At 38.2% G+C, this 72089-nt stretch overlaps 2 protein-coding genes across 2 annotated transcripts; one reads left to right on the plus strand and one right to left on the minus strand.

The window, feature by feature from the left end:
- The first annotated feature begins 4809 nt into the window (after positions 1-4809).
- LOC107806288 (protein phosphatase 2C 50) lies at positions 4810-11945 on the plus strand. Its single transcript, XM_016630414.2, has 4 exons — positions 4810-6473; positions 6562-6879; positions 6976-7081; positions 11299-11945. Exons 1-4 carry the CDS (start codon positions 5640-5642, stop codon positions 11631-11633), a joined length of 1593 nt encoding a protein of 530 aa, XP_016485900.2. The 5' UTR covers positions 4810-5639; the 3' UTR covers positions 11634-11945.
- A 979-nt stretch (positions 11946-12924) lies between these two features.
- LOC107806287 (aminopeptidase M1-like) lies at positions 12925-22510 on the minus strand. Its single transcript, XM_075250627.1, has 19 exons — positions 22113-22510; positions 21634-21779; positions 20786-20888; positions 20370-20556; positions 20205-20298; positions 19799-19952; positions 19590-19694; positions 19385-19501; positions 19126-19239; positions 16352-16534; positions 15986-16268; positions 15783-15904; positions 15609-15706; positions 14433-14610; positions 14238-14352; positions 14079-14146; positions 13886-13960; positions 13492-13569; positions 12925-13292 (listed from the first exon to the last, which is right to left on the minus strand). The coding sequence occupies exons 1-19, from the start codon at positions 22335-22337 to the stop codon at positions 13107-13109; spliced, it is 2631 nt and encodes an 876-aa protein (XP_075106728.1). The 5' UTR covers positions 22338-22510; the 3' UTR covers positions 12925-13106.
- Between the last annotated feature and the right edge of the window lie 49579 nt (positions 22511-72089).

The following is a 72089-nucleotide window of genomic DNA, read 5'->3' on the forward strand; positions in this document are numbered from 1 at the left end:
TCCCTACTTTGGAACTCCTTCAAATTTATTCATATTCTAAACTCTTTTTTTCCTTCATGTTCCATTTTATTTCAGTGGTTTAAACCGACATTTATACAAACAACAACGATTAAATTTTTCTTTCAAAGAGAGCGTTCCTTTTTTTCATATTCATTATGTTCATGAGTTTCAAAAACACACTTTATAATTGAGATATTTAAGAAGAAAAATATTTGAGAAAATTAATAGTATTTTACTTTTATTATTACTTTATTAGTGTCATGATCATAACCTAACTCGGAACATTACACTATAGGTTAAGAACCGATATAGTAAAGTATTTTATCATTTCCTCTCTTCCTCACCAACCGCCCCTTTTGCTCTCACTTTCAATTTGTCTTTCATATTCTTTTTTTAACTTTTTTAATTGTTATAATTGTTCTATGAATATCTTTTATGTAATAGTTTTATACTTGTTAATTTATTTGAGAGCATAATTACAATCAGTTAATATGTTTATTTTTTTAATTTTATAATATACCTCTATTATGTTCTCTTTTTATCTTAAGGAACTTCATACCAAACTTTTACTTAAAACCTACCAACTTTTTGTTCGATTTACTAATTGCAATTTTCTTTTAAGAGTGAAAGAATTCCAACTAAAAAGTATCTACTATGAATTACTTGCAGTGGCGGATTCACACTTAGCGAAGCGGTGTCACGCGACACCGCTTCGTCCAAATTTTTTACTAATTATATGTATTAATATTGTAAGAAAACGGATAAGTAGGAAAAAATGACATTATTTGACATAAATTGTCTCTTGGTGTATTTTTTTTCTTTTTTGGTTTCCCACCCGACGTTCGGTACCCACATTGGAGCCCGTCTAAATCCAGATTCGCGCTGGGAAGTCCCATATTGGGGGGTAAAGCACTCCCTAACAAAGGTGACTCTATACCCAGGGGCTCGAACCCGAGACCTCTGGTTAAAGATGAAAGAGTACTTACGACTCCACCACTATCCTTGTTGGTTCTTGGAGTATTGGTTATATGCTTGATTTTGCTCTAGGATGTCAAAGGGTCAAACCTCAACAAAGTGCAACTTTTTCTCAAATATTTGAAAGAGCTCTTGTGATTAGAATATGTGATGAAGTAGACTTGAATGACCTTTTTTACTTAAAGACTCAATAAACCAATAGACTAAGACTATTTCTTGCTTAAAAGAGTGATAATTAGCGTTATTATTCTCGTTTTTGTATAGATTTTGGCATCGCTTATAAAATTTCATTCGAGCGACCCTGCCACTTACATCATCTAAATCCAATCAGAATGAGGTCATCTTTTATTTCCAACCACTACAAAGCTTCTCTATGTCATCATCTGTTTAGCTGATTAATAGTATTACTACTAATCAACAAAAGCCCAACCTCGGTTCTTTTAATCACAGATTTACCTAATTACAGATAGGACCAGATCAGACCAAATCCTTGAATTAACTCTTTTTTAATCAAATACTTCAATATTAGACCCTTGTACTCTTTTATTTATATGCAAATAATAAAGAAAAGAAATTGATTATGTTTAGGCGAATGCTGTCTTGTTTTCTTTTCAATTCTACCTTTGGTTTGAAAGAAGCTGATCTGGAAAAAATTAATTATATGGAATGAAGATTAATGTCAATATCTCAACTGTACAAGCAAAACCAGTAAATAAATATTTACATTTCTCCCAAATGCAATTTTAAATAAGATTTATTATACAAAGTGTTTAGGATGATGTTTTGTTTTGAGGAACATGTGTAAATTATTTTCTAATTGAAATAAAAAGTGGATTAAAGCTCTTTGTCAAAATTATTTATACCCCCAACTTTACTTTAAAAATTAAACTTCCCCTCCAACTATAAATAATTGACATTCTCCCCCCTTTATCCTACACAGCGCTTGGTTTGCCCTTGCCATTTTTAATTTCCTTCTCATGTAATTATATTTTATTATATATGATAATGTCTTATGATTTCACCTATAATTTAAATTATGTTATACCTTATTAAAATTATAATTTGAGTTTATGAAAATAATAAATAAAATATTTCTTTTGTAAAATTTGTTACAAAATCCGACGTTATTTTTATAAAACATGCATTAGGTACAAACTTAAGTTATATTTTCTCGGTGGCTGAGCCAAAAGTTCGTACTCTTTTTAAAAAACTAAAATATCATATCTAAGATTTAAACATGTGACCTAGAATAATTTTTGAATCCCCTTTATCATTATATTATAATATTTTTTTTATGTCGAGGATATTCAATAATTTATATATAACTATAAAGCCCATTTTTGTCCTATTTGTGCAGTCTAATTTTATGGTGAAGGGGTTAAATTGAACACTCTTACCTCATGTAGTTCCACCCCTGAACTTTTTTCTCTATTATATACATGTATATATATTAGTTGATTGTCACTAATGAAATATTTATTAAATATGTAATTTAAAGTTAATTAAAATATAAATAGATAATATTTTAAAATTTTATTATAAACTCTACTTTTGTTTTAATAACTAATTTTTTTATTACTTGCATTGAGTATATAAAGTTTCCACTATTTTTTATTCTCAAATGTGTAAATAAATTTTGAGTTTTGCTACGAGCAAATATTTACATTTTATCTTTTTATTCTACTCATCAGTTTTACTATTCAACATCAAGTTATATGCTTGGTTACTATTTTAATTTTGAATTTTGAAAATGAGATTTAGTTATTAGATAGTTTTTAAAAAAAATTATATTTTTAGAAAATAAAAAATATTATGATATTAAAAAAGAGAGAAATAAATGGTGATAATATAAAGGGAAAATAAATATTTTAAAAAATCAATTGAGAAATGAGGAGGAGAATATGTATTGTTCAAAGTTGAGGGGGAGTTTGATTTTAAAAATAAAGTTAGGAGTTTTCACTTTACCCTTGACTGTGATTTTACTTTTTTTTTTTGTGGTAATTATAATAATTTCATTACCAAATGGAGTTATGTACAAAAATATAGAAATCTGAGAGTTGGACATAAATAGCCCCAACTTATCAGTAGCAACTTCTGCTTCTAATCTTCTCCTACAGTTTCTAGCATTAATAGATAAGGAGTATACCTTTGCTATAGGAGGTAAAATTTTCTAAAATTAATGACAGTCCTTTATAGTATAGTAGGGGAGTCAAATGAGCAAGTTGGTTGATTTTGAGCGAGTCAAAATAGAGTGAGTAAATAATTGGACTGGCCAATGACCCGTCCAAAAATTACTTGGGCTAAGCTGGGATAGGTCCAAATGGATTAAAATTTGGGTCATAATCCAGCCCGCCCAAATCTTACAAAGTTTTAATTAATGTGTGTTGTTTTTCTATGAATTACTATTTAATTAACAAATAAGATTTTTTTTATGGTCATCTATAATATTTCAAATAAAAAAAATTATTCTAAAGATATTTTAGTTATTTATAGATTAATTTGGATAAAAAATCAACCAAACTTTAAATGAAACGAGATAGAATGAGTTTAACAAATGACCGAGTCAATAATCAACCTAATTTTGAATGAATTGGAAATGAATTTGAGCTCAAATTGTCACATCTGTATCATATGACTATAGCACATAATCTAAATTATATCCTAGTGAAGAAAGGACATTGGATAGAGCCTCTCTAAGTGGAACTTTTGTTGAATGTATAAAGGACACGTTCTCCATTAAGTTATCCATCAAAAAGGTCCACACAAAGAATGATTGAGGTATAAGAATAATAATACTATGAGGTTTTGCATTTGGGTTCCAGCTAAAATACTGAATGTAAGTTTTCATATGCTCCGATATAGTAAACACTTAAATGAACTTGTTGATCGTAACAAATTGTCCAATAGAAATGGTCGATGTATACACGATGTGATCTTCCACCACTAATGCTTGTGGTGGAATGGCTAGGATTTCACCAGGGTATTAAGCTCTCATTATGCGCGAAATACGGGAAAGGATCGGACTACAAGAGTTTGTTGTACGCGATCTTATCCTGTATTTTTGCAATAAGTTATTTCCATGACTCGAACCAATGACCTCTTTCACATGATATCAACTTTTTTGGTTACGTCAAGATTCTCCCTCCTAAAAATCCTTTATTAAAAAATTTCGAATTTGAATCTTGAGAATGAATAAAATCTTGATACATAAATCTTCCCCTTTTAATGGATTGAATGGGAACCAACAACAAAAAAAAAAAAGATCTAGTTTTATTATTACTCCATAAAAAATAATTGTGTTCACCAAATAGCCAAAAATACAAATGGTGGGGCATTGAATTGGAGAAAGAATAGTGAAAGAGCAAAGATGGGTGGATGGGCTTTAATATGCTCTTTTGGATTGGACATCTGTCCTTTTTTGATTTCTGTTTATTTCATTTTTTCAATTTGTAGGAATTATATTTTACTATTATTTATACTCCTAATGCCAAAAATAATCATACCTTTGTAGTATAAAAAGAAAAAAAACAACTATAAAACTTTTAGTATTTTATATTTATGCACACATTTTATTTTATTTAAAAAAATTTAAGAGTTGTTGGTGAAATCTACATAAAAATTAAATAGTTTGATTAGCATATTAAAATAGGAGGTAGCAGTGTCAAAAAACAACATTTCTATTTGTTTCATCTTATATACTATAAAATAATGAATTTTTTAGTCCACCGTCCACGTAGCATCAACACAATTTTCTAAACGCAACTGAAAGATAGAAAATTACATTTAATTTAATGAAAATAAAAAATATAAAGAAGAAGAGGAAGTCTTTTTAATGATCACATTGAACTGTTTCATTGTATAAACAAACCCCATTTTTCAATTGTTGATGCTTCTCCCTTCTCTTTCCAAGTAAATTGGGGCAAAACTATACTAGTATTACTCTTCTGGGGATGAGAAGGAAAGTGAAGCTGAGGTGTGTGGACTGTGAACAAAAATATTCTTGAAAAAAAAGGGGAAAAAAAAAAGAAAAAAGAGAGGGAAGGATTAGGTTGTGGTTTCTAGTTTACCATCTTGTACTACTATTTCCATCCCCATTTATTATATTTTGTTCGTTACATAATTGTTTGAAAAAGACTCTTAATTTTTCAAGTTTCTTATTATAGGGTTGCCTCAGATCCAAGGTACTCTCAAGTTTTATGTGACAAAAGGTTACCATCTTTTTCAACGTTTCTTGTGATTCTTAGCTTCTTTTACAATTTCACATGACCCTATTTCCTTTTTTATTTTTGGTCTTTTTGTATCAAGATTTATGTGGGTTTTGAGTTACTGAGTGGATTTTGGGATCTTGATTGGTTATTGTCTTCAGAATTAAGTGAAGTGCTGACAAGTCTTAGCTTGGTAATTTTTAGGTGAATTTTCTACCAAAAGGGGGTAGTTAGTTGGTGTTACTACTTTTTTGTTTACCAGATCTGACTGACAAAATTTCCATTTCAAGAATCAGAGCTTAAAGAAAGAACTTTTTTGTTAGATCTTTCTAGGCAATGGAAAATGGTATGAGAAAATTATTGTTGATACAGGGGAAAAAAGGTGATCAGTTAGTTTGACAATGACAGGTTGTGTAATGTCAGAGGGTAACTTTAACTGCTGTCAAGATAGTGATTTTGATGAAGGAGATGTGTTTGGCGGTTGCTCCTCTGCCATTTAGATTAGGTAATAATTTGATCTTTCGCAACCCCCCAAGTATAGGAAGTAGTAGTCATATGGATGCCACTAGGCTAAATTCAATGGGTGACACTACTACAAGTTTGTATGCAGAATCTGCTGAGAAAGACCTTAGTGATACTGTATCATCAAGTAGGAGCGAGGGCGTTCCTTTGCTCCCTATGATATCTGAAAATGATAGAAACAACTGGATTGCTGGTGATGCTGTTGTTAGGGAAAGCGAGGATGATGAGATCTTATCGTTGGACGGTGATCAGGTGTCTTGTTCCCTGTCTGTGGTGAGTGATTCCAGTAGTTTATGTGGTGATGATTTTATAGGTTTTGAGGTAGCTTCTGACATATATGGTCAGAATTTTGTGGATGCTGAGAAAAGCATTTGTAGTGTTGAACTTATAGCTAAGCCCGGAGATCTGGTAGAGTCAGGTGTTGAGGATGATAACGTGAGTAAGCCCTTTGCTGTCAAACTTGAGGAGCAGATTACGGATGGCTCCAGCTCAAAATCATCTCAAGTTGTTGTTCAGTTACCCTTAAATAAAGGGTTAAGTGCAGCAGTTAGTCGCAGTGTTTTTGAAGTGGATTATATACCCCTATGGGGTTTTACATCTGTGTGTGGAAGGAGGCCAGAAATGGAAGATGCACTAGCAACTGTTCCTAGGTTCTTGAGAATTCCTCTACAGATGCTAGTCGGCGACCGTGTTCCTGATGGAGTGAGTAGATGCTTAAGTCATTTGACCGCTCATTTCTTTGGAGTTTATGATGGCCACGGTGGCTCTCAGGTTTCTCTCTCTTTTTACTTACACTGTTATACTAGCTCATTGAATTTACATATATATTTGATACAAACTTGGGATTTTTATTTTCCAGGTGGCGAATTACTGCCGAGACCGAGTTCATGCTGTATTGGCTGAGGAGTTGGAAAAATTTATGGCGAATCTTAATGATGAAAGTATTAGGCAAAATTGCCAGGACCAATGGAAAAAGGCATTTACCAACTGTTTTCTCAAGGTTGATGATGAGGTTGGAGGGACGGGAAATCGTGAGGCTGTTGCCGCAGAAACTGTAGGCTCTACGGCTGTTGTTGCCATTGTTTGTTCGTCGCACATAATAGTAGCAAACTGTGGTGATTCAAGGGCTGTTCTGTGCCGTGGGAAGGAACCCATGGCATTGTCGGTTGATCACAAAGTAAGTGAAACAGTGGTTCTGGTCTGACTTTAATTACGTGTGATGTCACTGATTAATCCTTCGGTGCCAATTTTCTTTTTATGTTCTCTTTATTAGCCGAACCGAGAAGATGAATATGCAAGGATTGAAGCAGCTGGAGGGAAGGTTATACAGTGGAATGGGCATCGTGTTTTTGGCGTTCTTGCAATGTCTAGGTCTATTGGTATGTTTCTCCTACCTACCCTATTATCTAGCATTTGCAAATCATGACTCAGGTATCCGTGTGTAAACATTATTGGTATCAAACACTCAGCTACTAGGGATCATTACAGGTTGTAGAATATTTTGCTTTTACAAGTCAGCTACTGCTCTTAGAATATATCCGTTTTGATTATGTGCTGAACCTGAGCATACCTAAACTTAATCACGATATTGCTCATGACTTAAAAGTTTTGGCTCTTTCAGACCATGTAATATAGACCCGGGATATGGTTTAATAATCCATTCTATAGTGGCAAGGCCGTAGGCTCTTATGGCCCAGATGGTTAGGAATGGTATAACAGTGTGCACTAACTGAAGCATGGAACTGGAAACCCTGTGCTGTATAGATTTAGATCAACATTAGTAATAAAGTTGCATATATGCCAGCACAAGCTACCACAAAAGTCTTGTCTAGTTAGGATTTGGAAACGATCCTGGGGAGGATTTTAAGTGCTAAAGAAAATACAATTGTACCAATTACTGTTTCCCATATTCCTATAGTAGATAAGGAAGTCTCATATAGAAGTAGAGCAATGGCTTCGGAAAAAAGTAGAGCACTGGCTTCATAATGTGTTGTAGCCACAAGCTTATACTAGTTCTACAGTGCGCAGGCTTGTTACAACTTACAAGTAAAATTTTGGATACTTATCTTAAACGTTGGTGCTTTAGCAAAACTCAATTGTACTTCGAGAAGCCCATAGTGTGCTTAGGTACTCGGTGCAGGACCCTTCCCTTTTCTTGATCGTGATGGTGTTTTTGAAGAGTTTTTTGGAACTGGCAAATTGCCTTGTTCAAGATACATCAAGACAAGGTAGTGTCTCGGCTGTTAAAATAAGTGCACACACGCTAATATTCTTCGTTAGAGAACTGATTAGTGTAGTGCTTTTCTCCTTTCCCTCCAATAAGAGAATAGAGTGTGCCATTCTCCTTCCTGTTTTACTTATGCTTCTCATTCTGTCTTTCATTTGCTTACATGGATAGATGATCTGTGAATAAGTTGGTTTGTTAGGGAACTCGTCGGGTCATAGTTTGAATTTGAATTTTATTATGGTGCCAACTTGTGAACAATGTGTAGATTATTATTTTGACGAATGCAATTGTAAGCCAAAAGGAGTAATGAAGTTGCATTTTAGAATGTGTCAAGATCTACGACATGTCTAGATTCATAGAAGTAGGAGAATATTGCGGAATATTCCATACATTATAGGATACTATAAAATATGATGTGCCGCCTTAAATCTTCTACCTTACCAAAATTTTCGTTGTTGTAATAATTTACATTTATTGTCTATTTTCAATGTTCTTTTTAATGGTACCTCTATCTCATTTCTCGTGACTTACATTTTCTCGATGATTGTTCCGGCAGTATCACCTATGCTGGTCACTTTCCGGGCTATTGTTTAGGCAGTGTGTATCACATTTCTTGAAATGTCAATATAATTGTTATGTTGCTCGTATCCCTCAAGATCTTTGTTGCGGTTGTGTCAATATTACACGATTTTGGGTGTGGGTGTGGGTGTGGGATCGCACCGGGTTGGTTAACCAAATTTGGGTTCTGTGACTACACTTATGGCCTAGAAGTACAGATTGATTGTATATTTGGTTTGATTTTTGGTTTATGTCATATATATATTCACATAACGTACTAAAACACTTTGCTATTATACAAGATAACGTATAAATAAAATATTAAGTGTTTATAAAGCATTTATTTTTTACCACAAATACCTTTGCTCTCTAGTTATTAAAGACACAGCTATTTCTACCATAAATACTTTATGCTTTCTAGTTATTAACAAAGCTCAACAAGCATAAATATATTATGATAGATTCTAACCAAATTTCTAACAAAAATACTTACTTTTCTATGTTCAGATTTTTATATAAATTATTGTAATGGATTTAAATCACCTCGTGAATCGAAAAAGAAGTTATTTTCAACAATCTTAAATAACTAATTGTCATATATACATATATATTATTCCTCAATATTTATTAGCTGTATCCAGACATCCGTATTTGCACTAAGATCCATACTGCCAAGTCCCAAAATTCTTGTGATGACGAATCTGACCTCTAGATCCACAGACGTATCGGATACCCTCACCCGTATCCGAGAAACATAGCATAATTTCTCAATGACATATCAGTCTTCAATATGTGCAACGTTGCCATCCAGCGACATTTTCCGTCAGTGCCACGTCTCTTTTTCAGTGACATTTTCTTGTCAGCACATGTTGTCGTCCATCATGTCTTTCCAATCAATACAATGTCGTTTTCCAACAATACGTCATTGTTTAGTTAGTATCTCGTCAGCTCACATCGTCTATTGTCACATCACTTCCCCGTTTCAATTTTCAAATTCAAGTTGTTTCACCACCTTCAGTATGAGGGGCATATTGAATATCAAATGGATTAATGAGATTATATTTTAGGATGTGTCTACTAATTCACATTATATCTACATTCACTGAATAGCAGTAATTGATTTTTGGAGTGTCTCGTAATATTTCCTAGAATATCGCGAAATATTTTGCATTTAATTGTATGTTAACTCCTTACCTATTTAGGTGTAAGAAATATACTTACCATGTTGTAGATGGAAGAACTCAGGAGCGACACTTGTATATTATTACCAAAATCATTTAGAAGTTTCCTCTCTTTTCTCCTCTATTTTCACATTAATCAACAATTATTCAATGTTAACGAACAGAAGAAGTGTCATAGAATATAGGAGGTAGGCGGTTTAACATACGATGAGAAATAAGTTCTGTTTTTAAGAGATTTAAATTTTAAACCAAGCTCTCCTTTTATATTGTCTCCGTGAAAAAAAGAGTAAGAATTTGTGCCCTTCCATCAGTCATGTCTTTGGTCGTGTGGCCACAAACATTTTGGTTGATTTGGTTATGTTCCTGCAAGCCTTCTTCGTTTTCTGATCATCACTTGTCTGACCCTGGTTAGTGCAATTCTTGAGCTATGAACTTCGACTTGGTAAAAATTGTAAATAAAACAGAACCAAAAGAAGCATGGGAACCTTCTGTTTCCTGGTCCCCAGGGAGGTGCTCCTTGATTATGGTGATTGTGATGAGAAGAGAGCTCATTTTGTCTTTCATGCAATTCTTTTTATACCTATGACTAAGTGTGCCTTTGCCATCTGATGTGTAACTTTAAATGTTAGAATGTTCTTTTTCTCATTCTTTCTTCGGTCCAGCATTACATAAAGGACCAACAAATTGTAAATCTGTGCTGAAGCCTGGTTTTGCTTCTAGACGTGTGCAAACTCTTGTCGCTGAAGGCTGAACATGCAGGTTTGTAAATTGAAGAGGATATTACAGTGCCTATAAGATGGAAATTTGTGTCGATCAGTGTTAATTAAAAGCCACCACCTATTACTTCGTGATTGAAGCTATTCGCTTCAAACAATGATGCGAAGGTGATCCCAACAAGAAGCGCTTAGTTCTCTGAATCTCAAGTTTGAGAAATTGGACTAATATCAGCATTAATGTATATATGATACTGAAATTAAATATTTAAATATTTTAATTGCATTTTGATTATTATAATACCAAATTCATATAGGTTTGCTATTTCTTTTAATTTTGTGATTGTGCGCTTTACTTCATGCTTTTGTCTTCAAGCCCCATGGAGATTGTCACTTTTTTGCACTCTTCGCTTTTAAAAACAGTGGTGTCGATCATATTCTCAAGTTTCTAATGTCAACTGAAAAATATAGCCAAAACTGACATTGAATAGTTTAAGTTGCTGTACGTGATTTCATTATTTCCGGAGGCTTAACTAATCTATGATATCCATGATTAAACATATAGCCAATATGCCCCAACTTCTGTCATCAAGCTGTGTAGGAATGTGACACGCTGGTGACTTAACATCTCCGATTTGATGTAAGCTATTTTTATTGTATCTTAAGCTTTTGCAATGTGTGCTTTAAATGCAAAGCTGTGAAAGGATTACTCCGTGAGCTTGCTAGAATAGTATATTGCGTATTCAATATACACTCTGCTTTTCCTTTTTTTTTTCTATTTGACATGAGAATTACCCTATAGTGATAACATCGTATTATCAAGGACTCTAAATGCTAATCCCTCTCCTAATTTTGTTAGCAAGCAAGTCTTTCTTCTATTTCCTTTACATTTTATTTTATTGGCTTTTTGGTTGCAGGAGATAGGTACTTGAAGCCCTGGATAATTCCTGATCCAGAAGTAATGTTCATACCTCGAACCAAGGACGACGAATGCCTTATTCTTGCAAGTGATGGTTTATGGGATGTTATGTCAAATGAAGAGGCATGTGAATTGGCTCGCAAGCGCATACTCCTGTGGCATAAAAAGAATGGTGTAACGCTTACCCTGGAAAGGGGCCAAGGAATTGATCCAGCAGCACAGGCAGCAGCAGAATGCTTATCAAATCGAGCTACTCAAAAGGGCAGCAAGGACAACATAACGGTGATTGTTGTGGACTTGAAAGCCCAAAGAAAGTTTAAGAGCAAAACCTAACATAACTGAAATCTCTCAATCAGCTGTTTCCAATTATAGGTTCACAGTATTGACTTCATATGATTGAATATATCCAGCCCTTTTAATTTTTACCAGGGGAATCTGGGACTTCAGGTTTTCATTAGAGTAGCTTTCTGTATGTATTGTAGTACTTGCTCCATTCTCTGTATGTAGGTTTTCTTCATTTAGCTGTTTGAAGTAGGAGCATACATTATTCCTCCGAGTTAAAGGCTCTGTGAGGTTATTTGCCTCGGTATTACTTGGAAACAGTAATGAGCAAGTAAAGAGATCTCTTCTGAATTGTATTCAAAAGATGCATATTTATTTATACTTTGTATGTGGTTTTCAGAGTATAGACAGAATAAGTTGACTCGATCAAAGAAGACCGATATTCAATGCGGTGTATCTCGTTTATATGATGAACAGATAACGAAAGAAACTAGATGACCGTATATGATACTTACTAACCAGTTCATCATTCACTCATCGAATCTGGTGTTTTTTGATGGTTTTGAACTTAAGGTTCTTACTGCTAAACTCAGCATTTGAAATTATAGGTTCAGAATTTGGTATTTTTCATGTTTATTATGCTCCGTGCAGAAAATGATGTGTTCAAATAAACCTATAAAAAATCTATGGTCCATCCGCCTCTGGTTGTGGATCAATGATAGTTCAACAAGGAGCTAATCCCATTTTAGAATCAACTGTTTGCCAATCATGTTCCTTAGTGGTTTTAGAGGAGTTGTTCATTCATAATGGTAGGACCTAAGGGTCACTGGAAAGAAAGAGGTTCTAATGGTCCATGATTTGAAGTGGCCTAAAGGGACTATTACAGTTGCCTCTTTGCCTGTCTATTCAGTGAACATTTGAGTCTGGTGCAAATTAACTTCATCAGATTACATTCTTAAATTACACGTCCTATTACTACCAACTAATTTTGCATATGCAAGAATTATTATATCATTTAAACATGAACTGCAAAATTAAAATACAGTAAAGAGATGCATTTTATAGCAAGATGTGGGATATGATAATCTCAAGCCACCACAAAGAGCTTAGAAGGACAAGCCAAGTGACTTGTAAACTGGAACTGCGCAAATATGCTAACCAATGCACAGTAATGCTAGGAGTCTGATCCAATTCCCTGAAATATTGCATGCATAGGCTGATTATCAAGTATGAGGTAGTTAATCTTGTGTTCCAAACAGAAATGCTAAGGTCTAAAAGATAGTATCTTCATTGGTGGTTGCTCATATATTAGACCTGGTTCATCTGAGCACAACAAAAGCAGTTCAAAATCAACCGTCACGATTTATTAAATATGTAACCTAGCCTATAGTTTGCTCAACAAAGGATCATCAGAGCTTTTATCGTTTTTTCAGAGACATAACCATTTAAAAAAGTACCATGATTAACTTATTGATGGAAACTAGAAACTCCCTAAAGGGGACACTAAGTTCAACAACAGCTACTTCAGTATTTCCTATACGCTAGCTCCATCACTGCCTCGGAAAGATTCTTCTCCTTTTGAATGCTTTGAACCCAGTTTGCATTAATGTGAACCCTCTCGATGCTCTGCTTCAACGTTCTTGCAATGTAAGGCTTGGTACGGCTAGCAAAAAACTCTTCAACTTCTTTCGCCTTCTCATAGGATGAGAACTGAAGAAAAGAAAGATTGAGCCAAAAGATCAAAGACTATGTAGTGAGTAATTTATAAAATTTGTTTTCCATGCTTCTTGTGATTACACAACAAGGCAGATGCCATAGATATAGCTTTTGAATCAAGTTGTCCTATAATAAAATAGTAAGCAACTGCATGCAAATGCTAGAGAAAGATGGCAAAGGAGCAGAAACAAACCGGTGACACTGTTGCACTGATGAAGCGGGTTAATAGGAATCCAGAGCCGTAAGTCTTGTGGATATGATCCCATTTGTCCTGTATTCAAACAATTTATTAGAAGACAAAAAATCAAGAATCATGCCTCATTGCATTTTTCTGAGAAATCTATTGGTTACGAAATGCAGCATTTGGCACTAGTAATTTTATAAGAACATGTTGCACTTCCTCCTCCTGAAATAATTGCACTTTGGACTAATGTGAATTCCTCAGTCTTACAGCCTACGTTTTTACAAGTAACAATTTAATACAATTTACAATGAACATTTTTTCAAAGGTATCTTATTAGGAATTAGTAATAAAAGAAATAACTCGAGGAATGCAATGCAAAATTTCTAGGAAAGGGAGTACTCACTTGCAACCATTTCCACGCAGTTTCGCGGCCTTCTAAACTAACTGCAAGCCCGTGAACACAATCTTGACTCCGTACCTAAAATTTCCAAACACAGATTACACTTCGAACATTTTGTTGAAACAAAATACACACACTCTCTGTGCACAAAGAGATAAAGAGAGATAATCCAGTGCCATGTAAAAATCAAGAATACCTCAGAGCATAACAAGAAGTTGAGAATTTCAAGGATAATTTTGGGGTCCCTGCAAGATGCCAATGAACCTATAGAACAAGAAAATGCACTTATTGGTTGGACATAAAGTTTCATAATCAAAACATTTAATTTCATAATTGGCATGAGTTGATAGATTACTTAAAACCCGTGTCTTTTCTTGGCTGAGGTCAGTCTCTCGGTAAACTCTTAAAAGAGCTTCAAACCCTGATCTATCTGATTTATCCACCCGCTGCATCACAGCTACATAAACAGCCTGCAGAGGGGAGGGATTAGGATCTGCATAAGGTACAGAAGAAATGAATTTTGAGTTACAATATATTCAAGTGTAGTTACCCTTCTCAAGTCAGGAGGAAGAACAGCTGTGTTTCTGTCGTCCAAAAATATGTGGAAGCGCCTGATTGCTTCATTTATTGTTTCGTCATGTCCAAAGGCAGCCAGAACATTCAGAAGCTCCCCTCTCAACATGGCGTCAAGGTGGCTTTCCCCTTGTTTAGGGTCCCAACCAAGTCTCCTGTCGATAAAGGAAAGTCCAATTAGAAGCAAACCTTTAGTGCCACATTGGAATATGAGATTAATGGTCAAGTATCTAATTTCAACTGGGAGCCTTAGACTAAATTCCCTCTTCCAACTCCATAAACAAGTTTTCCTTTTCTCTAAAGTTTTCTATTTGTGGTGTCTATTCCCGGTTTGAGGAGATGAATAAAGGGTAAATGTGACCAATTTAACACACCAGTTTACCCGTTCATTCTTTTCGAAAGGCATTATTGGCAGCAGATTTCTTGTTTCTAGATAGGTAAACAGAAGATATCTAGTTAGAAGAAAACTATATCTCTAAATTGATTTCAGCGCTTATAAACAGCTCCCAAGTCCTCCTAACTTAGAATTAGAGCTACTAGACAAAAGAGAACAAGATGCAAGTTCTAAATCTTTTTTGTCAGGAACTAGCCTCGGAGAATCAACAACAACAACAACCCAGTATAGCCTCGGAGAATAGAAATTCATTTTCTTATCATAGACAAGAGGGTTTGCTCTGATGGTAAGCAACCTCCACTTCCAATCAAGAGGTTGTGAGTTCGAGTCTCCCCAAGAGCAAGGTGGAAAGTTCTTGGAGGGAAGGGTGTCGGGGGTCTATTTGGAAACAGCCTCTCTACCCCAGGGTAGGGGTAAGGTCTGCGTACACACTACCCTTCCCAGACCCCACTAAGTGGGATTATACTGGGTTGTTGTTGTTGTTGTAGACTTGACCCGTGAATGTCAAGAAAGCCAGAGCAGGCATAATTCTGTTCTGATTTATGTTGCTCTCTGCTATATCCAATAGCTTTAGTTAGAAGACATTCACCTATCCATGTTTATAACATTAAAAGTAGAATCACTCCAACTATGCGCTATTCTCTCTTTCTTTTACACTGTTTCAGGATTTCTTTCCCCCTTGAACTGCATCTTGGACGATGACCAAAAATACAAAGATAAGGTAACATGCTTTGTAGTTTCGAAAAAGAAGTAACATACTCTGCAGAAAACTGGAAAAGATTGATGAAAAACAACTTTATGTGATCCTTCAAGTCAGGAACAGCATCAGCTGCAACTCTTGAAACTTTGTAACTTATCTGCATGAAGGGAAAACCGTTAATTTTGGACTGACCGAACTGATAACTAAAGAGGTCTATAACGTAGAGAAATTACGCTGATCAGGTTTGATAGAACAGTGTAGTCGAGCTCCTCCCTGAAAGAAGCCATCAGGGCAAGCAAAGACAACAAAGACTGATGACAAGCCATCGATAATGCATATGAATCATCTAAAATGCCTGTTCAGGACAACATAATCCCATCAATAGTCGATTTTAATTATTAAATATTAGACTTCACAAAAATGCAGTAATTATTACCATATTTATCATTTGTTGATAAGCACTTGCTCTCTATGGCATATCTGAGTCTAGCTGATAGCTCATCATCATATTTAACTCTATAAAAACCTGTTTGGTCCACGTTAACTTTTATCCAGGGATTGCCTTTAGAAGAAGATGAGCATAATAAGTCCTTTACATCAAGGACTTCTGACTTTTCTTGCATTAAGAAGCTTTTACGAGCTTCATAAGAGCCACAACAGAGTGTTAACGGAACTATCCATTGCCCATCACCATGAGAACCACTCAGTAAAAATTGTGTCTGGTGCACGGAAACACAAGTTAGTATGGAGAAGACAAGACTTGGGTAATGGAAATATGCATTTGATTTAGAAACAAGATAACCTGGTCACATTCCAGCTTTTGGTCTTTTATTTTGACAGAGACGACTGGGTAACCTTGTTGCTTTGTCCAGGAGTTCATCAACTTGTTCACAGGTTCACCAGACTCCTCCTGAAGGACAGACCATAAATCCTCTGTCTTCGCATTTGAGCAAGCATATCTTTTTATGTATGAAGCAAGTGCCCTCTGGTTTCATGAAAAAATTAGAAGAGACAAATTCATCAGTCCCTTACAAGCAAGCAACAGCTACATGATATTCTGGAAAGAAAATCTTTTTTTAATCAGTAAAGTGAATTTTTTTAATTTTCCCAGCAATAAGCATATGCTGGTGGTATTTACAGTATAGCCACATTACAACTTGTGTAATGAGCTCAAAAATCAGCAATGGCTTCTACATCATATTACAACAACAACAACAACAACAACAACGACCCAGTATAATCCCACAAGTGGGGTATGGGGAGGGTAATATGTACGCAGACCTTACCCCTACCCCGAAGGGTAGAGAGACTGTTTCCAGGAGACCCTCGGCTCAAAAAAGCAATAGGAGTCGATATATTAGTACCATAAAAATGCATAATAAAATAACAACAATATAAGAGATATGAAATACAGAATACGAAATACGAAATTCGAAATAGATGGCTGGTATAGTAAAACTAGCAGGTAAAGCCCTGCATCAATAGACGACCAATGACATTCTTAGTCTAACTCCTAACTGGCTAGTCTCACTCTATTGTGCTGTAGAAATATTCACAACTTTCCCCTAACCTACAACCTTAATGCTCGACCTCCATAATTCCCTGTCAAGGGCCATGTCCTCAGTAATCCTAAGTCGCGTCATGTCCTGTCTGATCACCTCTCCCCAATACTTCTTAGGTCGCCCTCTACCTCTCCGCGTGCCCACTACAGCCAGTCACTCACACCTCCTCACCGGTGCATCAGTGCTCCTCCTCTGAATGTGCCCGAACCATCTGAGTCTTACTTCCCGCATCTTGTCCTCCATGGGGGCCACGCCCACCTTCTCTCGAATATCTTCATTCCTAATCTTATCCATCCTTGTATGCCCGCACATCCACCTCAACATCCTCATCTCTGCTACTTTCATCTTCTGGATGTGTGAGTTCTTTACCGGCCAACATTCAGTTCCATATAACATTGCAGGCCTAACCACTGCTCTATAAAACTTACCTTTTAGTAACGGTGGCACTTTCTTGTCACACAAGACTCCCGACGCTAACCTCCACTTCATCCACCCCACCCCTATACGGTGTGTGACATCCTCGTCAATCTCCCCGATCCCCTGAATAACCGATCCAAGGTACTTGAAACTACCCCTCTTGGGAATGACTTGAGAGAAAATCCAGATCATATATTTTAGAAGGATGGTCAATGAGGAGATACGCAATAGCGAAGTTTCTTTTTTGACAAACTAATGGCTGCTGTTTAAAAAATGGTGGTTGACAGCAGTATCCGATTAATTCACTAGAAAATATCACTTTTTTTTATAATCGTGGTGTCCGTGCCAGCTTGCGCGCACCTCGACTAATCTAATTCCATAGGATACCTGCCACCTCCCACCAGCAACAGATACCAGGTAACTCTATCCACCAAGGCTTGGATAGATGGGAAGAAATCACCTAGTGTTGTTTGCCTCAGCTGGAATTTGAACCTGAGACCTCATGGTTCTCACCCACTTTATTGACCACTAGGTCACACCCTTGGGTGCATAAAACATCACTTTCAGGAGGACTTTTATAGACATGTGTACTGCATTCACTGCTGCGTTTGTTAAATTCACTCATTAAAGAATACTTCAATGGAATAACTTTAAGTCGCTATACTCAAGCAATGAAATGCATTTTCAGTGCTGACTACTCTTAAGTCTTAACTACCTTGATGGGATTAGCAATACCTATTTTACCTTTGGAAAGTCAAATATTTAAATTTCCAGTAATTATGAGATACACCATTTATCAAGTCCAAGAATATAGAAAAGACAAAGTACTACTTTCTCACTATGCAATTAATGTTGAAGATACAAGTATCTCTTCATCCAAAACTCTAGACTAATGTGACTTTATTACCAGAATAGCAGTTAATCCACACAGTAACGATCACAAACACTCAGAGAAAGACTTATATATAATACTCCCTCTGTCCGTTTTAGGTGACACACTTCCGTCTAAAAAAAGAGTGACACCTTTCTTTTTTGGGACAAGTTGATATAAATGTTCATTCTGTTTTTCATTTGTTGATTAAGTAATGATATAAACGTTCATTCTTTTGCAAGGAAAGAGCATGAAAAAGCATGTGGAACTCTCACCACCACAAGGATAATTTTTGTTCTCTATGTGTGTGTGTGTGTGTGTGTTATATATATATATATATATATATATATATCTCAAAGGTCTTCTTTAATTTCTTAAATTACGCCCCTAGTCAAACAGGGTGGAGGGAGTAATAATTAAGGGCAAGCAAAGTTTTAGTGTAACTTAGTCAAGAAGCCGTTTGAACTTTCTACTAATAATACTTTACAATCACCAGTTAGGAAAGATAAGATGTTAAAAAGGGGCATTGCATTGAATGATATAGTTCCTCTTTCTAATTCACCCTCCCACTTTCCATCTCCATCATCCGACACACAAGTGTTAGTCAGGTAACCAGTATATGTATAAAAAAACACAACAAAATGGCGGACAGAAATATAGCACAAAGGGGTTTAAATGAAGACAAAAGAAAAGAATGTTAACATAGTAAATAATGGAAATGCAAACCTGGAAACTTTCAGGTCCAAGATAGCTCTGTAACATCCGAATGACAGATGCACCTTTTCTATAACTAATCGCGTCAAAAATTTCATCAATTTCTCCGGCATGATTGATGTCAACCTGGTAAGACAAAATAAGATTTGTAGAATAATTCTAAAGCTAGCCCAACTAATACTCTAATAGATGTCAATAACTGGTGATTAAGCACAAAAATGCATCTTGAATTTAGCATAATACAAGAACTGGAATGAATGTTGCTTCATACCTCAATGGGGTGGGATTCTGCAAGCCCATCTAGACGAAGTCCCTCAGTGGCCTCTTCAAGAAACTGAGTCCAAATTTTCCATTCTGGGAACAAACTATCAGTCGCCAAATAACTCACCTGAATACCGGTCAGAGAAAATTAGAATGAACAGCTCACAGACCCAGTCAACGTACAAAAGCATATACTTCTAAGAAAAGCAGCATACCCATGTTGCAAACCCCTCATTCAGCCATAGATGTGTCCACCATTCCATTGTTACAAGATTCCCAAACCACTGATGAGCAAGCTCATGAGCCACCACAGTCGCAACCTGAAGAAAACCCAAATTTTATTCAACAGGTCCAAGATATAAATCAGACAGTTTAATACCACGTATTATAGGAAGCCAAATAACTCCCAACAAATTTGCAATACCCTCTGCTTGTTAGCAGCGGCAGAATGCTTATCATCATAAAGCAATGCTGTTTCTCTGTATGTAACAAGACCATAATTTTCCATTGCACCAGCAGCAAAATCAGGAATGGCAATCATGTCCAATTTGGGAAGTGAATATGGTGCACCAAAGTACCTGCGAGTGTTTTACTCCACAAATTAGAATACATTTTCAAGCAGTTGTTTAGAACCCCCCCCCCCCTACAAACCAAAAAGGAAACTTAAGCTGGAATAACAGTATATTATCAATAAGAATATTTAGAAACTAATTCCTGGATTACGTCAGGGAAATTTTTTCCAAGTTTTAATCCTCCATGATCCTCTTCTTCATTAGTTTCCTTTTTATAAATACAAGGAGAGAAACATATATAGTGAAAGTGATGCATACTCTTTGAAGAGGGGTAGCGTTTTGACAGCAACATGTAATGCGAAGCTCCCTTGATTTGCCTTGCCTACCTGACAGTATACTCGAACAGGAATTCCTGCACAAAGTGATGTTAATTAGCAAAGAAAAAAAGGTTATAGACATATTCAGTAAGACCAGTATAAGTACCATCAGATGTATAATCCTCAACATAGTCGAATAAGCCAACCACAAATGCCACCAAGTATGTAGACATGATCGGAGACTCTTGATATTGAACTGTTTTAAGATTCCCCATCACTTTTTCGTCTTCAGCTGGCATGTTAGAAAGAGCTACCAGTTCCGATGGTACGTCTAGTGTAATTTTAAAGGTGGCCTGGATAGTTCACATCAAGTAAGACAAAGAAAAATCTGAACAACCAAATCTTGTAAGGAACAAATAAAATACTTAACAAAGACTAGAAAAAGAAAGAGAAGTTATTAGATCATCAAGTTCATATGTGTTTTGTTGCATTTATAGCTAAATATCTTACGATCAGCTGGTTCCAATAGCAATTAACATTATTGAGTAGATAAACAAGGAGAACGTCAAATGCTGGCAATACCTTACAAGCAGGTTCATCCCAGCATGGAAAGCAACGCCTGGCATCAGCTGGTTCAAATTGTGTAACAGCCATGTTCCTCTTCTCCCCATTATGCTCGTAGGTACTGCAAAGAACCAATCAATACAGTTAAGCAATCTACATGTAGCACAATCATATTGAAGTAACACGTAGATCAGCCGCAAAATTATCCTCTCAGTTGACTTCTAAAGTAGAGGAACATTGTTTTCTAGTTCTTGGTTGTGAGCATGCATTCTAGACCTTTAAGCAATCTACATAATTATAGCACAATCATAATGGAGTAACACATAAATTTTCTGTGAAAGTCGGCTGTCAGTAGACCACCTGACCCTTAATCTTTTAAAAGAAACAGTTGTTATTTGGTTGCCGCTTGTGAGCAGTGGCACAACATAAACAGAACCGCAACATTTTCCTCTCCTACTTTGTCTCTAAACCAAAAATACTAGAGGACTACCAACAATTGCTAGGGGAATAAAAATGTCTGATAGATGTATTGGCTCCCTCATCAACAAGCTCCATCTAGAACTAATACAGTTACGCCGCCACATAGTAATGTTGGGGCCTCGCCAACGTATCTTCCGCATAGAGATTATAGAAGTAGGTATAACCCTTGAATTAATCAGTATCTGCCCTAATCCTTATACAGTATAACAAATAGATAGATATCCTTCATAAATATAAAAGACAACAATACAATGAAAATGTTTCATGAGCAATCAATAACCATCTATACTTGGAAAAAGAGAATCAACAGTCATCACTACAGCAGATTAAAAAACCAAGTATCTCAACATTTAGTTCTTCTGTCTAAAGATGGGAAAAATCAATACCTTCTGTAAAACCCTTTCATCCTATCATTCAGCGTTCCTTCAAACGCCATATTCAGAACTCCAATACCAAGTGGCAAACTTTCTCCAAACTCCACAACCACTATCTCATCCTCTTCAATCAACCCCACCTCCAATGCCTGGAATACCTATACACACAAAAACAAACACATGTTCAATAAAACAAAACAACAAGAAAACCACATATCAAACTACTTATGATGAAAAAAGCTTCAATCTTCAAAAGGGTCAATCATGAACAAACACATGGTCAATAAAACAAACAACAAAAAGATTACATATCAAACTACTTTTGATATAAAAAGAAAAGCTTCAATCTTGAAAAGGGTCAATCAAGATAAGCATTTTGTTTGAAGATTAAAGCATGGTCAATAAAACAAACAACAAAAAACTCACATATCAAACACACACACACACACACATAGCTTCAAACTTGAAAAGGGTTCAATCAAGAAAATCACCTTGGTTGAGGATTTGAAGAGAACGGACTTGGGGTCAACAGAGAGTTCAGCAGCATTGAGGACAATGAATTTGGTGTCAGAGACAACATCAACGGAGATGTCAACGGCGCCGGTGAATTTACAGGCGACAAGGTCTGGTTTCAACCTTAAATCGTACCTTTTAGGAACAGCAAATTTGGGAAGACGAGGTTGTCCTTTGAATTGATTGTACTTGTGTTCCGCCATTGTTCAATCTTAAGATTGTTGGGTTTTTTCTCTATGTTAATAAATCTTGGGATCTGGATGACTACTATGAAGGGAGTTGTGTAGTATTTATAGAGTTTTTACTATGAAGTGTGTAATCCTATGTTGTAACGTTTTAGTATTTTATAATTTTTTTTTTTTCTTTTTCGGTTTATCTCTTTTCATAGAGTAAAAAAACATGTCTATTTTTTTTGATTAAAACGATAATGTTATATACACTATCTTGGTTCAAAATGAAGAACTTCATTCCAAAATTTGTCCAATTATTATACAATAATTTTTTAATAAACGATTATTTTTATTTTTATTAATCATTTTCTCTTAATATGTGAACAACGAATAGTTTATGAGATTTCTCAATGTATAAAATCGTTTTATTTTGTCGTTCCTCAATATGAGTTGAAGGCTCATGCAAAATGGATTGCCTCAACATTATAATCACTAGCTTATAACCTAATATCGCCATGCATTATTGTAACACTCCAGAATATTTTTTGAAGTGCTTAAGCTATTAAGAAAGTTGATGTGCGCCAATTATATTATTTTGTGTGCAAAGACGGACTATTAATATGATGGATATCAATTGGATATGATAATAAGTGTATGAAGTATATTATAAGTGATTTGGGGTGTAAGAAGAAGCCCAAGTCTAAGCCAAGTTGGAAAATTTCAAGATAGACTAAAATTCTAAATGAGCACGCACAAGATCACACTTTGGACGAGCATATCTACATATATATAAGGTGTTATGTGATGCACAACCTATCAAATTAAAGGTCTTTGAGTCTAGTTTCTAACGCTTCAAACCGTTCATCATTTGGATATTTGTACAAAACTTTATGATTGATTTACCAAAGGCGGGTTATGCTGTATTCTGGGGCAGAGGCAAATCGTTGTTACCAAATGCGATTTATAAGTCGTATTCGACACCTGCGACTTACCTGGACTGTCACGACCCAGATTTCCCACCCTCGGGAGTCGTGATGACACCTACTAATGTGAGATACACAAGCCAATCCTTAACAGCTTACTTCATTAACAAATCACTTCTTTTAACGATTATCAGCGATAGTATGAAAACAGCGGAATTTAATAATGTATGGAAGAGTTAAATTAAAGAAACCAAACAATAATACGGAAATCGACATATGCCTCTACCCAAGAACTGGTGTCACATTACTCACGAACTTCTAAGAGTACTAAATACAACCGTTTGAAAGAAAAATATAAAATGTTGGTCTCGAATACATGAGATAACAGACTGAAATAAAGATAGAGGAGGCGACGGGCCTGCGAACGCTTGCAAGGCTACCTCGGTATCTCACTGGACTGAAAGTTGGCTCCCGCGCTACTGCTGCTTTCCAAGACCTGGATCTGTGCAAAAAAGCACAGAGTGTAGTATCAGCACAACCGACCCCATGTGCTGGTAAGTGTCTGGCCTAACCCCGGCGAGGTAGTGACGAGGCTAGGACCAGACTCCAGATAAACCTGTGCAGTTATGTACTATATGGAGGAAAGGTAAACAGGTAATAAGCAATCAAAGCTGGGAAAGGGGAATCATGCTCCGGGGGTAGCAGATAAAACAGAATACCAAAGAATTGTAAGGAAACTACAATTTAATTTCTAACACGGATAAAGAGAAATAAGGCAACTTTCACTTTCTGTTTCATTTTGTTGCAGGCGTGCAACCCGATCCCATTTCTCATATCTTGTGGTAGGCATACCACCCGCTCCCATTTCAGTATATCTTGTGGTAGGCGTACCACCCGCTCCCATTTTATTATATCTCGTGGTAGGCATACCACCCGCTCCCAATTCATTATATCTTGTGGTAGGCGTAGCACCCGCTCCCATTTCATTATATCTCGTGGTAGGCGTACCACCCGCTCCCATTTCATTATATCTTGTGAGAGGCATACCACCCGCTCCCATTTCATTATATCTTGTGGTAGGCGTATCACCCGCTCTCATTTCATTATATCTTGTGGTAGGCGTACCACCCGCTCCCTTTTACATTTCATCACATAATCACAAGAAATCCCGGCAAGGGAACATAAATAATATAATAACTTCCAGGCAGGGAACACAACAATGTTATAATTTTTCCGGCAAGGGAACAACAATATTGAATTAGTCATCCCGGTAAGGGAGAATCAGCTATAACCAACCTCAACTCAACTTGTACTCAGTTCAATTATTGAAAATGCTCAATCATAGAAGATCATTAAGTAAAGAACCTAAGTGTCATTTAAGAACACAACAACTTTTAATTTAAGACTCACGGTCATGCTTGACACCAATGTATAGATACTCGTCACCATGCCTATACATCGTACTCAACAAGAAGCAAGTAGCAAGTATGACTCAAATTCTAATCTCTCAAGCTAGGGTTAGACCAAACACTTACCTCGATGCCTTGATCACCACTCAAATCTCAACTATAGCTTTACCCCTTGATTCCACCACCAATCCGCTCGAATCTAGTCACAAGTTACTCAATTACACCAATAAGTGCTCCCCCGGACCCACGTGGTCGAAACTCGAGGTTTGAACCAAAACCCGATTACCCATTCCTCCACGAATCCAAATATATAATTTGTTTTGAAATCGGACCTCAAATTGAGGTCCAAATCCCCAATTTTAGAAAACCTAGGTTCTACCCAAAACACCCAATTTCTCCTATAAAAATCTTTGATTTGAAGTTGAAATCATGTTAAAAGATGTTAAGGAGTGAAGAAAATGAGTTAGAAATCACTTACCAACGTTTTGGAGAAGAAAGGTTGTTTGAAAAATCGCCTCTTATGTTTTGGAGTTTTGAAAAAGTGAATAATAACTGAAATTCCCGTTTATTTATACTCCTCTCAGACCCCCAGTGCGGACCGCATCAAATGGACCGCGGCCGTACAGCTTCCACCGCGGACCGCACAAAGGCGACCGCAGCTGCGCTGGCCCCACCGTGAAGACCTGCAGTTCAGCACCCTGGGCAGACCGCACAAAAGCGACTGCGGCCGCACAACCTCCACCGCGGACCGCACAAAGGTGACCGCGACCGTGCTGGCCCCTCCGTTGTCGCGCGCGATTTCTCGCAGACCGCACTAGAGGGTTCAGAGACTACAACTTCCTGAACCTGCAACATCTGACTTTCTAAGCCTAAGGCATTCCGGAGCCCACTCGAAACTCACCCGAGCCCTCGAAACTCCAACCCAAGTATACACACAACCTTAAAAACATCCTACGGACATATTCGTGTACTCAAATGGCCAAAATAACATCACGAGCATCGAATTAAACCTCAAGATCAATAAAATTTCTCAAAACTCTTTTAAACATCAAATTTCTCAATTAAGGTCCGGATCACGTCAAACGGCGTCCGTTTTAACCAAATTTCACAGGAATGATTCAAGTCATATATAAGACCTGTACCGGTGCCGGAACCAAAATACGGGCCCGATACCATTGCTTTCTAATCAGTTTTCACTTCAAATTTCCTTAAACAATTTCTAAAAATAATTTAACTTAAAAATTCATTTCTCGAGCTAGGGACCTCGGATTCCGATTTCGGCATATGCCCAAGTCCCATATTTTTCTACGGACCCTCCGGGACCGTCAAATCATGGGTCCGGGTCCGTTTACCCAAAATGTTGACCGAAGTCAAATTTATTCATTTTAAAGTCAAGACTTAACATTTTTCACAGAATTTCATATTTAAGCTTTTCGGCTACGCGCCCAGACTGCGCACGCAAATCGAAGTGACTCTAAATGATGTTTTCAAGGCCTCAGAAGCACATAATGGGTAAGAAAACAGGTGATGACCCTTTGGGTCGTCACATGGACAGATTACAAAACGCGAGTTTTAGCCATTTTTAACATATTTGGAGCTATGGAGCTCGGATTGAAGCAATTTTTGAGGCAATTTTCACCATATGGATTGGGATAAGTGATTCTAACTCGATTTTGGTTAAAATACATGAATCTATTGTTGTTTTTATCATGAAATTAGTGAATTGGGTTGAAAATGGTAGAAATTCTCTATAAGTTATATTTAAGATTTGGAGGTCGATTTGTTGTTGGAATTTAGTAATTTTGGTATGGTTGGACTCGTGGTTGAATGAGCGTTCATATTTTGTAACTTTCGTCTGATTCCGAGATGTGGTCCCCACAGGCAATTTTTGATCTAATTTCAGATTTTATTGGAAAATTTGGTATTTTCATATGGGATTGATTCCAATAATTTGTGTTGATTGTATTGAATTATTTTTGGCTAGATTCGAACCATTCAGAGTTGGATAATCGAGGAAAATGTCTATTATTGGATTGAGATAACGTGATTTGAGGTAAGTATCTTGCCTAACCTTGTGTAGGGGAATTTTCCCTTAGGCATTGAGTCTTATGTGGAAATTGTGTGATTGAAAACCATGTACGCGAGGTGACGAGTACGTACTTGGTTTATATGTGCAAATTATATCGGTTAAAATTCGTAGAGAACCTTATGTATTAAATTGAAAAATTGTTGGGAGTTATTAAATATCTTATTTGTCATGTCTCATTCCTTATTTGTCTAGATTATTTTTATATGATAATTTGGTGCGATTGCTACTTGACTTTTATGTGAACTCTGTGTTTGTTTGAGTTGCTATTTTTATGGAAATAATTTTCATTATTGATTTTATCTACATATAAATGAGAAATTTAGTTAATAAGATGAATAAATCTATTTATTCCATGAAGTTGTGAATTAAAAAAAAGTGTTGTCCCTTGATGAATTTCTTTTCAGTTCATGTTGTTGAAATTGATATTGAGTTGTAAAGGCTGTAAATCATATTAAGGTGAAGTGTTAAATTGTGAAATATTATTTTGTTGAATTTTCACTCCCAGATATTTTGTTAGAATTTTTGTGCGCATTATGACCGAGCCGTGGGCTTCTTATTGTGGAAAAATAATGTATTGTTGATTTATGTGACAAATTATAATATTTGGGCGCCTGATGTGCAATTTGTGATATGTTGTAATATTTGAGCACTTGACATGAAATTTGTGATATGTTGTAAGATTTGAGCACTGGATGTGAAATTTGTGATATGTTGTAATATTTGAGCGCTTGACGTGAAATTTGTGATATATTGTAAGATTTAAGCACTAGATGTGAAATTTGTGATATGTTGTAATATTTGAGCACTTGATGTGTAATTTGTGATATGTTTTGATATATGTGACGACCCTGCCAGTCATCTCATGAGTTACCGCTCCATTTCCCCCATTTCAACTTCTTTATGCTTCGTTATCCGTGTTTTATGTGATTGAGTTTATTAGTTCGAGTTCGGAGAGGATTTGGTAAGAAATGAGACACTTAGTCTCTTTTAAGAAGGCTTAAGTTGGAAAAGTCAACCGGATGTTGACTTATATGTTAGAAGGCTCGGAAGGGAGTTCTGATGGTTCGGTTAGCTTCGGGAGGTGATTTGTGACTTAGGAGCGCGATCGAAATGGGTTTTGGAGTTGTAGAGAAGATTTAGGCTTGAATTGGCGAAATTGATATTTTTGCAAATTCCGGTTGATAGGCGAGATTTTGATATAGGGATCGGAATGGAATTCGAGAGTTGCAGTAGCTTCATTGTGTCATTTGGGATGTGTGTGTAAAATTTCAGGTCATTCGGATGAGATTTGATAGACCTTTTGATCGAAAGCATAATTCAAGAGTTCTTGGAGTTCTTAGGCTTGAATTCGATGTAATTTGATGGTTTTGATGTTGTCTGAGGTGTTTTGAGGATTGGAACGAGTTTGGAGGATGTTTTAGGATGCATTGGTGCTTTTGGTTGAGGTCCCGGGGACCTCGGGGTGATTTCGGGTGGCTAACGGAAAGTTTGGAGTTGAAAAATATAACAGAAAAATGCAGCAGGTGTAGCAGGTCCAAGAGGACTGCAGGGGTACGGCCGCGGTAGGCTTCGCGTGAACCGCGCGGTGATGCGGACCGCACAAAGACGGAATGCGCCCGCATAAAGACTAGCGCGGACCGCACACAGTTGTGGTGCGACCGCATGAATGGGTTTGGCAGCTTCTCTGAACTTCACTGACGCAGACCGCGTGACCATAGCGTGCGGCCGCATGGAGAGGGACGCGGACCGCATGAAGTGGGACGCGGCCGCATGAGTTTGACCTGAAGGGTACTCTATATAAATATGAGGTTTTGGGTTTTATTTGATATTTTGACCTAGAGAGCTCGGATTTTGGCGATTTTTCGAAGGTTTTTCAAGAAATTCATCGAGGTAAGTGATTTTAACTCAGATTTGGCTAGAATACATGAATCTATCACTGAATTCATCATTTAATTCGTGATTTGAGATGGAATTTGGGAAGAAAATTGTGAAACCTTTCAAAAATGTAAAATGATGATTTGAAGGACCAAATGGTATCAGAATTGGATAATTTTGGTATGGTTAGACTCATGAGGGTATGAGAATTCTGAAAATGTAAATTTTACCCGATTTCGAGACGTGGGTCCGGGGCTCGGGTTTTGCTAATTTCGAGATTTTTGATATTTTTTGAATGTTTTCGCTTGGGCTTTGTTCCCTTAGCATATTGTGACGTATTCGTTCTGATTTTGGATAGATTCGACGCGCGTGGAGGCCAATTTGAGGGGCAAAGGCATCGCGAGCAAGAGAATTAGCCAGTTCGAGGTGAGTAATGGTTGTAAATGATGTCCTGAGGGTTTGAAACCCCGGATTCATCGTAGTGCTATATTGAGGCAAGATACGCGCTGGATGATGAACGTGGGGTCTTTCACTACTGGGGATTGTGACTTGGTCCATCCCGATTGATGACTTTACTGAATATTTTACTTAAATTCATTTGTTATCATTATGATTTGGGCTGATTGCCATATTTGGGCTTCGTGCCAACTATTTGAACCCTTTGGGGATTTTTATCACTGTTTCCTCACTTCTTGACTTATTATTTGAACTCAGTCCTGTTGATATCTACTGTTTTACAAACTCAGCCACTTTTACTCAGATTTGAAACTTAAATGATATTTCTACATCATGTTTTGGGCTGAGAACTACTGTTTTACTAATGCCCAAGGGGCTTATGATGATTTCTGGACTGAGTGAGGCCGAGGGCCATATGTGAGGATATGCTGAGTGATATGAGGTCGAGGGCCTGAGATACTATTTATGCCATGCGGTGGCTTGAGTGATGTGAGGATATGCTGAGTGATGATGCCACGAGGTGGCTTGATATAGCGCTTGGTCCGTAAGGGGCCCCTCCGGAGTCTGCACACCCACAGTGAGCGCGGGTACCCATGTGGTTTGAAACAGTGGTAACAATGACACTGTATGATGCAATTTGGTCAGGTAACAATGGCTGACCATTATGCTGAGTGATTGTGAGGTAGCCCGAGGGGCTGATACTGTACTGAGAGTGAGCCCGAGGGGCTGATACTATGCTGAGCGATTGATACTGTGCCCGAGGGGCGGATTTCTACTTGTTAATTACCTGTTAAATTACCTGTTTACTTGTTTTAAAAAGGAATATCATTTGATTTCTTCACATATTTACTGCTTTAAGTGATTTTACTGCTTGATATGGAATTGCTTTGTGCCTTTACGTGTTTTCATACTTTCAGCCATTATTTGTAATTATTACTCACTGAGTCGGAGTACTCACATTACTCCCTGCACCGTGTGTGCAGATTCAGGTATAGTAGAGTCCGCACCTGAGCGCTGATTCCTTCCAGGCTAGGTAGTGATTTGGAGTTACGAGGTAGCTGTTGACGTCCGCAGCCCCTTGTCTCTCTTATCCTCTATCATTTATATTTTCTTCAGACTGTTGTATCGGATTTCATACTTTGTAGACCTATAGCAGATTTTATAGTAGCTCATGACTTGTGACACCCCGGTTTGGGCTATGTCAGGATGGTTCCTGCTGTTATTATCGTTAAATTCCACAATTTATGAATATTATATTATATGTTACTATTGTTGATGATGATTAATTATTTAAAAGAGGTGTTCCATTTTGGTCTGGCTGGCCTTGTCTCCGCGAGAGGCGCCATCACGACCGGGTTCGGGGATTGGGTTGTGACAAGTTGGTATCAGAGCCTAGGTTACTTAGGTCTCATGAGTCATGAGCAGGTTTAGTAGAGTCTCGCGGATCGGTATGGAGATGTCTGTATTTATCCTCGAGAGGCTGTAGAACCTTTAGGAAAAATTTCATATTCTTGAAACTCTTGTCATGCGAACTTGTTGGTCCGAGTACTAAACTTCTGATATTCCATTCTCTCACAGATGGTGAGGACGCGAACTACCGGACGAGGTGGACGACCACCAGTGCCACCCACTGAGGACACCAGAGGCCGTGGACGCGGTCGTGGACGTGGCAGAGCAGCGAGGACAGTACCTGTTGACCCACCAGCTACCCCAGCTCCAGATCAGGCTCCCGCTATGGATGCTCCAGTAGCACCAGTTCAGGCACCAGTTATGCCTATCGTGGTTCCGTGTCTTCAGGAGGCCTTGGCACAGATCTTATCAGTTTGCACTGGCCTGGCTCAGGCAGTTTCAGCCACTACATCAACAGCTACTTCACAAGCCGGGGGAGGCAATTAGACCCCCGCTGCTCGCACACCTGAGCAAGTAGTGCAGGGACTACAAACACCGGGGGCACCTCCAGCTCAGCCGGTTGCACCAGCTCAAGAGTTTATTATGCCAGTTATGCCGGATGATGAGCAGCGTCGTCTTGAGAAGTTTGGTAGACTCCAGCCTCCGTCATTCAGTGGTACCGAGGGCGAGGATACCCAGGGTTTTCTTGATAAGTGTCAGCGGATGTTCCGTACAGCAGGGATTCTTGAGACTAGTGGTGTGGCATTTACCATCTTTCAGTTTACTGGGGATGCCTTCACATAGTGGGAGGCGTATGAGAGGCATAGGCTAGTTGGAGCAACGCCCCTTACTTGGTAGCAGTTCTCCACTCTCTTCTTGGAGAAGTATGTGCCGCAGTCCTGCAGAGAGGAGCTGCGTAGACAGTTTGAGTGGTTGAGACAGGGGGATATGGCTGTGTCACAGTATAAGTCAAGGTTTTCTGAGTTGATTCGTCATACCATTTGGATGGTTCCGATAGATCGTGAGAGGATTAGGAGATTTGTTGATGGGCTTAACTATCACCTTCGTATTCTTATGACCTGAGAGAGGGTGTTAGGTGCTACGTTCGAGGAGGTGGTCGATATCACTCGCGAGATTGAGACGGTTTGCCGTCAGGATCGAGAGGAGAGGGAGGCCAAGAAGCCTCGAGGATCTGGCAGTTATAGTGGTGCTTCTTCGAGGGGCCAGTTTCAGCATGGTAGAGGTCGTCCTTTCAGGCATGCTCAGTCAGCCCGCCCAGAGTATCGCGGGGCATCTTTGGGTCATGGTCATCATGGATCTCAGCGGGGCCAGTCATCACTCAGTGCCCATCCAGTCCAGAGTTCATCTCGTGCCTCGTCAGCTCAGGGTTCTTCTATGCCGAGTGCATCAGCTGGTCACTCCGGTGTGAGGGGTTCCCTTCAGTCCCCTTCTCCAGCACCTGGGAGTTGTTATGAGTGTGGAGAGTTTGGACATGTGTGGAGGCAGTGTCCTTGTCGTATGGCTAGTTCATCTCAGCAGAGGGGTCAACCCTCGACTACTACTCCAGTTACCTTACCACCCGCCCAGCCAGCTAGGGGTGGAGGTCATGCAGCTAGGGGTCGCCCCAGAGGGGGAGGTCGATCAAGGGGCGGTCAGGCCCATTTCTATGCACTTCCTAGCAGGCCAGATGCTATTGCTTCAGATGCTGTCATTGCAGGTATTGTTTCAATCTGCCACAGAGATGCCTCTATATTATTTGATCCCGGTTCCACCTTTTCTTATATGTCATCATACTTTGCTCGTTATTTGGGTACGCCCCGTGAGTTTCTTGCTTTACATGTTCATGTATCTACCCTAGTGGGCGATACTGTTGTTGTAGACCGTGTGTACCGATCATGTGTGGTAACTATTGGGGGTCTAGAGACCCGAGTGGAACTATTTCTATTGAGCATGGTGGATTTTGATGTCATTTTGGGCATGGATTGGCTATCTCCGTGTCGTGCTATTCTAGACTGTCATGCTAAGACAGTCACTTTGGCTATGCCGGGTGTACCGTGGATCGAGTGGCGTAGTGTGACTTATTATATCCCTAGTAGAGTGATCTCTTTCTTGAAGGCCTAGCATATGGTTGGGAAGAGTTGCCTTTCATATCTAGCATTTGTGAGGGATGTTGGAGATGAGACTCCTAATATTGATTCTGTCCCAGTTGTGAGGGATTTTCCCGATGTTTTTCTTGCAGACCTGCTGGGCATGCCACCAGACAGGGATATTGATTTTGGTATTGACCTGGTGCCGGGCACTCAGCCCATTTCTATTCTGCCATATCGTATGGCCCCATCAGAGTTGAAGGAATTGAAAGAATAGCTTCAGGAACTCCTAGATAAGGGGTTCATTTGGCCTAGTGTGTCCCCTTGGGGTACACCGGTTTTATTTGTGAAGGAGAAAGATGGCACGATGAGAATGTGAATTGATTATAGGCAATTAAACAAAGTAACAATTAAGAACAAGTATCCTTTGCCTCGCATTGATGATTTATTTGATCAGCTTCAGGGAGCGAGGGTATTCTCCAAAATTGATCTCCGTTCGGGTTATCACCAGTTGAAGATCAGGGATTCAAATATTCTTAAGACTGCTTTCAAGACCAGATATGGTCATTATGAGTTTCTTGTTATGTCTTTCGGGCTAACCAATGCCCCAACAGCATTCATGCATTTGATGAACAGTGTATTTCGGTCTTATCTGGATTCGTTCGTTATTGTATTCATTGATGATATTCTGGTGTACTCGCATAGTCGGGAGGAGCACGCGGAGCATTTGAGAGTTGTGTTGCAGAGACTGAGGGAGGAGAAGCTTTATGCAAAATTCTCCAAGTGTGAGTTTTGGCTCAGTTCAGTGGCTTTCTTGGGGCACGTGGTGTCCAGCGTGGGTATACAAGTTGATCTGAAGAAGATAGAGGTGGTTCAGAGTTGGCCCAGACCGTCCTCAGCCACAGAGATTCGTAGCTTTCTTGGGTTAGCAGGCTATTATCGCCGGTTTGTTCAGGGATTTTCATCCATTGCATCGCCCTTGACCAAGTTGACTCAGAAGGGTGCTCCATTCGTATGGTCGGACGAGTGTGAGGAGAGCTTTCAAAAGCTCAAGACAGCCTTGACCACAGCTCCAGTGTTGGTTTTGCCATCAGCTTTAGGTTCATATACTGTGTATTGTGATGCTTCAAGAGTTAGGATTGGTTGTGTGTTGATGCAGGAGGGTAGAGTTATTGCTTATGCTTCTTGACAATTGAAGCCCCATGAGAAGAACTACCCCGTTCATGATTTGGAGTTGGCTGCCATAGTTCATGCATTGAAGATTTGGAGGCATTACTTGTATGGCGTATCTTGTGAGGTGTTCACTGATCATCGCAGTCTTCAGCATTTGTTCAAGCAAAAGGATCTTAATTTGAGGCAGCGGAGATGGTTGGAGTTGCTTAAGGATTATGATATCACTATATTGTACCATCCGGGAAAGGCCAATGTGGTGGACGATGCTTTGAGCCGAAAGGCAGTGAGTATGGGGAGTTTGGCATATATTCCAGTTGAGGAGAGACCCTTTGCAGTTGATGTTCAGGCCTTGGCCAATCGGTTCATGAGGTTGGATATTTCGGAGCCCAGTCGGGTGTTGGCTTGTGTGGTTTCTCGGTCTTCTTTATATGATCGCATCAAAGAGCGCCAGTATGATGATCCGTATTTGCTTGTCCTTAGGAATAGATTCCAGCATGATGATGCCAGAGATGTGACCGTCGGTGATGATGGTGTGTTGAGGATGCATGGCCGGATTTGTGTGCCCAATGTGGATGGGCTTAGAGAGTTGATTCTGGAGAAGGCCCATAGCTCGCGGTATTCCATTCATCCAGGTGCCGCGAAGATGTATCAGGATTTGAGGCAGCACTATTGGTGGAGAATAATGAAGAAAGATATTGTGGGATTTGTAGCTCGGTGTCTCAACTGTCAGCAGGTGAAATATGAGCATCAGAGACCGGGTGGCTTGTTTCAGCAGATGGTTATTCCCGAGTGGAAGTGGGAGAGAATCACTAGGGACTTTGTGGTTGGACTTCCTCGTACTTTGAAGAAGTTCGATGCTATTTGGGTGATTGTGGATCGGCTGACCAAGTCTGCGCACTTCATTCCTGTGTGTACCACCTATTCTTCAGAGCGGTTGGCAGAGATTTATATCTGGGAGATTGTTCGGTTGCATGGCGTTCCTGTTTCCATCATCTCAGATAGAGGTACTCAGTTTACTTCGCAGTTTTGGAGAGTCGTGCAGAGAGAGTTGGGTACTCAGGTAGAGTTGAGCACAATGTTTCATCCTCAGACGGACGGACAGTCCGAGCGTACCATTCAAATATTGGAGGACATGTTGCGTGCTTGTGTTATTGACTTTGGAGGTTCATGGGATAAGTTTCTACCACTTGCAAAGTTTGCTTACAACAACAGCTACCAATCGAGTATTCAGATGGCTCCATATGAGGCTTTGTATGGGAGGCGGTGTAGATCTCCGGTTGGTTGGTTCGAGCCCGGCAAGTCTAGACTATTGGGGACAGATTTGGTTCAAGATTCCTTAGAGAAGGTGAAGGTGATTCAGGAGAGGCTTCGTACAGCACAGTCACGTCAGAAGAGTTATGCGGACCGGAAGGTTCGAGATGTGTCCTACATGGTCGGTGAAAAGGTCTTGCTGAGGGTTTCGCCCATGAAGGGTGTTATGAGATTTGGGAAGAAGAGCAAGTTGAGTCCTCGGTTCATTGGGCCTTTTGAGGTGCTTCGGAGGATTGGGGAGGTGGCTTATGAGCTTGCTTTGCCACCCCGCCTATCGAGTGTGCATCCGGTATTTCATGTCTCTATGCTCCAGAAGTATAATGGGGATCCGTCTCATGTTTTGGACTACAACACGGTTCAGTTGGATGATGATTTGACCTTTGATGTGGAGCCAGTAGCTATTTTGGGTCGCCAGGCTCGGAAATTGAGGTCAAAGGATATAGCTTCAGAGAAGGTGCAATGGAGGAGGCTACCTGGGAGACCGAGCGGGAGATACGGAGCAGATATCCTCATCTGTTTTGAGGCTTCAGGTATGTTTCTTGACTCGTTCGAGGACCAACGTTTGTTTAAGTTGGGGAGGATGTGACGACCCGGCCAGTCGTCTCATGAGTTACCGCTCCATTTCCCCCATTTCAGCTTCTTTACGCTTCGTTATCCGTGTTTTATGTGATCGAGTTTATTAGTTCGAGTTCGGAGAGGATTTGGTAAGAAATGAGACACTTAGGGGTCGTTTGGTAGGGTGCATAAGAATAATGTTGAATATGGTGTATTAGTAATGCTGGTATTAGTTATGCTTGCATTAGTTATGCTGGTATTAGTTATGCTGACATATTTCTTATCCATTGTTTGGTTTGATGTATTAAAGCATTGTGCAATTTCTAAAAGAATTGTTTGTTTACAAAAATGCCCTCACAGTTAGTCCATCACAACTTTCTAAATGAAACATATGTTGAGAAATATTTTTATCGCAAAAAGTTTTAAAAAAATTATTTAATTTGTCTACCTATATTGTAAAATAGAACTAAATATTTATTTATAAAAAAGGAAATATGCTAAGTATTTATTTATTTACTAGGGCTATAATTTCATATCTCACTATTTGGATTATTTTAAACTTCCATCAATATAATAACTAGCATATTGTAATCAAGCATAAATGTTGAAGGACAATTTTGTCTCTAACTAAGCTAACGCATGCATTAAAATCCATTGCATTGCTAATACCATTGTTTTCTATGCATTAGTTATGCATAGGATAATACCAAATAGGATGTATAACTAATGCTTGCATAACTAATGCATAGGTTCAAAATGTCTACCAAACAATGTATTATTAATACACAAAGCTAATGCATGCATTATTTTATCTAATGCATCCTACCAAACGACCCCTTAGTCTTTTTTAAGAAGGCTTAAGTTGGAAAAGTCAACCGGATGTTGACTTATGTGTTATAAGGCTCGGAAGGGAGTTCCGATGGTTCGGTTAGCTTCAGGAGGTGATTTGTGACTTAGGAGCGCGATCGGAATGAGTTTTGGAGTTGTAGAGAAGATTTAGGCTTGAATTGGCGAAATTGATATTTTGGCAAATTCCGGTTGATAGGCGAGATTTTGATATAGGGGTCGGAATGGAATTCCGAGAGTTGCAGTAGCTTCATTGTGTCATTTGGGATGTGTGTGCAAAATTTCAGGTCATTCGGACGAGATTTGATAGACCTTTTGATCGAAAGCATAATTCAAGAGTTCTTGGAGTTCTTAGACTTGAACTCGATATAATTTGATGGTTTTGATGTTGTCTGAGGTGTTTTGAGGATTGGAACGAGTTTGGGGGATGTTTTAGGATGCGTTGGTGCTTTTGGTTGAGGTCCCGGGGACCTCGTGGTGATTTCGGATGGCTAACGGGAAGTTTAGAGTTGAAAAATATAACCGAAAAATGCAGCAGCTATAGCAGGTCCAAGAGGACTGCAGGGGTGCTGCCGCGGTAGGCTTCGCGTGAACCACGCGGTGATGCAGACCGCACAAAGACGGAATGCGGCCGCATGAAGACTGGCGCGGATCGCACAAAGTTGTGGTGCGGCCGCATGAATGAGTTTGGCAGCTTCTCTGAACTTCACTGACGCGGACCGCGTGACCATAGCGTGCGGCCGCATGGAGAGGGACGCGGGCCGCATGAAGTGGGACGCGACCGCATGAGTTTGACCTGAAGGGTACTCTATATAAATATAAGGTTTTGGGTTTTATTTGATATTTTGACCTAGAGAGCTCGGATTTTGGCAATTTTTCGAAGGTTTTTCAAGAAATTCATCGGGGTAAGTGATTTTAACTCAGATTTGGCTAGAATACATGAATCTATCACTGAATTCATCATTTAATTCGTGATTTGAGATGGAATTTGGGAAGAAAATTGTGAAACCTTTCAAAAATGTAAAATGATGATTTGAAGGACCAAATAGTATCGGAATTGGATAATTTTGGTATGGTTAGACTCGTGAGGGTATGAGGATTCTGAAAATGTAAATTTTACTCGATTTCGAGACGTGGGCCCGGGGCTCGGGTTTTGCTAATTTCGAGATTTTTGATATTTTTCGAATGTTTTCGCTTGGGCTTTGTTCCCTTAGCATATTGTGACGTATTCGTTCTGATTTTGGATAGATTCGATGCGCGTGGAGGCCAATTTGAGGGGCAAAGGCGTCGCGAGCTAGAGAATTAGCCAGTTTGAGGTGAGTAATGGTTGTAAATGATGTCCTGAGGGTTTGAAACCCCGGATTTGCACATCGTAGTGCTATATTGAGGCAAGATATGCGCTGGATGATGAGCGTGGGGTCTTTCACTACTGGGGATTGTGACTTGGTCCATCCCGATTGATGACTTTACTGAATATTTGACTTAAATTCATTTGTTATCATCATGATTTGGGCTGATTGCCATATTTGGGCTTCGTGCCAACTATTTGAACCCTTCGGGGATTTTTATCACTGTTTCCTCACTGCTTGACTTATTATTTGAACTCAATCTTGTTGATATCTACTATTTTACAAACTCAACCACTTTTACTCAAATTTGAAACTTAAATGACATTTCTACATCATGTTTTGGGCTGAGAACTACTGTTTTACTAATGCCCAAGGGGCTTATGATGATTTCTGGACTGAGTGAGGCCGAAGGCCATATGTGAGGATATGCTGAGTGATATGAGGCCGAGGGCCTGAGATACTATTTATGCCATGCGGTGGCTTGAGTGATGTGAGGACATGCTGAGTGATGATGCCACGAGGTGGCTTGATATAGCGCTTGGGCCGTAAGGGGACCCTCCGGAGTCTGCACACCCACAGTGAGCGCGGGTACCCATGTGATTTGAAACAGTGGTAACAATGACACTGTATGATGCAATTTGGTCAGGTAACAATGGTTGACCATTATGCTGAGTGATTGTGAGGTAGCATGAGGGGCTGATACTGTACTAAGAGTGAGCCCGAGGGGCTGATACTATGCTGAGCGATTGATACTATGCCCGAGGGGCGAATTTCTACTTGTTAATTACTTGTTAAATTACCTGTCTTACTTGTTTTAAAAAGGAATATCATTTGATTTCTTCACTGATTTACTGCTTTAAGTGATTTTACTACTTGATATGGAATTGCTTTGTGCCTTTACGTGTTTTCATACTTTCAGCCATTATTTGTAATTATTACTCACTGAGTCAGAGTACTCACATTACTCTCTGCACCGTGTGTGCAGATTTAGGTATAGCAGAGTCCGTACCTGAGCGCTGATTCCTTCCAGGCTTGGCAGTGATTTGGAGTTACGAGGTAGCTGTTGACGTCCGCAGCCCCTTGTCTCTCTTATCCTCTATCATTTATGTTTTCTTCAGACTGGTGTATCGGATTCCGTACTTGTAGACCTATAGCAGATTCTATAGTAGCTCATGACTTGTGACACCCCAATTTGGGCTGTGTCGGGATGATTCCTGCTGTTATTATCGTTAAATTCTGCAATTTATGAATATTATATTATATGTTACTATTGTTGATGATGATTAACTGTTTAAAAGAGGTGTTCCATTTTGGTCTGGCTGGCCTTGTCTCCGCGAGAGGCGCCATCACGATCGGGTTCAGGGATTGGGTCGTGACAAGTTGTCATCACTTGATGTGCAAGTTGTATTTTGCTGCGATAATTGGGCACTTGAGGTGCAAGTTGTATTATGCTGTGATATTTGAGCACTTGAGGTGCGATTTGTGAAATATTGTGATATTGATACGCATGCGGTGATATAAGGCCAGGGTGTTGAAATGCATGTGGTGAGATAAGGGTGGCTTGAAACACGTGGCTAGTAGGGGATCTACTAGAAGTCATGTGGTGTGATAAGGGTGGCTAAAATGCGGGATGCTATTTCGGGGAAAAATATTTTCTTTAAAATTATATGTGAAGGCTCCCGCGGTGATATAAGGATATGGGATATTGTGAGTTTATTTATGATTTGGGACTACGAGGCGGTACCTCGAGAGTGCCCCGTTGATATTTCTTTATTTATGTTCTTGTCTTTGGTGATTTTATTTCATTAATATGTAAATTCTTGTCTTCTTCCGTGATGTACTAATTGACTTTATGATTATGTGTTTTGCGCTCCTTATTGCATTGTGTTGGCTTGACTTTTTAGTACGAGACTTTGAAGATTTATATTTTTGGATTTAATAATTTTTGATGATTGAGTTGTTTTAATAAAAGAAATTACCATTATATTTTAATTTAATAATTTTTATATCCAAATCAGTATTTTATCTAATGCTTTAATTTAAGTACAATGTCATTTTCTTCACTCAAACTATTTCTAAAATAAATTGATCGTGCAGATTTATATATATATATATATTCATATTTTTGGCACGTGTTTGGCACGTGAGTTGTCCGTGCAGTTATGAAATAAATATGGGCACGAGGTGCCGTGGAAATATGAAAGTGGACCGAGACCCGTATTGTGTGATTAGGAAGTGAGGTGTCATTATGTGACATTTATTTGAAGGAATTATATTCCAAAAATATTATTTGAAAGAATTTTTGTTGAAAGCTAATTATTTAAAAGAGTATATTTGAAATATATATTTATTTGGCAGGATTATATCCTAAGGATTTTATTGAAGTACTTGCATTTGAAAGACATATATCTGAGTAACTTGATTGATTTGCTTTATTTGTGTTCCTTATTCGTTTGAGCAATATTATTGGTGTTCTTGTTGCCTTGTTGTTTATATCATTGATTGATTCTTGTTGTCATCGTTGTTATTTGTTCTATTATTATTATTATTATTTCTATTATTATTATTATTATTATTATTATTATATACTGCTACACTGCACAGGTTAATTGATTAGTGAGTGTCTTGATTGTACCTCGTCACTACTCCACCGAGATTAGTCTTGATACTTACTGGGTACCGTTGTGGTGTACTCATACTACACTTCTGTACATTTTTTTTTTGTACAGAGCCAGGTATTGGAGATATAGGACTCGGACAGAGTTAGAGTGTGATCGCAAGGATTCAAGGTAGGGCTGTTTGGTCATCGCAGTCCCTTGGAGTCTTTCCTTCTTATCGTACTGTTAATTATTATTCGAGCAGTAATATATATTTAATTTTCTTCAGATCATTTCATGTATTAAGTTAGAGTTCGTGACTCAGTACTACCAGTTTTGGGAGGTTGTATCTTTATTTCGTTGTTGGTTTCGATTATCCTAAAAAAATGGCTTGAATTGTTATTATAAACGGCTTACTTAGTCTTAGAGACTAAGAGGGTGTTTGGCTAAGCTTATAATCTGGTCAAACTGGCTTATAAGCACTTTTTGGCTTATCGACGCGTTTGGTAAAATTAAAAGTGCTTATAAGTTAAGTATTTATAAGCCAAAAATAAGCCAAAAGCCATAAATTGGTCTCCCCCAACTTATCAAATTTCAGCTTATAAGCACTTTAAGTTTGACCAAAATTTATTATTCTATCCCTAAAATACTTCTTTTAAAAACAAAACTTTTCATATACTCGGTTCTTCGGCTGCAATATTATTAATTTCAGCACTTTTATCCAGACACGTAACTGCTAATGCACTTAAAAGTGCTTTTCAGCACCTAATGCTTATCGGCTACTCTAAATCAGCTAAGCCAAATGGGCTCTAAGTGCCGTCACAATACTTATGGTGGCCATTTGGGTCGTGACAATTATATATCATATGTAACGATTTATTTGTACGTGTTTTACGTAATAGAATGTGTAATTCTGCTTGAATTAAAAAAATCTTATTCCTACTCTGTAATAAATAATAGGATCTTATACAATCAGTTATGTTTGAATTTAGCATTTATTTTGGTAATATATAGGTAATCTGCCAACTAGATGCTATTTACATTATTACTTCAAGATAAACGAATCGTAGGGAATTTCTTCCCAACTAAGATAACCTACAAAGTTTATTTAAAGCTTTTAAGTTACTAAAGTATCATTATTTGGGTAAAAGTTCTAATTTATGAATTGCAATTCAGTAATTTCGTATTGACCGGGTGAATTTTTATTTTTTTATTTTATTTTAAAAACGATGAATAAAGCTAACATCCCAGAGAGTTGAAATATTATGTGTCTGCAATTACTTTCATAAGTATTTTCTACAAATATAAAGAAGATAATTTTCCACTTTTTTCCTCATCATATTTGGAAACTTAAAAATATTATTAGCTGTCACTTTGTGGCCTAGGATACGTGGCTAACTTAGCTTTCAAGGGAGATCGAGACCTTTTAGCAAGTAAAGAATAACTTTATTATTATAAAAAATTTGATGTGTATAACTCACATTAAAGCATGATTACTTTAATAAAAGAGTACCAAATTCTATTAGGCTTTTAGTTTAAGAATCCTAGCAAGAGAATAATTTAAATTCTTTCTTCCTTGTCTGTTCACACTAGGCTTTTCATATAGTATGGGAATAATGTTTTACATTAAGAACCATTGAAAAAACAAATGCAAATTCTCTTTTTCCTTTTTACACTAGGTTATTCATGTCGCCCAACAATAGTTTATTCCCTTCTCTATGAATAAAGAAAAGATGGAGTCGGTTTACATTCATTCTGTAAATACATAATATATATATCAAGTTTTATTATCTAATCATGATTAATTGATATATATAAATACACACACATACTTATTACCTTAATTTGACTAAAATTAAATTGTTTGACTTGATGTAAAAAATTTAATACAGATAAATGTTTCCCCTTTTTAAAAACTGTTGATATTATTCTTGCACGTCTTCTATAGTTAGGAATCATATCTTTATGTAATTATGCTAATTAATAATGTCCATGTGTTAGATCTAAAAAAGCACTTAATTTAACTTCTTTTTCTATTGAGTCGCAGTTTTTAGGATGCTTATTTGTTTTTATTCCTTTTCTAATAGTTTTTTTTAATATATACATTTCACAAAATCAATAAGACTAGCAATAGATTTTAGGGTAAGTCACTTCTGCCTCTATTTCATTTTGGAATATTGCTTCGACTAATTTAATAAATCATTTGAGAGCTCCTATTATAGTGAAATTATAATTTAAAATTATTCTTTAATTCACCAAACAAATAATCAATAAAAATTCTAGAACATTTCATCAAATCTTTTTTAAAATTAATTTTTTTAAAAGGTACAAATATATCACAAAAATAGAAGGACAAGGAAAAAGAGGGTAACATTATGATTTTCTAGGGAATATAATTTTCTATCTTCATATAAAATTGTATTTTAAAAGAAGGCGTCGTTTCTTAAACCTAATAAATAGAGGTGGCTGTAGCACTGCTCATATACAAACTGGAAAGGAGGAATTAGTAGTTAATTACTAATATTACGTTGCTCAAAATTATTAATAAAACTTTAACATGTTATTACCTTACACTGACTTTCAATCAATTATATCTAACACAAACACGCAAGTTAAATGCTCTGATTAATTGGTGAAATTCTTCCCTATTGTGATTTATGCCTTTGTATCTAAGTTATGCTTTTTTCTTTTTCGTATGTACTAAATTTATGTACTAGACTACTAGAGATTCATATAGACAAAGATAAAAGACAAAGTAATTTCATAAGCTGTACGTATTTATTCCTTTATTTTTGTGGATGGTTCAACTTAGCTCCATTTTTCAAGAAATTTCTTACAAAAAGTTTTTATATAAGACTTTTTGGTAACTTACAAACAAAGCAAGTTTGTTAATTCGACAAGACTTGTATATTAAAGTTATACTTCAAGGTTATTTTTGTTCAACTTCCTTGAATAAGGACAAAGTCTAAACGGCGATGGAAATAATCCTATTTGTGCAAATCACTCGAGGTTTAGCTACTTTGGGGCAATCATTAAAGTTATTGTCACGACCCAAAATCTCACCCGTCGTGATGGCGCCTATCGTGGTACAAGGCAAGCCTCAACTCAACATCTCAACACAATAGAACTTTTAAATAAAGGCGGAAGCAGTTAATATTAAATAAAAACTTTTAGAACAGAATATAACTCCAAAAGTACTAAATAATCCATCCCTAAAACCTGATGTCACTAAGTGCATGAGCATCTGAATGATAACAACATCCGACTAATAAAACACTGTCTGAAATATAGAACAGTACAACATGAAAGGAAAGGAGAGTCAAGGTCAGCGAACGCCATGCAGCTACCTCAATAGTCTCATGAGTCTGACTCCACAATCAGCAACCGCCGTGACCAGAAGTGTCTAGATCTATACACGAGGTACTGGGGGTAATGTGAGTACACCAACTCAGTAAGTAACAGAAATAAATAAGGAACTGAGAAGTAGTGACGAGCTATGCAAATACAATTATCTCAATAACTTTCAAATAAGAGTAGTGATACTTTCAATTTAACAGTTTAAGTCACATCAGTACGTACTCAATAAACCAGATATCAAATTTGACTGAGCAGTAAATAATATCTTCCAATAATTTTCAAAACAATGATATGACATCTGCGATGCCACAGTAATGAAGTAAATGTATTTTCTCAGAATAACATCACTCTGTCCTCCCATTCACTCCAACCTCACAATCACTCATTCCTCACATTCACTCATTCCTCCCAGTCGCTCAGCACTCGGCACTCGCACTCAGTAGGTACCTGCGCTCACTGGGGGTGTGTACAGACTCCGGAGGGGCTCCTTCAGCCCAAGCGCTATAACAAGCCACCTCGTGGCATAAATCACTCAGGACCTCGGCCTCACTCAATCATAAATTAGTAACAACATGCTACGGCGTGCAGCCTAATCCCATAAATATCCTCACAGATCAGGACCTCGGCCTCACTCAGTCATAAATCAATAACAACATGTTGCGACGTGCAGCTCGATCCCATAAATATCCTCACAGATCAGGCCCTCGGCCTCACTCGGTCATCAATCTCTCCAGTGTCTCGGGCTCTCAAAATCATATAAATAGCCCAAACAGAGGTAATGTCATGTATCAACAATGAACAACAAGAGACGAAGACATAATAAGCAAGAAAAGCTATGACTGAGTACAAAACAACAATTAGCAGTTAATTCAGTAAGTACACGACCTCGCAGGTCTCAACGGTGATCACATAAGGCCTAAACATGATTTCTAACATGAAGTACAGTCAATTTCTATGAAAACAGAGGGGACATGTATTAAACAATAGGCCAATTAATTCCATAGTCTCGTGGGACGGACCAAGTCCCAATCCCTACGTTGCACGCCCACACGCCCGTCACCTAGCATGTGCATCACCTCCAAAATAGTTATACGACACAATGTTTGGGGTTTCATACCTTCAGGACCAGATTTATAACCGTTACTTACCTCAATCCGAGCAAAATCTTACTCGCAATGCCTTTTTCGCTCAAATCGGCCTCCAAAATAGTCATACGACTCTAATTCTTAATTCAAGTTAAATCATGCCCGGTGATTCTAGATTGCACCCATTTATTTTGGAACACTTTAATGTGGTAGAAGAAAATGAAGAAGTTTACATAATAAAGTGCAAGAACTGTGGTCGAGTCTACACTCGTCGTCGAAAGGAGGGTACAGGCTCTTTAAGGAGGCATATAAAGAGTTGTCTTGCGCGTTCTCCAGACATTCGTATTTAAGATTTTAAATTGATTTGAGATAATTTGTGTTATTTTAAAATTATTAGACGTATTATGCTTAATGTTCTAGTTTGTTAGATTAATTTGAAGTATTATATTGAAGGTATTGAACTTTAATTTGAAGTATTAAATGTAAACTTTAACTTGCAGCTTTGATACAGAGTATTAAATCTAAACTTTAATTTGAACTATATATATATACACATACATATAAGCTATATATAAGACACTATATATATATATATTATATAAGGCAATATATAATTATATATACATACTATATATATTTATATAGCTATATATAAGTAATTTATATTAGTATATACATATATAGTTTACAAGAAATTGCCTTAGATAAAAAAAATAAAAAAATAGCCCGGAACGAAAAAGCCCGTTTAGGCCCACGGGCCCGGCCTATTTAGTCTGGGACCATGTGGGCTTAGGACCGTAGTGGGCCGGTTCCACTCATTTGGCCCGTTAGGCCCAGGACCGCCAAAGCTCGGCCCACCAAAGCCCAGGCCCGTTTGGCCCGTTTAGGCCCGGACCATAATACAACCTTATTCAAGCCTAATGAATCTAAGAGCGTCCAACTTCTATATTCGATGCAAAAACCTATCAAATCAAGTCCGAATGACTTCAAATTTTGCATACAAGTCATAAATGACATAACGAAGCTATGAAAATTTTCAGAACTGGATTCCGACTCCAATATCAAAATGTCAACCCTCAGTCAAACTTTCCAAAAATCTTGTATTTTCCAACTTTCGCCAAAATGTGCCGAATTATCCTACAGACTTCCAAATCCAAATCCGAACATGTTCCTAAGTCCAAAATCACCGTACGAAACTATTGGAATTATCAAAATTTTATTCCGGGGTTTTTTTTCCTCAAAAGTCAAATCTCCGGTCAAACTTAAGAAATCTTTAGCCTTAGATTTCTAGATTCCGTTAAATGGCGATAATTTGATCTAGGAACCTCCGAATTCGATTTCAGGAATATGACCAAGTTCCAAATCACGATATGGAACTATCGGAATGGTCAAAACTTTTATCTGAGTTCGTTTGCTCAAAATGTTGACCAAAGTCAACTCAGTTGAGTTTTAAAGCTGTGACGACCCAAAGGGTCATCACCTGTTTTCTTATCCATTATGTGCTTCCGAGGCCTTAAAAACTTCATTTAGAGTCGCCTTGGTTTGCGTGTGCAGCCCGGGCGCGTAAATATGAAATTTTGTGAAAAATGCTAAGTTTTGAGTTTAAAATGAATAAATTTGACTTCGGTCAACAGTTTGGATAAACGGACCCGGACCCGTGTCCCGGAGGGTCAGTAGGAAAATATGGGACTCGAGCGTATGTCCGGAATCGAATTCCGAGGTCCCGAGCCCGAGAAGTGAATTTTTTAAGTAAAATTATTTTCTGAAATTGTTTAAGTAATTTTGAAATGAAATCTGATTAGAAAGCGATGGTATCGAGCCCGTATTTTGGTTCCAGAACCCGGTACATGTCTTATATATGGTTTAAGTCATTTTTGTAAAATTTGGTTGAAAATGGAGTCCGTTTGACGTGATTCGGACCTAAATTGCTAAAGTTGATGTTTTATGAAGTTTGAGAAAAATCCTTTGATTTTGTGGTTTGATTCATTGTTTTTGAGGTTATTTTGACGATTTGATTGCACGGATAAGTTCGTATGATGTTGTTGAGTTAGTACGTATTCTTGATTAGGAGCCCCGAGGGCTCGGGTGTGTTTCGGGAAGTTTTGAGTTTAAGAGAAGTTGCCGATTTTCTGCAGTCAGTGCCCAGGTATTTTACCCTTCGCGTTCGCGTGGTCCCCTTCGCGAATGTGTAAGGCAAAGATCCCAGGTGCCCAAAGTCTTCTTCGCGAACGTGAAGGTTGTGACGTGAACGCGAAGCTGAGGGGGGGAAGACCCTTCGCGAATGCGTCCTTCCACTCGCGAACGCATAAGGTTGAGGGGAGGGGCCACCAAGTTGTTAACCGCGAACGCGGTCTCTTGAACGCGAACGCGAGGCTCGAGCAGTTCCTGCTTCACGAACGCGAGCCGCTGTCTGCGAATGCGAAGGCCATTGCAGCCTGACCCATCACGAAAACTTCACAAACTCCTTATTCTCCAAAGTTCTAGGGCGACTTTTAAAGCATCTTTTCACCATTAACTCATGGGTTAGTAATCTTTAACTCGTTTCCTTCATTTTTTTCATCAACATCTATTGAAATTCTAGGCTTAAAACATGTAATTAAGGGTAGAAATTAGGGAATTGAGTAGAGTTAGGGCTTTTTGATTTTTCTTGATTTAGATCTCGTTTTGGGGTCGAATTTGAAAACAAATTATATATTCGGGCTTGTGGGTGAATATGTGATTTGATTTTGGTCTGAACCTCGTGTTTTGACCAAGCAACCCGGGGTCGATTTTTGGGAAGAATGCTTGGAAAGCTATAATTAGGCATTGGGTTCGAATTGTTTAGCATTTATTGATGTATTAAAGTCATTATTGTATAGATACAATCGATTTGGAGCCAAATTCGAGAGGAAAAGTGGTGATTGAGGATTGATTTGGCCGTGGAAGTTTGAGGTAAGTATTTGGTCTAACCTTAGCTTGAGTGATTAGGAGTTGAGTCTTATTTGCTACGTGCTAATTGTCGAGTACGACGTATAGGCATAGTGACGAGTATCTATACGTTGGTGTCTAGCATGATCGTGAGTCTTTATATTGCGGATATTCTGATTTTTGTTGTATCTTTCATGCCCTAAATGATGATTTCTATATGTTGTAAAAAGCATGTGAAAGAAATTGTGATCTTTGAACTTCGAGGAGCATTGGCTCGAGTTATAATACGAATTGTGAAAGTATATGAGATAATTGAACCCTTTGGAGCATTGACTCAAGTGGTAAAGTGAGTTATAAAGTAAGAAGTGAAAGAAAGAGAAAGAGTTATTGAATTGTTCCCTTGCTGGGATGTTTGTTGCTTTGTTGATTATCTCCCTTACCGGGATGTTGAGATTTATTGATATTGTTCCCTTGCCGGGATTTAGCTGTTTAATTGTATTCCCTTGCCGGGATTTCTACCATTATTTGTCTACTCCCTTGCTCCTTTGTTTGTGATTGTTGTTTGGGTGAGGAAGAGTGTTAAAGCACGAAGGGTGATGCCGTGCATTGTTTGCTATTGTGAGGAAAGATTGGAAAGCACGAAGGGTGATGCCGTGCCGTACGATGTACCATTCCATATCGATATTCATTGACTATGTGGTGAGGAAAGAGAGTAAAAGCACGAAGGGTGATGCCGTGCACATTATTATGATACGATTGATTTGGTGAGAACGAGAATAAAAGCACGAAGGGTGATGCCGTGCACATTTTTATTATAAATATTGTTTGGGTGAGGACGAGAGTAAAAGCACGAAGGGTGATGTCGTGCAAATCGTTGAATTCTGATTCTTGTAAATATTCTGGCTTTGTTGTTTCTTTCTTTTATTGAGGTTTTCTATTTGGAACTGTTACCTCCCCACAACATGTTTCCCCTTCCCACATTGACTGATTATTTCCTGTACTTCTTTTCCGCTATACATATAGATATTTGAACTACACAGGTTATTTGGTAGTCTGGTCCTGGCCTCGTCACTACTTCGGCGAGGTTAGGCTAGGCACTTGCCATCACATGGGGTCGGTTGTGCTGATGCTACACTCTGTGCTTTTTTGCACAGATCCAGGTATTGGACAGCAGTAGTAGCACGGGAGCCAACCTTTAGTCCACCGAGACACCGAGGTAGCCTTGTAGGCGTCCGCATGCCCCGCGTCTCCTCTATCTTATATTTCATTCTGTTATCTCATGTATTCGAGACAAACAGTGTTATATTTCTTTCAAACGGTTGTATTTAGTACTCTTAGTAGTTCGTGAGTGATGTGACACCAGTTCTTGAGTAGAGGCATATATTGACTTTCGCATTATTGTTCAGCTTATTTAATTTAGGTCTTCCGCTTATTTATTTAATTTCGCTGTTTTCATGCTATCACTGATAATTGTTAAAAGAAGTAATTTGTTAATGAAAAGGTAGTTAAGGATTGGCTTGCCTAGCTCTCATTAGTAGGCGCCATCACGACTCCCGAGGGTGAATCCATTTTTCACATAAAAACCTTCCGGAAAATTATACGGATTGCGCAAGTAAGTCGAGGAATTATTGATACCGCTTTTCAAGGTCTTAAAATACCGAGATGATTATTTAATTTAAAGATGAAATTTTGGGTTATCACAATTATACTCGCATTATACAAAATTTTATAAATTGTAATAGCTCAAATTCAATCTTTTCAATGCAACTTCATAAATCAAATCCTAAATTCTTCTAACTTTCAAATTCAACTTCAGAAGTTCCAATCTTAAGTAGTTCAATCTTTTCAATTCAACTTCAAACATCAAATCTGAAGTTCTTCTATCTTTCAAATGCAACTTTAGAAATTCAAATATTAAGTAGTTCAATCTCTTTAATGCAACTTCAGATTTTGAATCTTAAGTTTTAAAATATGAACTTGTTCTTCAAATTTCAATAATCCAACACATAATTCAATGTCAAATAAGAACTTGTTCTTATTTGGTTTGGTTTTGGTTTTGAAATTTAAAAACCGATCAAATTTGGTTTAATTAAAAAAACCCGAACCAAACCGAATATAGGAGTAGCTATTTTAAATTTATTATTACACCTATATATATATATATATATATGCTTTTATACAAAGTTTTAAAAATTTTATAGTAAATATTAATCGTTTACACTTTTAGTACAATTCTTTACCTTTACATTCTAGTTTAATTGGTAGTTTTCTTTTTTTAAGTGTAAGAATCTATTTCATGATAAAAATAATATATTTTTAATTGAGTCCTTAAATTATTCATCACTATTCAATAAATAAACTCAACAACAAGCAGATAATAGTGTATATCTGAGGAGCATTTATTCATAGAAATATTCAATTTCTCTTTAAAAGGTCAAGGAAAAAAGATTCCTCTTACTAGTCTCATTTACCTTAATCAACATGATTTATACGAATCCCAATTAAACATAAAGTTACAAGAATATCACATAGAGAATACTTATGGGTCCTAGACTACCCAGACTTAGCATAATAGTAGCTACGCACGGACTCTCGTCACCTAGTGCGTACGTAGCCCCGACATATAGTAGCAATTTATTCAATTATTATACCTATGGGGACAATTCCCTCTTACAAGGTTAGAAAGGAGACTTACCTAGCTCCAAGTGTACTTCCAAATGCCAAGAACTAGCTCAAACTCTCAATTTGGAGCCAAACGATCCGAAACTAGTTAAATGAGGTAGGAACTAGTCAATATAAGCTCACAAGATTGTATTTTAGCTAGTTACTAAATTTTCCAACCCTCGACACAAGTTTCCTAAAATTCGATCCCGGGCCCACGTGCCCGGATTCCAAAATTTTTCGAAGGAAGTTGTTCTCTATAACCTAAGGATCAATAATATATGATTTCTAATTCATTTCATAACAAAATTCGTGGTTAAATCTTTCTTTTATCAAAACTCTAGGTTTTGCTCTAACCCCTTGATTTTACCTAAATTCTAGTGTTTAATCTACCTAATACACAAGAATTAAACTAAGAATACGTGGGATAAACTTACCTCATGATGCTAAGTGGAAGTCTTCTCTCAAAAGCTCCCAAAATTGCCAATGGAAGGGTGAAAAGTGGCAAAAAGGGACTTAGAACCCGTATTAAATGAAGCTCAGTGCTTCAGCGATTTCCGCATCTGCAGCCATGGGACCGCATCTGCGGTTTCGCTTCTTCAAGAAATCGGACACACCTGCGAAACCGGCCAAGCAGGCTGCGACCGCTTCTGCGGTCTCAAAGCCGCTTCTGCGTCTGGGGAGCCGCATCTGTAGTTTTGGCCTGGCCTACCCTGGGCTGCATCTGCGATAGATGGACCGCTTCTGCGGTATCACACCTGCGGTCGACCAACCGCAAGTACTTTTATGACAAAAGCAGATGCTTCAACACTTCTCAAAAATTCCAACTTCACTCGAGCCTCGTCCGATTGATGCTCGGGGTTCCCAGGCCCCACCCGAACATACCGACAAGTCTGAAATTATGAAATGGACCTACTCGAACTTTTGGAACGTCCGAAACAATGCTAAATCTAAGAATCACCCCCTAAAACCAATTGAATCAAACTTATGTACTTCAAGTTTTTAACTTTTCTCTAACGAGCTGAAACGCCCTTAAACTACTCGGATTGGCACCAAATTTTACGGGCAAGTCTTAAATGTTATTTTGGACCTATACCGGGCTCTGGAACCAACATACGGGCCCGATACCCATGTGATCAATCATTAGTTAATTTCTTTAAATCCTTAGAATTTCAGTTTAACAATTTCTAGTAAAAATTCATTACTCGGGCTAGGGACCTCAGAATTCGATTCCGGGCATACGCCCAGGTCCCATATTTTCCTATGGACCCTCCGGGATCGTCAAATCACGAATCCAGGTCCGTTTGCTCAAAATGTTGACCAAAGTCAAACTTAGCCTTTTAAGAAAATCCTTAGGAATCAAATGAGCATATTTCACTCCAAATTCTTCCAAATCCCGAACCGACCATCCTCGCAAGTCATAAATTAGTTAAAGCAAGCGCGGGAAGTTTTATTTAAGGGAACAGGGTTCTAAAAGGTAAAATAACCGGTCGGGTCGTTACAATACTGTTACAGTATATTACATATTATTACAGTATACTATTATAATATATTGTGTACTATAATAGTATACTATTGCAGTATAACTATATACTCCTATAGGATATTGTATACCGTAGTGGTATACTGTAGCTGTGTTCTTCTTCTATTTTCAACTGAACCTTTTAGCAAGTAAAGAATAACTTTGTTATTATAAAAAATTTGATGTGTATACCTCACATTAAAGCATGATTTCTTTAATAAAAGAGTACCAAATCCTATTAGGCTTTTAGTTTAAGAATCCAAATAAGATAATAATTTAAATTCTTTCTTCCTTGTCTTTTCACACTAGGCTTTTCATATAGTATGAGAATAATGTTTTACATTAAGAACCATTGAAAAAAAATGCAAATTCTCTCTTTCATTTTTACACTAGGTTATTCATGTCGCCCAACAATAGTTTATTCTCTTCTCTATGAATAAAGGAAAGATGGAGTCAGTTTACATTCATTCTGTAAATACATAACGTATATATCAAGTTTTATTATCTAACCATGATTAATTGATATATACACACACACACTTATTACCTTAATTTGAGTAAAATTAAATTGTTTGACTTGATGTAAAAAATTTAATTCAAATAAATGTTTTCCCTTTTTAAAAACTGTTGACATTATTCTTGCACGTCTTCTATAATTAGGAATCATATCTTCATGTAATTATGCTAATTAATAGTGTCCATGTGTTAGATCTATACAAGCACTTAATTCAACTTCTTTTTCTATTGAGTCGCAGTTTTTAGGATGCTTGTTTGTTTTTATTCCTTTTCTAATAGTTTTTTTTAATATATACATTTCACAAAATCAATAAGACTAGCAATAGATTTTAGGGTAAGTCACTGTTACCTCTATTTTATTTTGGGATATTTCTTCGACTAGTTTAATAAATCATTTGAGAGCTCCTATTATAGTTAAATTATAATTTAAAATTATTCTTTAATTCACCAAACAAAAAATCAATAAAAATTCTAGAACATTTTATCAAATCTTTTTTTAAAATTAATTTTTTTTAAAAGGTTCAAATATATTAAAAAAATAGAAGGACAAGGAAAAAGAGGGTAACATTATGATTCTTTAGGGAATATAATTTTCTATCTTCATATAAAATTGTATTTTAAAAGAAGACGTCGTTTCATAAACCTAATAAATAGAGGTGGCTGTAGCACTACTCATGTACAAATTGGAAAGGAGGTATTAGTAGTTAATTACTAATATTACGTTGCTCAAAATTATTAATAAAACTTTAACATGTTATTAGCTTACACTGACTTTCAATCAATTATATATAACACAAACACGCAAGTTTAATTCTCTGATTAATGGGTGAAATTCTTCCCTATTGTGATTTATGCTTTTGTATCTAAGTTATGCTTTTTTCTTTTTCGTTAGTACTAAATTTATGTACTAGACTACTAGAGATTCATATAGACAAAGATAAAAGACAAAGTAATTTCATAAGCTGTACACATTTATTCCTTTATTTTTTTGGATGGTTCAACTTAGCTTCATTTTTCAAGAAATTTCCTACAAAAAGTTTTTATATCAGATTTTTTGGTAACTTACAAAAAAAGCAAGTTTGTTAATTCGACAAGACTTGTATATTAAAGTTATACTTCAAGGTTATTTTTGTTCAACTTCCTTGAATAAGGAAAAAGTCTAAAAGGCGATGGAAATAATCCTATTTGTGCAAATCACTCGAGGTTTAGCTACTTTGGGGCAATCATTAAAGTTATACTCGCATTATACAAAATTTTGTAAATTGTAATAGCTCAAATTCAATCTTTTCAATGCAACTTTATAAATCAAATCCTAAATTTTTCTATCTTTCAAATTCAACTTCAGAAGTTCCAATCTTAAGTAGTTCAATCTTTTTAATTCAACTTCAAAAATCAAATCTGAAGTTCCTGTATCTTTCAAATACAACTTTAGAAATTCAAATATTAAGTAGTTCATTCTCTTTAATGCAACTTCATATTTTGAATCTTAAGTTTTAAAATATGAACTTGTTCTTCAAATTTCAACAATCCAACACATAATTCAATGTCAAAATCTACTCCAAATGAGCTCCAATGTTATACATAACTTTCAAATATTATAAATAATAAACTACAATCATCAAATTATCAAAACAACAATAAATTTAACAAACCTATTTAGCAATAAAGAAGAAGAAGAAACCCTAAACACAAAGAAGAAGAAAGTAAATATTGGGTATCAATTAATTTGTTTTAAGTGGGTATAAATTTAAGGGATTTTTATATTCCTATACACTATTTGAAACCTTATTACTCTCCCTACTCAAGTTTCAATTTAATTACATCATATATACAAATTTACCAATTATATATACTTTAGGAATTAAATTAGTATCCCTTTATATTAGGAATCAATTATTTCCTATCCTTATTCTCTCTCCCTCATGCGCTCTCTCTCTCTCTCTCTCTCTCTCTCTCTCTCTCTCTCTCTCTCTCCCCCCCTCTCTCTCTGTATGTATCTATCTATCTCTCAATCCCTAATTCCAGTAGTGTAAAGCAAAGGAAAAGAGAGCAACAATTCCACTATTGACAGCCATTAAAAAGCTTTGAAGCTTTGAATTCGAATTTGGGTTATCAAAAACTATTATTTGTTTGGATTGGGTGTTGTTGCAAACAATTGGGAATATTATTTGGAGTTTATATCTCAATTTTGAGGGTGTTTTGGTGAAGATTAGACTTGATTTTGGATGAATTTCAGATTGAAATTCGAAGAAGAAGAAAAATTGTAGAAAAATTGAATTCTGTTGTTTATATTTATTTATTTATTTAAATATTGTATGAAAGTTGAACAATATTGTATAAAAATTATATTTAAGTTGTATGATATTGTAGTTGTATATTACTTGGTAGAAATAATGTATGAAAGTTGTAGATAAGTTGTATAATATATAATTAGTTGTATGAAATTTATTTTTACTATGTATAAATCAGATACAAAATATACAAAAGACATATTGTATAAAATTTGTATAAAAATTATATTTAAGTGATATGATATTGTAGTTGTATATAACTGGATGGAAATAATGTGAGTCGTGATGGTGCCTAGTAATGTGAGCTAGGCAAGCCAATTATTTGAACAAATTACTTCTTTACCCATTTTATACTCTTTAACAATTATAAAGCCAAAGCGTGTAGACAACGGAAAATTTCAATAAGCGGAAGGAATGCAGTAAATTATCTGAACATATATATATATCTAATACAACTGTTTGAACCTCGACCACCCAGAACTGGTGTCATAGTACCACAATCGATCTAAGAATGCTACATACAAAGCCTGAAAACAAACAATACACTGTTTCTGAATTAAGGAAATGAAACAGGAATAAATGGATAGAGGGAGATGCCAGGGCCTGCGGACGCCTGCAGGTCTACCTTGGATCTCCGTGTGGACTGAAGGCAACCACCCAATCTACGGTCCAAATGCTGTTGTTCTGGGATCTGCACATAGTGCAGAGTGTAGTATCAGCACAACCGAACCCATGTGTTGGTAAGTGCCTACCCTAACCTCGGTGAAGTAGTGACGAGGCTAAGACTAGACTACCAAATAAACCTGTGCAATTTAACTATATATAACGGAAAAGAAGAACAGAAATATACGGTCAAGTATGGGAGGGGTAACATTCTGCGGGGGAACTATCAATTTAGAATAGAAAGACAGCAGGAAATTGAAAGAAACAACATATCTCAAATATCAACAAAGAATCAGAATTCGATAAGTGCACGACATCACCCTTTGTGCTTTTACTCTCGTCCTCACCAAAGCAATCAAGTAATGAAAATGTGCATGGTATCACCCTTCGTGCTTTTACTCTCGTCCTCACCATATAATCAATATAATCGGCACAGAATGGTACATCGTGCAGCACGACATCACCCTTCGTGCTTCATATTCTTTCCTCATAAATCATACATCGCATCACCCTTCGTGCTTTAACACTCTGTCACCAAAATAATACACGACATTACCCTTCATGCTTTAACACTCTTCCTCACCGAAACAACAATCACAAACAATAGGGCAAGGGAATAAATGAAATTACGATAAGAATCCCGACAAGGGAACAATAGTTCAACAATCAAGTCCCGGCAAGGGAATAACATCAAAAGAAACCTCAACATCCTGGCAAGGGAGATAACATGAAAAACAACAATATCCCGGCAAGGGAGTTAATATAATGATTCTCTTCTCTTTTCCACTTTTACTTCATAACTCACTTCACAACTTTGAGCCAATGCTCTAAAAGATTCAATTTCCAGTTATACTTTCACATTTCATTGTACAACTCGAGCCAACGCTCCTCAATATTCAAATGTCACAATTACTTCCACAAACTTTGCCCAATAGTAGAAATCATCAGCAAAGCATGAATAATACAATGAAGCCATAGTAATCACAATATAAGACTCACGGGCATGCTTGATACCAACGTATAGATACTCGTCACCATGCCTATACGTCGTACTCGACAAATACCACATAGCAAATAGGACTCGACTCCTAATCCCTTAAGCTAAGGTTAGACCAAACACTTGCTGTGATCACCTGAAAGGTCATCACTTGTTTTAAAAGTGAATTATGCATTCCGAGGCCTTAAAAAACCTTTTTTAGCATCACCTCGATCTGCGTGCACAGTCCGAGCGCCTAGCTGGAAAGCCTATATGATAAAATCTGTGAAAAATGATAAATTTTGACTATAAGATGAATTAATTTGACTTCGGTCAATATTTTGGGTAAACGGACTCGGACCCGCGATTTGACGGTCCCGAAGGGTCCATAGGAAAATATGGGACTTGGGTGTACGCCCATAATTGAATTCTGAGGTTCTAAGTCCGAGAAATAATTTTTTTAAAAAAATTATTTTCTGAAAAATATAAAGGTTTTTGAAAGTGAAATGTTATGTGAAACTTGTGGTATCATGCCCGTATTTTGGTTCTGGCACATGGTACAGGTTTGATATGATTTATATGTGTTGTTGGTGAAGTTTGGTAAGAAACGGAATCCATTTGACGTGATTCGGACCTTAAATGCAAAATTTGATGTTTAAAGAAGTTTTGAGAAATTTCATTGGTTTTGAGGTTTAATTCGATGTTCATGATGTTATTTTGGTAATTTTATTATACGAATAAGTCCGTAGGATGTTTTTGAGGTTGTGTGTATCTTTGGTTTGGAGCCCCGCGGGCTCAGGTGAGTTTTGGATAGGCCACAGAGCGTATTTTGGACTTGGAAATATTGCAGGTTTCAGCTGTTGTGCATAGGTCTGCAGGCTTCACAAATGCGAGCTCGCAAATGCAAGACCTTCATCGTAAATGCGAAGAAAGACCTAGGCAGGCCTGATCACAAATGCGACCACTTGGCTCGCAAATGCGGAAGGCCAGTCGCAAATGCGACTCCTGCTTCGCAAATGCGAAGTTCCTCATTTCCTGTCTTCGCAATTCCCATATTGCAATTGCGAGAGTCCTTTTGCAATTCCCAAGATAGAAGAGGTCGGGGTTTGCAATTGTGAACCCCTATTAGCAATTCCCACATCTGCGACCTGCAACTTTTATACTTAGACGAATTTCAACCCATTTTCATATCTTTTCAAAACACAAACTCCCTAGGGCGATTTTTTCAAGAACAACTCTTCTTCCAAATCAATTGTAAATTAATTTTAACTCATTTTCTTCAATCATTAACATCTTTTAACATGATTTCAACTCAAAATCAATGATTTTCATGGGGAAAATTGGGTGTTTTGGGTGGAACCTAGGTTTTTGAAAAATTGGGGATTTAGACCTCGATTTGAGGCCCGATTTCAAAACAAATTATATATTTGGGTTCGTGGGGGAATGGGTAATCGGGTTTTGGTTCGAACCTCGGGTTTTAACCATGCGGGCCCGGGGGAGATTTTTGACTTCTTGGGGGAAGAGATCACTATGTTTCCACCCTTGCCTGGCTATTGTTGCTTTATTTGTTATCTAACTTGCCGGGATGTTGATATTATTGATGTTGTTCCCTTGCCGGGACTAAATTGTTGAAATGTAGTTCCCTTGCCGGGATCCTTATTATAATTTCATTTATTCCCTTGCCCTCTTGTTTGTGATTGTTGTTTGGGTGAGGATGAGTGTTAAATCACGAAAGGTGATGCCGTGCATTGTTTTTGCGAGGAAGAGTGTAAAACATGAAGGGTGATACTGTGCCGCACGATGTACCATTCCATGCCTACTATATTGATTTCATGGTGATGATGAGAGTAAAAGCACGAAGGGTGATGCCATGCTGCACGATGACCATTCCATGCCTATTATATTGATTTCATGGTGAGGATGAGAGTAAAAGCATGAAGGGTGATGCCGTGCACTTGTCCTTGATTTTCTTGATTCTTGCTGATGATTGAGTTATGTTGTCCTTTACGTTTATTTACTGATTTTCTCTTGTTATTTGATTCTATTTCGATGTTATAGATTCCCTTACCCTATTTTCCTTGTGATTGTCGCTTGGGTGAGGAAGAGTGGAAAGTACGAAGGATGATACCGTGTACTATTATGGTGAGAGAGTGTTAAAGCACAAAGGGTGATGCCGTGTATTGTTTTGGTGAGAGAGTGTTAAAGCACGAAGGGTGATGCCGTGCACTTGTCTTTGATTTCCTAATTTTTTTTGATGACTGAGTTACAGTTTCTCTACATTTAATTGCTGGTTTCCTGTTAATACTTGTTGTACCCCGCAACATGATTTTCCTTCCTATTTTCAATTGAACTGCGGTGATCCTCATATTTATTTGTTGCTCTTCTATTACTATTCGATATTTCCCCGCAGCATGTTTCCCCTCCCATACTTGACTGTATAATACTGTTCTTCTTTTCCGCTGTATATAGTTAAATTGCACAGGTTTAATTGGTAGTCTGGTCCTAGCCTCGTCACTACTTTGCTGAGGTTAGGCTAGGCACTTACCATCACATGGGGTCGGTTGTTTTGATACTACACTCTACACTCTTTTGTGCAGACCCCACTGTCGTAGACTTTGGACCGTAGTGAGATTGCTGTTTCCTGTTCTTTAGGCGACCCGAGGTAGTCCTGCAGGCGTCCGCAGGCCTTGGCGTCTCCTTTTATTTACTATTCCTATTTCTCTCATGTACTTCCAGAGACAGTGTTGCATTTACTTCTTTCAGACTTTTATTTGTAGTATTCTTGGACCGTCTGTGTAACTGTGACACAAGTTCTGGGTGATTAAGGTTTAAGCAGTTGTAATAGATACAGATTTCAGATATTTTATCATTTTCTTCCGCCTAAATTTAAATTTCCGTCGTTTATACGTTATCGCTTTATGTTTTGTTAAAGAGAAATAAAATTGATAAAAGGTAATTGTTTGATAAATGGCTTGCCTAGCTCCCATTAGTAGGCGACATCACGACTCCCGAGGGTGGGGAATCCGGATTGTAACACTTACCTCGATGCCACGAACATAATTCAAGTCTCTACTACCGCTTTACCTCTTTATTTCACCACCAATTCGCTCGTATCTAGCCACAAGTTACTTAAGTACATCAATAAATGCCAAATGAATAATTCTAATGCATGAAATGAGTTTTCTAAAGTTTTACCCAAAAAGTCAAAAATCACCCTTGGGCCCACATGGTCAAAACTCGAGGTTCGAACCAAAACCCGATTACCCATTCCCCCACGAACCCAAATATATAATTTGTTTTGAAATCGAACCTCAAATCGAGGTCCAAATCCCTAATTTTTGAAAAACCTAGGTTCTACCGAAAACACCCAATTTCCCCCATGAAAATCATTGATTTTGAGTTGAAATCATGTGAAAATCTCCCATTTGTGAGAAAGAGCTGGCCTGGGCTGTTTCGTATTTGCGACTCAGCCTTCACATTTGCGAACTGGCATTTGCGAGCCAGGCTTCGCAAATGCAAAGCCTGCAGGCCTGATTACACCAGCTAAAAAAACTGCAATTTACCAAGTCCAAAATCCACCCCGTGGCCTATCCAAAACTCACCCGAGCCCTCGAGGCTCCAAACTAAACATGCACACCAACCTAAAAACATCATACGAACTCGCTCGTGTATTCAAATCACTAAAATAACATCAACAACTATGAACTTAGCATCAAAATCATGAAAGTTTCTTAAGAATTTCAAATTTCTAATTTTCTAAAAAACAATCCGATTCACATCGTTTCAAGTCCGTTTCTTACCAAATTTCACCGACTTACCTTAAATCACATATAAGACCTGTACCGGGCGCCGGAACCAAAATACAAGCCCGATACCATCAAGTTTTAATCACAGTTCATTTCTAAAACTCATAAATAATTTCAAAAAACAATTTTCTTTAAAAATTCATTTCTCAGCTTGGGACCTCGGAATTCGATTCCGGGCATACGCCCAACTCCCATATTTTCCTGCGGACCCTCCGGTACCGTCAAATCAAGGGTCCGGGTCCATTTACCTAAAATGTTGACCGAAGTTAACTTAAACTCATTTTAAAGGCAAAATTCATTATTTTTCACAGATTTTCACATAATAGCTTTCCGGCTACGCGCCTGGACTGCGCACACAAATCGAAGTGATGCCGAAAGAGGTTTTTAAGGCCTTGGAATGCAGAATTTACTTTTAAATCACATCCTCCACCTCTAAAACAACCGTTCGTCCTCGAACGGACAGAAGAGGGAAGTACCTGAGTCGGGGAAAATATGGGGATAACGGCTCCACATATCAGACTCGGACTCCCAGGTCGATGCCTCAGCGGGCTGACCTCTCCACGAAACACGAACAAAAGGAAAACTCTTCGATCTCAACTGACGAACCTACCGGTCTAGAATAGCTACCGGCTCCTCCTCATAAGACAAGTCCTTATCCAACTGGACAGTGCTGAAATCTAACACGTGGGATGGATCGTTGTGATATTTCCGAAGCATGGACACATGAAATACTGGATACACGGCTGATAAGCTCTGTGACAATGCAAGTCTGTAAGCCACCTCTCCCACTCGATCAAGAATCTCAAACGGGCCAATGAACCTAGGGCTAAGCTTGCCCTTCTTCCCAAATATCATCACGTCCTTCATAGGCGACACTCGAAGCAATACTCGCTCACCGACCATGAATGCCAAATCACAAACCTTGCGGTCGGCATAACTTTTTTGCCTGGACCGAGCTGTACGAAGCCTATCCTAAATAATTCTGACCTTATCCAAGGCATCCTGAACCAGATCCGTACCCAACAACCGAGCCTCCCCCGACTCAAACCATCCAACCGACACCACCTACCATACAAAGCCTCATAAGGAGCCATCTGGATACTCGACTGGTAGATGTTGTTATAGGCAAACTCTGCTAAAGACAAAAACTGATCCCACGAGCCTCCAAAGTCAATGACACAAGATCGGAACATATCCTCCAAAATCTGAATAGTCCGCTTGGACTACCCGTCCATCTGAGGATGAAACTCTGTGCTCAACTCAACCGGCGTGCCCAACTCTCGCTGAACTGATCTCCAGAAATGGGAGGTAAACTGCGTACCTCGATCCAAAATGATAGACTCGACCACACCATTAAGACAAACAATCTCCCGGATATAGATCTCAGCTAACCCCTTAGAATAGTAGGAGACTGCCATAGGAATGAAATGTGCTGACTTGGTCAGCCTATCTACAATAACCCACACTCGTCGAACTTCCTCTGAGTCCGTGGGAGTCCAACAACGAAGTCCATAGTGATCCGCTCCCACTTTCACTCGGGAAGCTCAATCCTCTGAAACAAACCACCAGGTCTCTAATGCTCGTACTTAACCTGCTGACAGTTCAAACACCAAGCCACATATGCAACGATATCCTTCTTCATTCTTCTCCACCAATAATGCTACCGCAAATCCTGATACATCTTTGCGGTGCCTGGATGAATAGAGTACCGGGAACTATAGGCCTCCTCTAAAATCAACTCTCGAAGCCCATCTACATTAGGCACACAAATTCGACCCTGCAATCTCAAAACTCCATCATCACCTAAAGTAACATGCTTGGCACCTCGTGCTGCATCGTGTCTCTAAGGACATACATATGGGGATCATCATACTACCGATCACGGATATGCTCCAATAAAGAAGAATTCAATAAGTGCACGACATCACCCTTCGTGCTTTTACTCTTGTCCTCACCAAAGCAATCAAGTAATGAAAATGTGCACAGCATCACCCTTCGTTCTTTTACTCTTGTCCTCAGCATATAATCAATATAATTGGCATGGAATGGTACATCGTGCGGCACGACATCACCCTTCGTGCTTCACATTCTTTCCTCACAAATCATACATGGCATCACCCTTCGTGCTTTAATACTCTCTCACCAAAAACATAAACGGCATCACCCTTCGTGCTTTAACATTCTTCCTCACCCAAACAATAATCACAAACAATAGGGCAATGGAATAAATGAAATTACGATAAGAATCCTGGCAAGGGAACAATAGTTCAACAATCAAGTCCTAGCAAGGGAATAACATCAAAAGAAACCTCAACATCCCGGCAAGGGAGATAACATGAAAAACAACAATATCCCGGCAAGGGAGGTAATATAATGATTCTCTTCTCTTTTCCACTTTTACTTCATAACTCACTTCACAACTTTAAGCCAATGCTCTAAAAGATTCAATTTCCACTTATACTTTCACATTTCATTGTACAACTCGAGCTAACGCTCCTCAATGTTCAAATGTCATAATTACTTCCACAAACTTTGCCCAACAATAGAAATCATCATCAAAGCATGAATAAATACAACGAAGCCATAATAATCACAATATAAGACTCACAGGCATGCTTTACACCAACGTATAGATACTCGTCACCATGCCTATACGTCGTACTCGACAAATACCACATAGAAAATAGGACTCGACTCCTAATCCCTCAAGTTAAGGTTAGACCAAACACTTAACTCGATGCCATGAACACAATTCAAGTCTCTACTACCGCTTTATCTCTTGATTCTACCACCAATTCGCTCGTATCTAGCCACAAATTACTTAAGTACATCAATAAATGCCAAATGAATCAATTCTAATGCATGAAAATGAGTTTTCTAAAGTTTTACCCAAAAAGTCAAAAATCGCCCCTGGGTCCACATGGTCAAAACTCGAGGTTCGAACCAAAACCCGATTACCCATTCCCCAACGAACCCAAATATATAATTTATTTTGAAATCGGACATCAAATCGAGGTCCAAATCCCCAATTTTTGAAGAACCTAGGTTCTACCTAAAACACCCAATTTCCCCCATGAAAATCATTGATTTTGAGTTGAAATCATGTGAAAAGATGTTAATGATTGATGAAAACAAGTTAAAATTGACTTACAATTGATTTGGAAGAAGATTTGTCTTTCAAAAATCGCCCAAGAGTGTTTTGGTTTTGAAAGTGTCACGACCGAAAATCCACTAAGGGTCGTGATAGCGCCGGACACCGCTATCAGGCAAGCCAACCAAAATACTAAAGTAAATTCTCATTTTAAATATTTCTGAAATCACTTCTTTTATGCGTTTAAACAATACATAGTAAATTCCTCTGAATAAATAATGAAACATTTAACAACTTTAATTTTTTTTAAATAAACCCATAGACATCCCAGAACCCGGTGTCACAAGTGCATGAGCAATTTCTAAGAAATAATGTAATACAACAACCGTCCGGAATACAATATTGGACAGAAAATAAATACAGTAGTCTAAAAGAGACTTGCTGGTTGCAGGTCGTCTCGAGAGGTGCAGCTCACCTAAGTCTCCGTATCAACATGCTGCTACGCTCACTAGGCCACTAGAGATGCATGCGCCTGTGCAACAAAAATGCACAGAAGTGTAGTATGAGTACGAAAACAACGTGTACCCAATGAGTATCCTGTCTAATCTGGAAGAAGTAGAGACAAGAGGTCAACTTCGACACTTACTAATGGTCCAATAATGACATATCAATAATATATTAAACCGTGGATTTTATAAACATGATTTTAATTCAATAGAATGAAGCAAGTAAACAATTCTTTCTTTTATAGGAAATTTCCAAGTTCCTTGTCATCATTTACACATATATTCTCAAACCGGGAAGAGGCATTAACAACTTCAATAAGTTTCAAGGCAAGCAATACAAGCATGCGCAAATCATGCCGAGGACGTACAACCCGATCCAACAATATTTAAATTGTGCACTGCCAGAGAGTCAAATGGCGCGAACCATAGATGCATCTATTTAATCTACCGAGGTGTTCGGCCCGTTCCAGAATTTAAACATACACAGATAGTCAATCAAGGAGTCATCAGGGAACAATTATCCAAAGAAAACCAATTCTCTTTTAACAATTGAAGAAAATGAAGTTTAAATCTTTTTAGAAATCCATTTACTAATTCGATGTGATTTAAGCAATTCAAACTGTCAATAAGATTACAAATAATCCAAGTATAGCATGCTTTTGGGTCCTATACTACCCGGACTTAAACATAATAGTAGCTACGCACGGACTCTCGTCACCTTGTGCGTATGTAGCCCCCACAAATAGGAGTACATAACCAATTATATCACCTATGGGGACAATTCCCTCTTACAAGATTAGAAAGGAGACTCACCTCGCTCCGAAGCCTATATTCCAATTCAAGAACGTGCCCAAACCTCCAATTTGGAGCCGAACGATCCAAAACTATTCAAATAGGGTAAGAACTAGTTAATACATGTTCAAAAGTTCATATTCTAATTATTAAACCAATTTTCCAACCTTAAATGCAAGGTTCCTAAAATTCATCCCTAGGCCCACGTGCCCGGATTCCGAAATTTTCCGAAGGAAGTTGTTCTCTATAACCTAAGGATCAATAATATATGATTTCTAATCCATTTCATAACCAATTTCGTGGTAAAATCTAAGTTTTATTAAAACCCTAGGTCTAGCTCTAACCCCTTGATTTCTCCAAATCTTTAGGTGTTAATCTACCCAAAACTGGAGTGTTAAACTTAGAAATAAGGGGGATGAACTTACCTCACGATGCTATGTGGAAATCCATTCTCAAGAGCTCCAAAATCGCTCAATACCCGAGTACCAAATGGTCAAAAATGGTTGGAGCTCGACTTAAATGAAGCTGACTGCTTTAGTAGTTTCCGCATCTGTGGTCAGGGGACCGCATCTGCGAAGGGAGGCCACATCTGCGGAATTGGCTAAAAGGGCTGGGACCACTTCTGCGGCTAAGGAGCCGCTTCTGCGGTTTGGCCTGGCCAGTTTTGGGCCGCATTTGCGAGGCTACGACCGCTTCTGCGGTCTCGCACCTGCCGTCGACCAACTGCAAGTGCGGTTATGACTGAAGCATATGCTTTAGCACTTCTTGAAATTCCATTTTCGTTCCGTTAACCACCCGAAATCCACCCGAGGACCCCGGGACCCCAACTAATCATACCAACTAGTCCCAAAACACATTACGGATTTGCTCGAGGCCTCAAATCATATCAAACAACGCTAAAACCACGAATCGACCTCCAATCCAAGCTTTATGAACTTTAGAATTTCAAACTTCTACTTTCGATGTTTAAACCTATCAAATCACGTCCGATTGACCTCAAATTTTTCACGCAAGTCATATTTTCCATTACGGACCTACTTTAACTTCCGGAATCGGAATCCGAACCCGATATCAAAAAGTTAACTCTCGGTCAAACTTCTCAAAAACCTTACAATTTCTATCTTTAGCCAAATGACTCCAAAATGACCTACGGACCTCCGAATTCACTTCCGATTGTGATCCCAACTCCAGAATCACCATATGGAGCTACTCCCAGACTCGGAATCCCAAACGGACATCGATAATACTGAAATGCACTTCAACCAAAACTTATGAAATTTCTTCCAAAATGCTAACTTCCACAATAGGCGCCAAAACATTCCTGGGTCTTCCAAAACCTGATCCGGACATACGCCCAAGTCCGAAATCGTACGAACCTGCTGGAACCTTTGAATCCCGATTCTGAGGTCGTTTACTCAAAAATCCAATCTTAGATAATTCTTTCAACTTAAAGCTTCCGAAATGAGAATTCTCTTTCCAAATCAACTCCGAACTTCCCGGAATTCAATTCCGACCGTGCGCGCAAGTCATTATACCTGAAGTGAAGCTGCTCATGGCCTCAAACTGCTGAACGACGCGCTAGAGCTCAAAACGACCGGTCGAGTCGTTACATTCTCTCCCACTTAAACATACGTTCGTCCTCGAACGTGTTGAGAACTACACTAAAGTAGTCTTAAATCACTATTTAGCACCTCAAGCACCTACCCGTGCTACCACAACTCAGTTGGGCACCCTAGCTCGATCAATCCGAAGATATCCTTTTTCACTTAAGCAAATAAGCCTTTGAGCCTAATTCTAATATCCGAAATTCTCTGTCAGGCCTGTTCCAACATATGCTCACCGTATCAATAGCTACACGCAACACCAAAACATGACTGCATACCTTAGCTGAATTCCCAGCTTGCACCACTTTACTCACAGGACCACAATAACATTTGCTGATCGAATTAGTTGAAATTCTACGTATCTGATGCCCCCATTGCACCTCATGACCTATATTAGTCTTGCTCTAACTCTTACAATACCGCCACGACGGAAGAGATGTGTAGAAATTCATAACCGACTGCCGAATCAATAATTCATTGGGTCTATACTCCTAACAGGAACCATCACCTCATCCTGAACCAAATAATGGTCTTTGCTCCTTAATATGCTTCATATAATCAGATTGCAATGATCCTAAATCCAGTGTTCTTGTCTCACCCAGTACGAATTGCTCAGGCAATAAGCCACCCCGGACATGATCAAAAGCCTCATATGATGCCACAATGTGCCGATAGGCTACCAGTTCGAACGTGATACAAAGGAAAACAAACTCTAGAAGGAACTACTCAGCTCACGCACTAATATGGACTTTCCTTAGAAAATAGGAAACCAGGCATACAAAAATAGCATATAGAAAACTGTACTCAACATCACACTATTGTGGCGTGCAACCCGATCCAAATAACATACCCATGACGGCGCGCCACCCGATCCACACATAGAATTCACATAAGGAGATATACATCGAGCTAAATTGCTCATTATAACAAAATACTGAATATCGGTCACAAGCATGCTAAGTGTATAATACCATCCCTTGGGAGACATATAGTGCCATAAGCTACAAAACTCAAACACAACTGAGGTGCGGTATACGATCTGAATCTTAAGAGCCATTTTGCTCATATAACATCATCTATACGCAGAACCTCAACACATAAGAAATTCACCAAGCCGTCTCATGACTCACACGATGCAATACATCATTACATGAAATAGCTGACGACGAAATAACACCTCGACTACTCTTCCATAAGGAGCGCATTGCTGAAATGAACACATCTGGCCTGATATAGAGCCCACATTCACATTTAGATTCGTCCACAGACCTTAAGCTGATTCTGATCGCACTGAACTAAGATAATAAACTTTCAAAGGTCCATAATAACCCCCCTTTCTCATAACGCATAGGGACCACCATCATAACCGGAGTAATCCTCCATAGTCCACAACCCAATAGACCGAGTGCCCTCTAGGCATCGAATTCTCAATTTAACGTCATCACCCCAATCTTCATACTTGGTTTAACTCTTCAATCAATAAAGTGACTACATGCCACACTTATACAATCTTCCCGTGGGGCACGCTCCCACAACCTTTCATAATAGATAGCAGGTCTGTACATCCAAAACACCGGCTGCACTAACGCTGAAAAGTGATCAAAAATCCTTAACCAGGATACAAAGCCTTTTTCACAAAGCACCGACATCAGGTGACGCTGAAGACAATACCAACTTACCTTAAACATTGAAACTCCTTTCCTGCTCATCCGAGCTCGTGACCTCCTTGTCAACACCGAACTGAAACCTTGATCCTTGCTTCAAATTCCATACCACTCCCTGCACCCAATCATGCCAATACACGACAGAACATGATTTTCATTATGACTCTGGAACCACTAATAGATTAACACTTTATCATATAAAAACTTTTCACTTAACTCACTTCAGGAGAACCATAACAACAAGCAGGTGAATCCTCATAACCATAGAATATGCAAATCTCTAAGTAGTGGTCTAAGTCACCATAGCCCTTTCCGGGATTCGCCTACATATAACAAGCCATAACAATAGAATACTTCTGAATAACACCAATTATGGCGGCCGACAAGCCTCACACGTACCGTTATAGATCGCTTGCATAGCTTGATCACACTGAAGGAACTAATCACTATCGTCAATATGCCAATTTAGCTATGGCTAACCAATCTATCCTCTTCCAATTTATCCGTGATTGTCTTAAAAATAATGATGACTTCATTTAACACATAACACACTCCATCCGCACTCATCTCGAGTGACATTGAATCACGAGACCACGCTGTCTCTAATCCCATGAACCGTTTCATACCTCCCAAATGCTACACTGTAAGTCAAAACATCATAGAACATTCTGGGCACCTTCTTATAAGCTGCTACAAAGTTTGATTCTTAACTGTACCTATAGGCTCGAAATCATTAGGCACCATACTTTACCCCTTCGAATTCACTAGGACCGTTGTTGAGAGCCACCTGCTCTAACTGGGCGTCGAATATAATCAACTCCATGATTCTTCTAGCACATGCATACCCTCTCGATGAAGCACCCGGTAGAATCACTTCCCTTGAAACCTGCACTTATACAAGGCATAAATCCTGAATCCTTCCCCAAGTCTAAGCATGAGCCAATAAGGCCAATCATAGCACACTTTTAACAATTCCTTTGCTCAAGTTATCACTTATGCTCTTTTCCCGTAGCTGAAATAACTTACCAATATGCTAATATCCAGAAACCTCGCAAGTAGTTAGCCATGCAACCCAATCCTAAGCGGTGGGACTCTCCCACTTAGCTTGAATCCACTATTACACAACTTTGGAATTCACCAGGATTCTTTATCTCTTATTGACATAACCTTGCGCAATCAACCACAAAAATTCTCGAATTCTTTCTGTAAAACCCCATTTTCATACTCTGAATCATTAACCACATTCGCACGACCGATCTCTTTGCTGTATAACCAATAGAATTCTTCGCAGAAGCTTCGCCAATCCATGCAACCACCGAGCTGCTCACTGGAGATAACCCACCTATGGAATTTACATGCCGACATCTTCCAACGCTGCTGCATGGGGTACATTCACTACGACATCAATAACCCATCCTGAGTCCGAGCTCACTCTCTAGCTGCACAAGTTCATTCGCCCCTCGTGGACATTAATTAAATGTGCGGAAACATCCCTCCAATTCAAAGTTATGTTGTATCCTTGTTTATTTCAAGCAGCTGCTTCCTGTTATATCAAATCTCCGGCCGCATAATAGCCCATACTTCAAATTAAATCCGTAGACCCCAATCACTAAAATTCCCAAATCATTCCAAACTCTCCTTAAGGTGCGTAGTCATCCTACCACAAAGCCCATATGCAACTCCGCCAGTCTCCCACTTTGGCGGAACTCACCCTTCTAATCGACTACTCGACCTTTGCTTCTTATGCCTAGCCTTTTAGAAATTTTAACCACCGCCTGACACTTCCCGCACGTCCTTCCTCATACTTTGCTTCTCAATTGTTGCCTTAAATAAAATCTATCTTCGTAGCACTTGAACCCACAAATCGCTACTAACTTTAAACCTTTCCGAAGATCCTCGTTCTCGAGCCGTCAACATTAGAAATACATATTAAACCCTAAACCACCGCACCCCATGATATTTAACAGTCGCTTTTCCAATATTATTTCACAATATCTTATCCCAAATGCGAATTGTAGAAGGCCATAACACCGGCGAACTTAACATATTCAATCAAGGATGACGATACCATATCACAGATGAAATTCCACCACACTTGAAAACACCAAGTCTCGTTACTCCATCGATCCAAATCAAGACATTCATAGGCCAATTGCTTTTTCCCCGCCATAAATGGAATACCGAACCTCAGAATCATGCACTGAGAGAACTCCCTTCCAAATCTTTCACTGCCCCAACATATAGGCAAGAACTTTACCAACATGCCCATACTGTGCGATAACTGATCATGAGCAATCGTAGAAATTTACGCATAGACTCAAAGCTCTCGGGAATACTATTACTGAGCTGAAATGAAAAGATAGCCTTCTGCAAGGCAACGACAATAGCCCAAATCAACTCTACCGGGAGAAACAACCCGCTTCACATCGGTAGTACCATTACAATTCTTCAATTCTACATTTGTAACAAGCGGTTCACATCGTGTAAGATTGAGTAGGAAGGAAACAAGGGCATAAGCCCCAAGGAATCAAATCGCACGATGAGGAATCAAGAAGGGAAGTGCTCTTAACAGCCCTGTAGCCTCTCGATGATAAGTACAGACGTCTCCGTACCAATCCGCAAGACTTTACTAGACTCGCTCATGACTCGTGAGACCTAAGGGAACCTAGTGCTTTGATACCATGTTGTCACGACCCAAAATCCACTAAGGGTCATGATAGCGCCGGACACCGCTGTCAGGCAAGCCAACCAAAATACTAAATTAAATTCTCATTTTAAATATTTTCGAAATCACTTCTTGTCATGACCCGGATTTCCCACCCTCAGGAGTCTTGATGGCGCTTACTAATGTGAGCTAGGCAAGACAAACCTTTAATCTAATTACTTCATTAACCAATTATTTCTTTTTAACAAATATAAGACAATAACGCGGTAACAATAGAAATTCAAATTTAAGCGGAAGACAAAAATAAGATTTATGAAAAACGCATCTATTAGAAATACTTAAGCCTTAACCACCCAAAACCCGGTGTCACAGTGTCACAGACTGTCTAAGAGATTACTACATACAAAGTCTGAAGAAAATGACAATACACTATTTCTGAATAAAAGGAAAATGAAATAGGAAATAGGAATAGAGGAGACGCTAGGGCCTGCGGACGCATGCAGATCTACCTTGGATCTCCGCGTGGACTGAAGGTAGCCTCCACACTATGGTCCGAAAGCTAGTCCGGGATCTGCACATAGTGTAGAGTGTAGTATCAGCACAACCGAACCCATGTGTTGGTAAGTGTCTAGCCTAACCTCGGCGAAGTAGTGATGAGGCTAGGACCAGACTACCAAATAAGCATGTGCAGTTATTTAATATACAGCGGAAAGTAAAGCAGAATAAATAAATAAAGATGGGAAGGGGAAACATGCTTCGGGGAAAACAGGTAAAATAGAATAGCAAGAGAACTATAAAGGAATCAAAATCCAACCACTAACAAGAATAAGGAAAATAATGGCAGATTTCACTTTCTTTTCACATCTGGTTGCAGGTGTGCAACCCGATCCCATTTCCTGTATCTCGTGGCAGGCATGCTACCCGGTCCCATTTCATTTATCTCGTGGCAGGCGTGCCACCCGCTCCCATTTCATTTATCTCGTGGTAGGCGTACCACCCGCTCCCATTTCATTTATATTGTGGTACGCATACCACCCGCTCCCATTTCATTATATCTTGTGGTAGGCGTACCACCCGCTCCCATTTCATCATATCTTGTGGTAGGCATACCACCCTCTCCCATTTCATTATATCTTGTGGTAGGCGTAGCATCCGCTCCAAGTTACAAGCTAACAATAATCACAAGGAATCCCGGCAAGGGAACAAGAGTAATATAACAACTTCCCGACAAGGGAACAATGATATTTCAACAACATCCTGGCAAGGGAACAATACTATCAAAACAAATATCCCGACAAGGGATCATTAATATCAAACAAATATCCCGGCAAGGGAACAATGGCGATAATAACATAGGAAGCGCAATAAATCACAACGGAGTCATAACAATGATAATATAAGACTCACGGGCATGCTTGACACCAACGTATATATACTCATCACCATGCCAATACGTCATACTCCATAATTAATATGTAGCAAATAAGACACAACTCCTAATCCCTAAAGCTAAGGTTAGACCAAACACTTATCTCGATGCCACGAACACAATTCACGATTCAACTATAGCTTTACCCCTTGATTCCACCACCAATTCGCTCGTATCTAGTCACAAGTTAC

This window comes from Nicotiana tabacum, chromosome 1, assembly GCF_000715075.1.
Source record: "Nicotiana tabacum cultivar K326 chromosome 1, ASM71507v2, whole genome shotgun sequence".
NCBI lineage: Eukaryota > Viridiplantae > Streptophyta > Magnoliopsida > Solanales > Solanaceae > Nicotiana > Nicotiana tabacum.

What these genes read in the sequence shown, in the direction of transcription:
- LOC107806287 (XM_075250627.1), bottom strand. Translation starts at nt 22,337, where the DNA reads ATGGCGGAACACAAGTACAATCAATTCAAAGGACAACCTCGTCTTCCC. An exon ending in AAAAGCTGGAATGTGACCAG is followed by an intron (nt 16,269 to 16,351) that starts GTTATCTTGTTT and finishes TCCGTGCACCAG; the next exon opens with ACACAATTTTTACTGAGTGG. An exon ending in CTGCGTGGAAATGGTTGCAA is followed by an intron (nt 13,570 to 13,885) that starts GTGAGTACTCCC and finishes GTTTGAATACAG; the next exon opens with GACAAATGGGATCATATCCA.
- LOC107806288 (XM_016630414.2), top strand. Translation starts at nt 5,640, where the DNA reads ATGAAGGAGATGTGTTTGGCGGTTGCTCCTCTGCCATTTAGATTAGGT. An exon ending in ATGGCCACGGTGGCTCTCAG is followed by an intron (nt 6,474 to 6,561) that starts GTTTCTCTCTCT and finishes TTTATTTTCCAG; the next exon opens with GTGGCGAATTACTGCCGAGA. An exon ending in TGCAATGTCTAGGTCTATTG is followed by an intron (nt 7,082 to 11,298) that starts GTATGTTTCTCC and finishes TTTTGGTTGCAG; the next exon opens with GAGATAGGTACTTGAAGCCC.